At 33.3% G+C, this 70,809-nt stretch overlaps 8 protein-coding genes across 10 annotated transcripts in view; 2 read left to right on the forward strand and 6 right to left on the reverse strand.

Annotated features, from left to right (window-relative positions):
• Window positions 1-3,287, forward strand: part of LOC21402982 — a 3,593-nt gene extending 306 nt beyond the window's left edge. Inside the window, exons 1-2 of the mRNA XM_010101585.2 lie at window positions 1-71; window positions 2,557-3,287. The exon at window positions 1-71 is cut by the window's left edge and continues 306 nt beyond it. Of these exons, the coding sequence (XP_010099887.1) occupies window positions 1-71; window positions 2,557-2,799 (314 nt within the window). The 3' untranslated portion in view covers window positions 2,800-3,287. The remainder of the gene's footprint in view (window positions 72-2,556) is intronic.
• An 8,079-nt stretch (window positions 3,288-11,366) lies between these two features.
• On the reverse strand, window positions 11,367-13,464 carry LOC21402984. 2 transcript variants are annotated; one of them, XM_024167873.1, is made up of 5 exons: window positions 13,084-13,464; window positions 12,882-12,932; window positions 12,201-12,334; window positions 12,025-12,116; window positions 11,367-11,929 (listed from the first exon to the last, which is right to left on the reverse strand). In XM_024167873.1, the coding sequence occupies exons 1-5, from the start codon at window positions 13,354-13,356 to the stop codon at window positions 11,739-11,741; spliced, it is 741 nt and encodes a 246-aa protein (XP_024023641.1). In that variant the 5' UTR covers window positions 13,357-13,464; the 3' UTR covers window positions 11,367-11,738. The 2 variants fall into 2 exon arrangements, with proteins under 2 accessions (XP_024023641.1, XP_024023642.1); XM_024167874.1 differs by having other exon boundaries at window positions 11,807-11,918; window positions 13,084-13,462.
• Window positions 13,465-16,134: 2,670 nt separating this feature from the next.
• Window positions 16,135-26,600, reverse strand: LOC21402985 (E3 ubiquitin-protein ligase RKP). 2 transcript variants are annotated; one of them, XM_010101588.2, is made up of 11 exons: window positions 26,283-26,600; window positions 24,245-25,908; window positions 22,532-23,353; window positions 21,829-21,989; window positions 20,858-20,996; window positions 20,147-20,230; window positions 19,184-19,465; window positions 18,937-19,068; window positions 17,788-17,987; window positions 17,247-17,454; window positions 16,135-16,857 (listed from the first exon to the last, which is right to left on the reverse strand). In XM_010101588.2, exons 2-11 carry the CDS (start codon window positions 25,742-25,744, stop codon window positions 16,552-16,554), a joined length of 3,834 nt encoding a protein of 1,277 aa, XP_010099890.1. In that variant the 5' UTR covers window positions 25,745-25,908; window positions 26,283-26,600; the 3' UTR covers window positions 16,135-16,551. The 2 variants fall into 2 exon arrangements, with proteins under 2 accessions (XP_010099890.1, XP_024023617.1); XM_024167849.1 differs by lacking the exons at window positions 16,135-16,857; window positions 17,247-17,454; window positions 17,788-17,987 and adding an exon at window positions 17,994-18,596.
• A 13,497-nt stretch (window positions 26,601-40,097) lies between these two features.
• On the reverse strand, window positions 40,098-40,999 carry LOC21402986. Its single transcript, XM_010101589.2, has one exon. It carries the CDS (start codon window positions 40,923-40,925, stop codon window positions 40,098-40,100), a length of 828 nt encoding a protein of 275 aa, XP_010099891.1. The 5' UTR covers window positions 40,926-40,999.
• A 4,353-nt stretch (window positions 41,000-45,352) lies between these two features.
• On the reverse strand, window positions 45,353-46,159 carry LOC21402987. Its single transcript, XM_010101590.1, has one exon. The coding sequence runs from the start codon at window positions 46,157-46,159 to the stop codon at window positions 45,353-45,355; it is 807 nt and encodes a 268-aa protein (XP_010099892.1).
• A 6,798-nt stretch (window positions 46,160-52,957) lies between these two features.
• Window positions 52,958-58,143, forward strand: LOC21402989 (protein HEAT INTOLERANT 4). The gene is made up of 14 exons (XM_024167867.1): window positions 52,958-53,358; window positions 53,861-53,899; window positions 53,985-54,038; window positions 54,172-54,235; window positions 54,340-54,398; window positions 54,831-54,955; window positions 55,067-55,126; window positions 55,840-55,898; window positions 56,008-56,087; window positions 56,610-56,648; window positions 56,825-56,887; window positions 56,991-57,038; window positions 57,248-57,376; window positions 57,710-58,143. The coding sequence occupies exons 1-14, from the start codon at window positions 53,212-53,214 to the stop codon at window positions 57,755-57,757; spliced, it is 1,014 nt and encodes a 337-aa protein (XP_024023635.1). The 5' UTR covers window positions 52,958-53,211; the 3' UTR covers window positions 57,758-58,143.
• Window positions 58,144-59,690: 1,547 nt separating this feature from the next.
• On the reverse strand, window positions 59,691-64,090 carry LOC21402990 (protein CPR-5). The gene is made up of 5 exons (XM_024167865.1): window positions 63,565-64,090; window positions 62,086-62,142; window positions 61,689-61,724; window positions 60,803-61,552; window positions 59,691-60,552 (listed from the first exon to the last, which is right to left on the reverse strand). Exons 1-5 carry the CDS (start codon window positions 64,012-64,014, stop codon window positions 60,019-60,021), a joined length of 1,827 nt encoding a protein of 608 aa, XP_024023633.1. The 5' UTR covers window positions 64,015-64,090; the 3' UTR covers window positions 59,691-60,018.
• Window positions 64,091-67,776: 3,686 nt separating this feature from the next.
• On the reverse strand, window positions 67,777-68,703 carry LOC21402991 (nuclear transcription factor Y subunit B-2). The gene has a single exon (XM_010101594.2). The coding sequence runs from the start codon at window positions 68,539-68,541 to the stop codon at window positions 67,777-67,779; it is 765 nt and encodes a 254-aa protein (XP_010099896.1). The 5' UTR covers window positions 68,542-68,703.
• Window positions 68,704-70,809: the final 2,106 nt, after the last annotated feature.

The raw sequence follows: 70,809 nt of genomic DNA on the forward strand, positions 1-70,809 counted from the left end.
TAGAAAACAAGCGATTTCCCAAGCACAGCACGGCTTCAACGGTTGTTACAAATCGATTACAAAATACCCAGGTCAGAAAGTCTCTATTTCTTTATGTTTTATGTAATATTTTGGATTTTGGATGATGAAAGTGGTTTTGGGTTTACTGGGTTGAATTGCAATTTGGGTTCTTTTTTTAGAGTTGAAAAATATTTGGTTTTTCTTTTAATTATTTGTTTGTTTATTATCTTTGTGTGGAATTGTTGTTAATGTATTCTTGAACTCCAAGCTAAGCAAACTTATTGAGAATGATCTGGTACCATATTTGTAAACCTTTAAAAGTTGCTTTCTTTTGTTAAATTTTGCTTAGAAGGTTTGTACTAAGTCTAGGAACTATTTTCAGTTTTCATTCTCATTTTTAGCGTTTTGTTTCGCATTTATCATGGTGAATTTCAACCCAAGAAGTCACTTCTTGGAAAGTGCTTTTTTTATTTTAAAATAAAAAAGAAAGAGAGAAGAAACTTTAAAAAAAAAAAAAAAAAAGAATAAAGGTTGTAAAGTCGGTAGCTTTACGAAAGATCCTTCTGTAATCCTTGCTAAAATTTGGTGGCTTCACCCTTTTTTATGTGGTGAAATGGTAGGTTTTAATAAATAAAAAATAAAAAAATAAAAAAATTTATTAGCTTAATTTCCAATCAAAGGTCTCTTTAAACCCTGATTATTGTTTTTTTGATAATGCTAATTTACTCATCTTTGGAATTGAAATCATCGGTGGATTACAGACATTTTCTTGAATTTACATATATTTTTTCTTCTATTTGCGTTGAAAAAAGTGAATTCTGGATCTTTCCCGGGCCCTTATGAATAAATTAAACAAACCACGAGATGATTAATAAATTTCTGTGAATATTTTTTGTTTGACAGATCAGCCCGGGCAATAAAGTTCAATTTTTGGTCAATAGATTATTACCATTGCCAATGTGTTTTAATATTTAATCCTAAATATGTCAATTCCATTCATAACCCGCCAGCAAGAAAATTGTTTATGTCAGCCACTAGAGAAATTTCCATTAAAAAAACGTTAATTGTATTGATTTTCTGAATGTCATGCTACTATATCATAACCCAAATCAATTTATTTACAAATTTTCAAATCTAGAAGATTGGCTAGCTGTATATTCTCTCTTTTGTCCGCAATAAATATTTTTTTATATCTAGCAACGTGATACGATCTTCTGTTTACCTTTTATTTTAATTTTTATTCTTTGGAGGATTTAGCTGTTTCTATGGTAGGGTTTATGGGAAAAAAAAGGACCCACAAATGAGATGAAGTTTTAAACCATTGAATCACATCGCAATTTTATCAAACTTGATAAAAATTTAACCGTTCGGAGCTGTGCCTATTAGTAGGTTTTTTCTTTCTATTAAAGAATTTTTCTTATTCTTTTTCTTGTCTGGCCTTTCTTAAAAATTGATGCACCACCAAACTGATTTTTTTTTTTTTTTTTTTTTTTGTGATTCCTAATGCTTTGGCCCGTTTAGTTCGCTGATTCGAGTTTTTAATTCAAGTTAAGATGTGATGTTATGTGAGAGCTTTTTACTGTAGCAAAAAAGTTAGATGTGACTGTTTCTGAGAGCATTTTACTGTAGCAAAACTCAAATTCTAAACTCGAATCGGTGAAGTGAACGGTAAATTTGTCTCTTTCATTTAGCTTACTTGTTACCTGGCCCTAATCTTTTAGCTTCTCCTTTTTCAAAGATAAAATAAAATACTTAAATAAACAACAAATTGATTTTAAAAAAAATGCAAAAATCAGGGCCTTTTGAGAATGCCTAGTTGTGTTGTGTTTGTTTGTATTTATTAATTGAAGGAAAATGACTTACACCTCACGACAAGTTGCAAGCAAGTATGTTTTGAGAAAGGCAAGCTTTTAGTTACTTTTTTATTCATTAGAAGATTAGTTAGTGGCGTGCAGACTTTAAATTGCTGTTTTCTACAACTATTCCTTCATTCCATCCACTTTGTTTGAAGATTTCAACTTTGAATGCTTTCATAAGAAAGTCGATTTAGTAAAGCCGTATCTTTGTTGTTCACACGTATTTTCTCTTTGTGATTTTAGAGAATGGGGTTTGTATTACATGTATTAACTGAAAAAGCAACTTGGTCTTTTTGGTTTGAGATTCTTATTCAGTTCTTTTGTATTTAAAATTTTAGTATTATGAAGAACCCCCATTTGGTTTGAACAATTTTCAAATTTTGGACTTAAGTACAACTGTAAAATTCCATGAAAAAGTTCAAAAACTAAGGTGATATTTTCATTGTTTTCGTTGAACTATATTCAAATTGATGTGTTCTACTTTGACAATCAAACGCGCTTTTGCAAGTTTTGTGTTAGATACTGTACTCAAATTTTATTACCGAACACTTGCTCTAGTTTTAGAAATCTCCAAATCCAAATTAACTATTCTCAATACTAATCCTAATTTTAGATTCTCATTCCTTTTTTTTTTTTCTGGCTGACAAATTATGCATGTTACTGTTAGCTTATAAGACAGATTGGATGATCTTTTGATCAGGTTGGGGCAAACCAGAGTATAAAAGGAGAGATAGCGGCGGGAACAAGCAGAAGAGTAGTAGTGAGAAGAGGAGAAGAGATTAATGCAGATAGGGAAGACCAGTACGCTGCAGGAATCAACATATATTTCCATCCTTGCTATTACGTTCGCCTTGCAAGAACAGCGTTCCTCAAGTGTTTGGGGTTGGATTCCGCCTCCGAAAATTCCTCGAACCAACAAGGAAAAAAGAAGAAAGAACAATGAGATATGAGCATTGCCCTTCACAGATCAGAAAAAGAATTTTCATGTTCAGCTTGCTGAACGCCCTCCTAAAATTGGGGGCCCCCACCACCAATAGCACAGTCTATTCAGGGTTTGTAAAATAGTTGAATTCGGCCCGGAAAATGCAAGAGAGAAAGAAAAATTGTGACATGAGGCAGGAATCTTAAAGAGCCATTCAAGAAGAAAGCAGTGCACAACAGGAACATCTACAAAGTCGAGCACTGCCACAAGTTGGTTCATTCTGTGTCAATTGTAAAAATCAACCCAGTTTGTGGCAAATTGAGATAGTTCAGGTGATCAGTTGAAATTTTTAAGTGGTGTCAAATGGCTCATAATATCTCACTGAACTGAAGCAATGGTCAAGACAATGAGATGGAAATTGTATTTTACAAATTCAAGATGGAAATTGAACTTCTGAATTATTGAAAAGAAGATGGGCTGGATTATGAGCCCTGGACATTTTATGAGAACCATACGAGAGGGGTTACTAATCAGATTGAATTATATCAAACTTTTGAAATATTTTTCAAATAAAAATGTTAATTTCGTTAAAATAATATTAAGTGATTTTGTAGTATAAAAGTTGAATATCGTAATTTTTTCATTACTAAAAGTTAATTTTTTTTTAAAAAAATAATTGTTATATTTTAACTCAACTCTCAATTCTCGCAATCATAAATTTGCTATGTAATTTTTTTTCTTTTTGGATTAATGGTGAGTGACCTTCTTAATCATAATTGCCTCTTTATTAAAACAAATTAACTTAAAAAACTTAAACAAAAAGGACAACACTGAACAAATAAAACAATATTAATTTCACATTCAATTTTAAGAGTCAATTAAAAAAAATTCTTTTAAAAGGGCTATATTTATGTAAATTGGCTTCTTGTTTTCCTAATTTCCCATCTCAATGCTATATGCGATGCCAAAAGAACCATATATTGACTTTTTGGAATATCCTGCAAGCCAGAGCTCATTATGCCATAATTAGGTGCCTTTTCATATTGTTGGCCAACCCCTCATTAATTTCATAAATTTCGCATCAGAAAGAGTTTTAACTGAGACATAAGGAAAAGCCTTTTATTATTTACAATATTGACTCGTAGGCTATATTTATGTTCTCGTTAAATAACATGTTATTAGTATATTAGAAAGATGTGGCTATGTGACATGGAAATTTCATACATGAACGTGTTGGGAGTGTATGAATAAAAGTCTCATATAGAGTTTGAGATGACGAAAATTCTATGGTGAAAATGAACTCTCAAAAGAGAAATTCAATTATAAGGCAAATTCCCAATGTGATGGATATCTCGATGAAGTCGTGATTTTCTTGATTTATCAGCATGAGAAAGATGGACGGGCAAAGTATCATTGAAGATTGTGGATTTTGTTCTGAAAGTGTTTGGTATAAGATAATCTTTGAATAGGAATGAGAATGTTCTCATATTCGTGTGTTTAGTACAAGAATCGCACTTTTTATATTCCTAAGAAAGTCATACTTTACTCCAAAATGAGGTAATCTAAATTTACCTGATAAGATGTTATTCATTTTCTCGGGAATCTGAGTATCACATGAAATTATAAAAAAACTATGAGACGCAATCCTCCCCTCCCCCAACTATTTTGCAGCCGTAGCGACCTCACCATCACCACCCACAGACTCGCCGTCAGAGCCCCACCACCACCACAGAGCCACCATCGCAACCCTAACACAAGCACCATCGTCGCCGCACGTCCCATGACGTTTATTTAAATGGGATGAGCTAGGTTCGTTAACAAGTTCTTTATTTTCCCACTACAAATCAATGATTTTCAACTCCGGAAAAGTAGGTGGATGGCCAATTTTGGCCACCCCTTTTCAATTAGAGGCCGAACTCTTTTTTTTTTTTTTAAGGAAAATAACCTAACTTTTCTTTTCTTTTTTAAGGGATTTTTTTTAAACAGTGGTCAACTACCACTATACTATGGTTTATCACTGGTAAACCAGTAATCATTGATTTACCACTGGTCTATTACTGATAAACCGACAGATATTATTGATTGAAATTTGTTTATCACTAACTCATGTATTGGTAAATCATTGATAAACCGGTTTATGTTGCACAAATCCCTTTCAAACTTGGGTTTCAGCAAAGTTGTATAAGGCAGCAAGATTGATCAAGTTTTCAAAGGGGTGTCTGTACAATTACAAAATGTTTTTGGTGTACTTTTGAAGTAGCTGGGCAAACACTTTTTATTGGTTATATGCAGCTAACTAAGACAAAACAAAAATAACATGATAAATGAGGTTAGATTACCTAATCCTGCCAGTATTCCATTTGGGATGACATGCATGATTTGGTTTATACAGTCCCAATATGAAATTTTAGTGTTTGGCTTATTCTGAAGAAAAGCATCTGAAGAGTTGCAAAGTGTTTTGGCTGTTATAGAATCTCAGTTTCAATTTCAGAGGAATATTTGTGTCGTTTTATATATGTATGGGTCAAACGGTGGCATCGATTCCAGATCATTTGGGACGTGGAGTGTTACTTGTCTCTCTCTCCAACATGCACCTTTTTCATAAAAAGCCAAAAAAATAAACGATAAAGATTTTCTTAAACAATGTTGTGTGTCTTTTTTTAGAAGAAAATTACCCCTATCCTTCATTACACTCGTAATAAAATAAAATAAAAGCTATATTAAGGAAGAATTAGTATTTTTACTTAATTCATATTGACTGCATTAATTTCCAATATGATGTGTTCCCTTAAAAAAATCCAATTTATATCAACCAAAGAAATAAAAAAAAAATATATAATAATAATAAAAAAGAAGAAATATCATTTATAAGATTTTTCATTTAATCCAAGAAAGAGAAAATTGTCGAACACAGTTTGAAGCATGTTAACACTACATTAAGTACTTTTAATAAGGTCAACAATTTGATTTTTTTTTTTTAAAAAAAAAAAAGAAGAATTCGAACTCCATATATTACTGTTAGGTTATCCATACAGCCATTAAATAAATAAATATAAATAAATGACTAAAATAAGAAAATATAGTGAGATGCCATTAATTGCTTTGCATTTAATTCAAGGGAAAAAAGGGCAGGGAACTCTTTGCATTTATAAAAAGTGGCAGGTGTCTTCTGGGAAATAGAGACATCTGAAATCACTGTGTAGCTGGTGAAATAAATATCCATTCACCAACGCAGAAAAAGGGTAAATTACCAAACAAGAAGAAGAAGAAGAAGAAGAAGAAGAAGATCAAAGAAAGAGATATCAATGGAAACCCTACAAAAAGATGATGATGATCTTGAGAAGAAGGAAAGAGAAGAAACAAATTATAGTTGTCCTTTGTACAGCCCTTGCTACTTCTTTCAACAAATTTTCAAGGCTTTCTTCAAGTGCTTTGGCCACGACACTGACCACTATGACTCCAATATTGCTCCTAATCAATCTCAAACTCAAACGGAAATCACTCAGGTATGTGTGTGTGTGTACATATATACATATATATATATATATATATACTTCCTTTTCTTTTTTTTTTCTTTTATCGGTTTTAGATTACATTTTTTGGCTGATTATATCTTCCCTTTTTTTTTCCATTTAATTATTTGGTAATATTACAGGGAAACTTCTTTGTTGTGAGTTTGCGAAGAGCTACAAGAAGGCCACCAAGATCAGGCTTAGGCAGTGGATCGGGTGGTCAGACCAACTGATTAAATTTTCATAAACCTTCCAGGTTGCTTTTGAGTTTTGAAAAGTGTCCTTAATTAATATTAATCTTCTTGACTCTTAACTAACTTCATCTTCTATGGTCTTCAGAGATATAAGATCGATTTCTGTGAGTTTGTAGATATGTGCTTCAATTTCATGTCTTTTTTACCAATTAAGCTAAATTAATGATAGTATGGGCAGCTCATTTAAAGTTAACTCTCCTTTGAGATTATTTTTAGCTTGGTGCTTATGAATAGATATTAATGTAGACTTGTGGGAAAAATTATTTATCTTTTTGGGTGGTGTAAATGATGTTTTTCTTCTTCTCCTTGCTAGTTAATTACTTGTTTCTTTGCCCTTTTCAGTTTATATATTTATATATATATATATGGGTGATATTCAAGCGAGTTTTGTATGAAACAAAGATCTAAACCAAACAGAAATTCGGTGTCTCCTTTCAATCATAAGTGGTACAAGGTAAAAAGAAAATTGTAAATACGTATATATATAATGTGAAAAAAAAATTTAAAAATGAATGTAGCAGTGTACAATTTTTGGTAATTTATAACTAGGTACTAAATATTTGATATGTATACATGCAGGCATGTAAAATTTTTATTTTAGATATATTTATCAATTACTGTAATTAATTCAATTGGAAATGAGGCATACATGATTATTTGTTGGTTAATTATAAGTCACATCAACTGTTGCTGAGTTCCAGTTTTTTCAACCATAATTACAAGAGTGTCACTTTCTCTTTAATCCCATATTTTTTATCCGTGAACCATTGGTGTTTACTTTTTTCACCAATTATTTAGAAGATTGAAACCTTATTTTTTCACCTATTATATAGAGTTACAATTCAGTTTTATGCAAATACTGAAAACTCCAATGCAGAGTAATATCAAATTAAACACAAGATTTTTTTTTTTTTTTTTGTATATAAAGAAAACTGTCAAACGTTAAAATATACTTATAATATCTAAATACAAATGTATATGATATATAAATATAACATAAGAACATATGTCTGAAATCGCAACTACCGTTTTTTGTTTACGTTGCGCTATATTATATATACATGTATAAATATATTTAATCTGTAAGCTAATACATAATATAATTAAGCTATAATACATGTATATATATATATATGTTTATTATATATACAAATAAATATAGCCTTTATTTTATTATTTAATAAAGGTAAACCTTTTTTTTTTTTTTTTGCTCAAAAAATCAACGATTGAAAATGTTATGTATCATTTTGAAACAGTATTGAAAACCAAAACTAGGATGCATTCTCATTAAAAAAAAGAAAAAAGAAAAAGTGAAGTGAATATTTGTAAACAATGTGTAGAAAATGTGCAATCCTAGGCTTAGTTCTTAAAGGGGATGGCACTCTTATAATTATGGTTAAAAGAATTGACTTATTATTAAGTTGTTTGTTTTGAAAAAATAGAAGGACACATGTTAATGAAAAAGAATAGCATATATAAAAGAGTCTGTAATTGAGTCTGTATTTTCGTGGCAAATACTCATTAGTTTTATACATAATTGTTTCTCAAAACTCATTTTCTCCCTTTAAGTACAACAATTCCCCCCAATATGCAACGTATACTTGAAGCTTTTTTTTTAATGCAATAATGTATATGTTGATACCAGAATTTCTCACACACCAATGGCCCACCGGCGAAGTATTGTCCCCACTTGGGCCCGCCGTGACGGGTGGAGTTTTGTCCCTTCGTAAAAGGCGCCTCGCTGGTAGGAGGAGTTGGCACTCTGGTACATATACCTCTCCAGACTCCGTCTCCAACCGATGTGGGACTCTTGGCATACAACAGTGCCCCCCGAGACGGGGGGACTGGGGAGGCAGGCCGTGGCCAAACGTCCCCAGTGGAGGCGCCAACTGTTGATACCATAATTTCTCACACACCGATGGCCCACCGGCGAAGTATTGTTCCCATTTGGACCCGCCGTGACGGGTGGGGTTTTGTCCATTCGTAAAAGGCGCCTCGCTAGTAGGAGGGGTTGGCACTCTGATACATATACCTCTCCAGACTCCGTCTCCAACCGATGTGGGACTCTTAGCATACAACAGTATACATATAACTATTTTTTGTTTTATATACAAGTATACATATAGCTAATTAGAACATACATATTTGTCATGACGTGATAGCCACATGCGTGGGGTTTATTCCTAAGAGGGTTTGGTAGATAAGAGATGTTAATTCGAGTCTTTTAAGAAGCGCTTGAGATTATTTTCATTAATGGTTTAACGTTCATTAGCCTTTTGATATGGTTAGATACATTCCCGACACTTGTGGGGGCTCCTTATCGTAATGGCCTTTTTTTTTTTTTAATTCCTATAACGAGGCATAAATTTGTATACAATTTGCAGAAGCGAGGAATAAGAGAGAGAGAGAGAGATTACAAGCAACGCATACCCGTTATATTGAATATTCAAAAAAAAAAAAAAAAAACAAATTTGTGAAGAGAATTGTGATATATCATTCATTTATTTCACCCATTCAAATTTAGAATTCGAATTTTGCTACAGTAAAAAGTTCTTAAAAACAGTCACATTTTTTTTTTTTACAGTAAAAATCTTTAATATAAAATCACATCTTAACTCAAATTAAAAATTCAAATCAGCGAACTAAACGAGTCCATATATTCTTAAGTCCCCATAATGAGTATCTGTACTGCATGTTTTTTTTTTTTAAGTTGCTTAGAAGTTTATGACATAAATGATCACTATAATGAGTTCACCATTGAAAGAAATATTGGACGGCAGGACCTACCTTCAGCTTCATCATTTTTTCCCCCAAGAATCTGACTAATTGCATAAACAACATCCATCCTTCAACTTAATTGGAACGATTTTTTTTTTTTTTTTAAACCAGCGACTTCAGAGAATAAATTAAGTAAATTAGTAATAAAAAAGCCAAAAAAAAAAAAAAAGTAAGAAGCTCTTTTACTGCTACTCTGTGAGGTGGTTAGGATGTGAAGTGAGGTAATTTGTCCTCTTTCACTTGTTATGTAGTTTCTCGTCTTCTTGTCCTCTCCCAAAACACAATCTCTCTCTCTCTCTCTCTCTCTCTCTCTCTCTCTCTATATATATGTGTGTGTGTGTGTGTGTAATTCAAGAAAAGAACAAGAAGGAAGAGACATATTTACTGTTCATGTCTCTTCAATGAATGAGCTCTATGTGGGTCAAATGAATACTATTTTCCATGTGGGTGCATTTGTTACTGTCTGCCATTGCTGGCCCCAATTAAATAACATCTGCGTCCCCAAGAAATGAGAATTCTCTCTCTCTCTCTCTCTCTCTCTCTCTCTCTCTACTTGAAATTTGATCCCATTTTCAGGTAAAGGAACAGAATTGGAGTTCACTAACTAGTTACAAGAAGTGAACTGTGAAATGCACAAAAGGAAAGTTTGGGGTGAAGAATATACAACCGACATACTCAACTTTCTGCAATGCTAGAGCGAAAAACGACCTACCTTTTGTGGAGACAAAAATGGCCCTTTGGGTTGGGTCCTCGGCATAAACTTGTGCTGAGTTTCCCTTTAGTGGATTTCCAGGTAGATAAGTTTTTTTTTTTTCCAAGCCTCAATCTTCATTTCAAGAAGATGGAATAGCTCTTTTAGTTTTTTCAACCTACATAGTGGCAACCACCTGCTGGCAATCGTCAGTTTTCAGAATTTGTAGCGTTTGTTTGTTTCATAAGTTTGCACCAAAAAGTTTGAACTTTTTTTTGGTTACAATGTTTCCTCTCTCGTTTTTTTTTTTTCAAAAATTAGTAAATGGTATTTTCATGAGCTAAATTAAGTAAATGACAAATTTTAAAATATTTAAAGTAAACAGCAATAAAATAAAATAAAAATTGTTAATTTATGACTAATAAAAAGATTTTTTACTACGTAAATTTTTTATTTACAGTTCTTAAAAAAAAATTTTAACCACGTAAATTTTTAATTTGCTATTATTTACTTTAAATAGTTTTAAAATTTGTTATTTACTTCAATTATTTATGCTATTTACTTTATTCTTCCGTTTTATTTATAAAAAAAAAAAAAAAATTGAATTTTAATCCAAACTTTTGGTTCAAAACCTAACAAACACATCATAAATCTAAATTCCACAGTCCTCTCTCATTAGCCAAAAAAAATAAGTGAATAAATAATAAAAAGTAGTACCACAGCCCTCTGAGTGTCATGGTGGTAGGAGATCAACAGTCACCTACTTGTTATCGACGATTTTGAGAATGTTTAGTATCGTGACGGGATATACCTCCAAGCGTCACGATAGGGCATTGGCCTTTGCCGGCTGGGTATCGCCCAGTGCCAAAATTTTAGCATAAAAACAGGATACCTAAGTAAGTTGTGGAATTTTTAGTATCATGACATAATACATCTAGGTATCATGGTTATATTCGGATCGGTTGCTACTGTATTAGGGGTTTTTGGTATCTTAATACGGCAGCATGACTTTCTATGTAAGAACTTTTCCTAATGGCATAAAATCAATCCAAGGGATAGATTGGTGGCATGTCTCTTTTAAGTGCCCGCAATAATAAATTTTGTTCTGATAAGGAAGTCTTGATCAAACACCCGTAGTCCAAATCCAATTTAAGTTCAAATGCAATAAGAAAACGACAATTAAGGTACAAGTAATGATGAGGAATTAAACACTACGTTCAGTAACGAATTTTTTGTCATACACGAATTCTCTCTCTGCAATTGATCGTGCAATTGACCTTCAAGTCATCTTGCAATCAAATTATAAGATTTAAAAGAAAAAAACAAAAAACAAAAAACAAACAAACCCTTAAACACAACGAATTTAATCTGCTGAACTAAATCTTGACTTGATAAAAGATACTATCATTGGGATACAGTCCCAAAAAAACTGATGCCCAAGTAATGATCCATACAGCACAAAACCCTGTATCATACCGACATTTTACTTCATGGGCACTGAAAGCTTACATACAAAACGTATCTCAGCTCATAACGAAGGTTTCTCATGCAATTTGCAAAAGAAACAAATGTCCCCAACCTAATCAAATCTATAGGATTTCAGAGCCCAACAACCAGCAATAGAAAAACATGACCTCTTGACTCATAACAACAAAGCAATCTTGAGAAAAGAAGTATGTACAGGATTTAATATCTCAATGTCCCTGTCCACAAAGCTCCTGCAAATTAAAATCTACCTACCCGCTTATTTCGACTGGCTAAATAGTTAAGCGCAAACCTGGAAAACCGGGCGAGACTGAAAAACATTTGCCAGATTGCTCGACCCTTAACAATCCCCTCTTTCACTCCTCTTATTGTTGTAGCCAACAGAGGTCCAGATGCCTCAGTTTTCGAATTGGTTACCTCCTGCAATGATGCTAATCAAGTAAAAAACAAAGAAATATTCATTCATTGCTCAAGACCCAATTACCAATCAAGAGGCTACTAAAAGTTTACTGGAAAACAAAGTAACCTTTCGGAGCCATGTTAGTCAAGCTGCGCAGCCTATCCTCTGCCACTCGGACAGCTCGAGTAGAACTCTTAACTCCCTGTGTGATTTCCTGGCTGATAATCAATAATTATGCATTAGTGGGAATTGAGTAAAATAGATGAGCTGCAGTTATAAGGTGTGGAGTTTTGGAAGCCAACCCAAGATCACTGAGCTCCATTGTAAGGTCACTGATCTCCATCCCAGATAATCTAACAGCTGCCATTGTGTCGGGAAGCTCTTCCCTCATGACATCCATGAGCTTCTCAAGTGATTCAGCTGCTCTCTTGAAAGCCTATAGTATTTTACATTGGGGAGTAATTAACAAAAAGGGGGAAAATTATTGACACCGCCACTTAAAGGGAGGAAAAACCATTTCTTTGAATATATATATATATATATATACATATATTTGACTAGATGCAAACATTCAGAAAAATGCAACACCGCTAAGAATACCTAGCCATGGAACATAAACCAGAAAACGTTTGGAGGAAAAAATGCTTTTCTGAGTACAAGATATTCTTAGAAAGCTCGTTTAGCTATACTCAAGCAACAATGTCAAATAGGCTACCAATTTCTAATTTTCGTATCAAAGTAAAGACAGAGACCAACAAATTCACAGTAAAAGGGAGAAAAAAAACTCCTCAAGTCTATTTTCAGAACTGATAAGAAAGAATATGTACTAATCTGGTAATTATATTAAAAAAAAAAAAAAAAAAAAAAAAAAAAAAAAAAAAAAAAAAACTTACCAGAAAACGCATTTTCCAATTCCTGAGCTACAATGCCATAGTAAATAAAATGACAAAAAAAAAAAAGAGCTTGAATTCAAGAATACCAACCAAAAGCGCCGGAATTGCAGAGCAGAAGAGCCAGGTCGCAGAAATAGCCACCTACAATGATCAACCACAACGGCATTATTATTATTATCATCATCATTCACCACCAACAAAAATACGCAATTTTGCGGTTTCCTTCACACTAACAATCAAGAATTGAGAAAAACCTAACGAGAAATAGAAATTGAGAGAGAGAGAGTATTACCGCGCAAGCAACGACATTGAGGATGAGGACGTGGCGGTGAGAGACGTTCCAGTGAGAGAGAAGAAGCGAACGCGAGGAAGAGAGAGAGGGAGTTCCGACCGCCGCCGTGAAATGCGACGAGGATTCCGATTTGACGGAGAGGCAGCTGAGGCGCCGCGCCGGTGGCCGGAGATCGTACCGCAGACGGCCTGAATTAAGGCTCCTGGAGAAGGCGTGGTTGTGGAACGGTTTGATGGCAGGGTTCGATACCTGCAACTTCATAGTCGAGAACATTGCTACTCTCTCTCTCTCTCTCTCCTCTCGCAGCCTCCGATCCTACGCGCTACGGCTACAGAGGAATGCTGCAGTCTGCTGATGTTTTGGTTGTAATTTCTGATTAATGTCAGGGCAGTTTCGTCAATGCACGGCTTTTTAGGTTTAATTTTAGAGAAAATTCTGTGGTTGGTTTTCGTATAAAAAATAATTTTTTATCATTAGAACCATTTTTTAAATGTTCATCAAATTTACCTATTAAGCAAGATTTGAGGGGTAAAAATAATGCTCTCTAAAGAGTATTTATCTCTACTGTTCAATTTTATTTGCTATTTTTTGTTTGTCTATATTGATAGAATATTGACGCATTTTTTAAACTTTTTGATCTATATCGATATGGCAATAATATCTATGAAGAAAAACGGAGCAAAAATAGGGAACAATTATCGAGGATGGAGATGGCGGAGACGGAAGAAGTACCCACTTCGCATTTCTCTCGATTTTAATGTGTTATTTTTTATGTGTATATATATATAAATAGATACACATAATCTTTTAAAATTACAAGTAAATCTCATATTATCGTAATTGTAATCGAAAAGTTTTTCCATTGTACTAAGAAAATGTAATTAAGAGGTTATTCTTATGATTTTGAATAAGTTAAACTAAAAAAATAATAAATTTCTATGTCATGTTAGCAAAATTTTAATGTAGGTGAAATTATGTTATGCGTGGAATATTTTAAATTTAATATTTTTGCTCAACGGTACTCGTTGGAATATGCTTTTTGTAGTTACATATATTGGCAGTCATCGATACTCCACAATGCAAGTGTTATAAGTGATTATAGTGTTTTCAGTACTTGCAAAAGAAAAAAAAATAGAAAAATCTTGCTTTAATTTTTTTTTTTTTTTTTTTGGTTGGAAAACTGTGATTTCTCGTGGGATAAGCTGGTTGTTGATACAAAGGGTGGCTTTGAAAAGAATATGCACCATTTTAGATGTTATGAAGTTTGTATTTGTATCTTTTTTTATTGGATAAAACTCATGAGAGATCGTGCAATTCCTCTCTCTCTGTCTAAAATTAATCAATGTATTCGATTTTGTCCATAAATTGTTCTTCAACTAAAAACGTGTTATAAATAGTCACTTTGTTAAGTTTTTGGTGAAAACAATTAAAGTGTGTGAATGTTATGGTTATTATTGTCTCGTTCATTTCACCGATTTGAGTTTTCAGTTTTAAGTTTTTACAGTTAAAAATTCTCAAAAAATATCACATCTCAACTCGAATTAAAAATTTAAATCCGCAAAAAACGAGACCTATGTTATTTTATAGGTTTATTATAGCTAAATACGTTATTGCGACAATATGCTCATTTTTAGCTACGATTGATGTCATCGGCAGATGGCCGTACGGTGGAGGTGGATGATATATACGTATACATTTTTTTTTCTTTGAATATTGACAAAGTTAAATTTTTGGGTTTACTTAATACTAAAAGAATTTAGTATATATAGTCTGAAAAGTTTATTCTTTCTTAATCTACCTGCAAAATTCTACATTGTATTGAATTATTCTCTCTTTTTAATTACGACATTGAATTATAATTTAAATTAACGTCTTATTCTCATGTTGTGTTTATAGTGTTTCCATTACTTGCAAAAGAAAAAAAATAGAAAAGATCTTGCTTTTAAATTTTATTTTGTTTGCTTTGCAAGAAAAACTGTGATTTCTCGCTGGATGAGCTGTTTGTTGATACAAAAGGTGACTTCGAAAAGAAGATGTGCATCATTTTAGATGCTATGAGGTTTATATCTATGTCTTTTTTATTCAATTAAACTCAAAGAAGTTTCTAAATTTTTTTCTCTTTAGAATTAGTCACTTGATGAGGTTGGAGCTTCTATCTCTAAATTCCAAGAGTTTAGCTTTTCTTAGCGTCCGTTAGATATATTTTATTTAAATAGTATTTTTTTAAAACAAAAATGTGAAATGTTTTTTTAAAAAAAAAAACATGTTTGGTAAACTTGTTTTAATTATTATTTTTGCAAGATGTTATTAAATTTTTTTAAGTTATGGAAACACAAATATCTTGTTTTCAAAGCTAAAATTATGAAGGGATTAAGATTGGTATCAACGTTAGTATTTAAATGGATCGAGCCAAAAAGGATTATGATTGGTGTCAACGTTGGTATTAAAATGGATCGAGCCAAGAGATAGTGACAACTACCGCGGTCGAACCGACACAATACTAAAGTCGGGGTTAGGATTGCAGTTGGGATCGAGCTAGTGACATGGTCGAGTCAAGAATGACTGTTGGGTTCAGCCTGTTGGGCCTGCCCCAATTGTGAGGAGACATGGAAAAAGAAACGAAAAATGAACAGGTAAAAAATGAATGTCCACGGAAACCGTTTACTTCTATTACGTTTGGTTCATAGATTAGAACCATATGATTAGAATTATTTTTAATTTACGTGTATTTTTTATGAGAGAAAATACTGTAACAAACCACGAATCATAATTCGAATCAGGGGACGAATTCCCCAACCAAACAACCTCTTCATTTTTGTTTAATTTGTTTGCTTATAATTTTGTCATGCCCGAGTGTTAAAATGCAAATACTAGGGCAGGTATTTTGCTCCAAAATACCTCGTCGTCTTGATCTAAAATCCGTTAATACACAGGCAAATAAATGTTGCTTTCACAATTCGATAGGTCAATAACTCAATATAACAAAATGTATATACATTTGTTTATGTATCTAATAGAGAAATTACCAACAAAACGGTACAAATTTATAGATGACGGGAGTGAGAAAGAACTAAAGGATTTCCTTTCCATTTACATCTCGTATTTACAGAATAATTGTCCTCTATCTTTCTCTACAAAATTCTTTGACCAAATCCCACTACAGTCTCCTTCTGACTGCATAACCTTAACAGCCTCTCTCTCTCTCTATCTCTCTTTTTTTTTTTTTGCTAGAACCTTAACAACCTCATTTACACAGTATTTCTATAATTCTAATAGTAGATCTCAATTTTTTTTTTTTTTTTTCCTTTTCTGTCTCACATCATTTTACAATCCTAAGGCTTGTTTTGACCAGAAGCTGATTAGTTTCAGATCGAATTGAAAACGATAGATCTGCCACTAACCAGCTCATGATGCATAACAAGGAGGTATACATTATAAGCAGGTAACCCTAATATACAAAGCAGTCCTCTAATCTGCCTTCTCACCAATCCTGACAACTTCGAGAACCGTCGCGTTGCAGAAGAAGCATCTATGGCAATTCAATAGATGTCTTGTTATACATCCATAACAAGACCTGTGGGAACAAGGTGCAAATCTTGCATCGGCTTCAGAGGCATAACAAATACAGCAAATGCTATCATCTACAATTTCTGTTTCTTCCTCAAAACCTGTCCTACCAACTACTTCATACTCACTCCGGCTGACAAGGAGAGCCAAGAAATTCTCTAGCTGTCCAAGTTTTGAAAGATAAGAATCCCCTCTAAAAGACCCAGCCTGAAAATTTGATCAAGAGAATGAGTATAAAGAAGACGGTAAAGAATCAGATAATTCTGTGTAAAAAACAATGGAGAAGTGAACCTTCTCTTAATTTGTTTTTGTATTTAAGAATCCATTGACACATTTTTTTTTTTTTTTTTGGTCTTTTGGTTTTTCATTCGAAACCCTAAAGTTATACACAAATGAAAGTTTTTGATATTGTTCATGTACCAATTCCATGTTTTAGAGACAATATCTATGGCCTAGGTTGCTTCACAGATGAATAAAATCCTAAAAAGAGAGTCGATACTATATGCTGAGATTGCAGAACAGCTTTCACACAAGCAACGACACAAAAAAAAGGGGGCAAAATGGAGCCAAAATAAAAGGAGGGGGACAAAACAAACCCAGTTGTAATCCAACAGCAGCTGGAATCCGCAATGAACGCTGCCAGGGCAATCCATGCTTGCAAAAATGCCCACAACATCATTGTGCTCTTCTATGAACTCCGTATCTTCACTAGCATCCAACAAGTTCAATATGATCCCTACAAGAGGTGCCAGTATCATTCCCCTGTTTACTTTTTCTAAAGATTGGCCATGTCGTCTTAGTGACCTGCAAAAAAGTTGAAGCTAAGATGAGTCAAGAAACTTCAATGAGAATACAGCTGCCTTTTTTCTTTCAGTTGCATAGTTGGACTGACGCTGACCATACATAATTTTAGTATTATTTGATGTGTTTGCATTTTGACAACCGATGATGGGAACAAAAATGATATCAAAAACTTAAATTAATCACCAAAAGAGATGGGAAGTCCTGCTTCCCTCGTAGTCCAACAAGTTGTTTGAAGAAAAAAAAAAAAACCGGAAGAAAATAAAATTGGAGAGAGAAAATAACTAGTCAACAAACAGCAAAATAGTGTATTTACTAGTATAGTAAGGAACGTACAGCTCAAAAAACTCAGCATCTGCGGCAGAAGTTATGTGATTCAGCATAAAGACAATCAACTCTGTTAACCTCCGGAGGTTTGTATCGGTTCCTCTCAAAAATGCCTGAGGGATCTCACGGGTACAGAATTCCAAAACCCTTGTAAGATTACATGAGAGGTCAAATATGAAACTGCATTTCTTTTGCTGAAACTCCAAAACCTGCAAAGATAATTTTCTACAATTACACAGAAAATATCTCAATGGAATAAAAAAGCGTAAAAAAAGAGGGGGATGGGGAGGATTCTGCACTTCCTAGAAGGTGTACTGCTCAGAACCGTTAGTGGCTACACCATATGAGATAAAACTACAACCCTCAGCAACTTTTTCATATTTAAAAAAAAAAAAAAAAAAAAAAGAAAAAAATAGGAAAGCAAGACTACAAGATCCTCTCAGATATTGCCTAGGATTGGCAGATTTTTATTAACCACATGTTTTAATAAATGACCATACAATGTCAGAAAATGGACCCGCTTAAATAGGAACGTAGGATCCTCTACTTCACCGTAAAACCGTATCAAGGACCAGGAATAAGGTTAATCTAGCTATTAAACTACTATGCCCAATGACACTACAAATGAAATTGCAAAAAATAAAAACATTAGAAGATTCAATATCTTCACTGTAGTGTGCATTGCACGGGTAACTGGTTACAGGTCTAGAATATGGTGCCTCAAACCTGACTTTTCTAAAAGAAACACCATTTCCAGTATGTCGCCACCCATGCCATCGATTGTTACACTTTCGTTATTAGTGGACGATTGACCTAACCTACAGTAATAACCAGGAGCCAAATTAACAGCAAAAAACGTAGATTAGAGCTACAGCTTTCTTTAGCACGCGATCCCCAACTTCTCAATAACACGGCTTAACAGCTTTCCATTCCCTGTTTCTTGTTCTTTTAATTATCTTCCTCTTCTCCTCCACTCCTTGCTCTCTTTGGTTTAGCACGATTCTCCCAACTGTCATCTTAGGTCATTTGTGTGCAACACATGCCCTCATAGCACAAAAACTTACCGGGTTTTTTATGTATATAATTTTTTATTTATCATTTATTTTGAATAATTAGCAAGAAGAAGAAAAGATATCCGCTGACATAACAAAAATTTACCTGGTATTTTTCTTGCATTTCCCGAACAGAAACTGAGAATTCAGTCATTGTCCAACTTAGCGTGTTAAATAGGCGATTCAGAAAAGCAGAGAACAAGCCTTCATCATTGATGCAAGCTTCCCTTAGCAATCTCTTTATGAATCATAAAGCCAAATAAGACAGGAAAATGACCGTCAGAAACTGCACCATAGTAAAAGGATAAAAGTTTTAAAGTAACAATGATGACATTCAGAGTGTTGACATTCACCTGGAAAACAACTGACGACACTGACGATTCTCCATGCTTTGAAGAGCCAAAGCCTGAGCCCTTGCATAACCTCAGAAGAATGTTCGTTACTGGGATCCAGGATCTGTTATCAAATGCTGAAAGCAGCGCTTTTGGCATCCTTTGGGTCGCTGCTTCATTGCTCTCAAAAGCAGCAAGATATTCTTTATACTGTAGCAGGACTGAGATAGATTGAAGCAGAAGATCCCTAAGTTCTGCACTTGATATCCTAGGATCGTTGAAGTGTGTGACAACAAAAGTGACCTGACAAGAAGTCATCCAAGAAATCAGTAACCACAATCTCCGGAAGAATTCAAGAATACAACAAATTAGTAAAATTTCTCTGGAAAAGGAAATTTTTAACTCGTGTACATGCTGCAAGCGTTTAACAGCCTCGGCATATTTCAACATAATATTCACGAAAGATAGTATAGGTAGAAATCTCATGAGTACTCTAATGTATAACCAAGAAATTGAGTTTTCACCTGTCAATTAAAAAATGATCAAGCTATATTTGCATTGGGAATTTAGAAGACATGAAAGTCAAGGCTTCTCACTTTCTAATAGGCTAAGGTAAACCCATGTGATGAGCAGCTGTTTCAGGGAACACTTTATGATACTCATAGTTAAAACCAAAAATTTCTCGCTTGACAACTTACTCGCTTAAAGGATGTAACCCAAAATTACATCAAATCAGAGTGTAAAATTCACCATGGACACTTCAACTTAAAAAATAATAATTCTAAAATACTAATAACAATTCACCAGAGTTCATAACCTCTAAACCCCACAAGTGAATAACCCAGCAGACAATTCAGCAAACCTGCTCAAAGCATAATAGATTAAAAACCTTGCATCATACTACTTCATTGTTCACGCCAAAGTACATGCAGAATAGAGCAAATATACGAAGGCCATCAAACAAGATTTACAAATGAGACTTACAAAGGCAGCAAGTCCTTGCTTGATAAAAATTGATGAAGGGACAAATGGAGGGTCACCCTTACGCAACACATGGAAGCAGTCAACCTGAAAAGGAGATTGAATGCCAATTGTTAGTATACCAATGGATAAAAATAGAAATGAACAAAAGACATGACACGCCATGCTAATGTTCAGTATCCACAATGCCAGAAGTAAAAACCATTGCAGCGACATATTTACATTCGTGTAAAATTATTCACTAAAAATCATTCATCATACATGGTTGTACGTTAATGTACTAAATATTCAGAAGCTATAACATTGTATGAGCCACGCTCTGGGGAAGAAAATGTAGGCCAGCGAAAAATCAAGGACATCAAATTATTAGAGTAGACTAATAACTTGCAACCTTACAACCAAGCACGCACACCACTTTCACTCAAGCAGATAACAACCAATTAGGAGTTTCTCAGTACTATTCCCAAAAAGATTAGGAAAGGGAAATATTAGTATAGTTTTGCACATATTTTAAATCACTAAGCTGCAGTAACAAGCAAAACCAACAATCTAAAGCATTTTAAGAACTTGTCTATTGCATGCAACTATGTAGGAATGCATTTTTCTTATTACAACCTACGAGGGACATAAAATAATTGTCTCCAAAATTTTAATGTTCAAATTGACTCTTATTTAGACATGTCATGTTCATTTTTAAAAAAGAATTGGATTTACCAGAGCTTCCAGATAGTATTCAGGTATATATAGGAACACAGAATCCACTTTACTAAGCACCAGAAGCAATTGTACAGTCCACATGCATGTTGCATACATTCCTCTTTGCTTCCATCGAGAAAATAGAGAGATGCGATACCTGTATGGTATAATTTACTGATCAACACATTGTAAACATTGTAAAATAATATATATTGTAATTCAAAATCACGTGCTAAAAGCTTCTTTTTCAACGTAGCACACTTCAAGATTCAATCGAAGGCCAGGAATCTTGGGAAAACCCACAAAATATATGAACACTACAAGTTTCTAGAGAAAAGTAACAGATACAAAATGAGCTAAATTGAGTGTGCAATAAACACACTCATCAAAAGCATGCAGCCAGCAATAGAATTACCACCACAAAAAATAATAATTATGATAATAATAAAAAGAATAAAGAAAGAAAGAAATGCTGATTAAAGCTGCAAAGTAAGGCCCAAACTATAAAAGCCAGAAAGAAACTTTACAGGAGAATCCATCTCGAGGAACAATTGCACGGTACAACGAGCTCTCATCACAAAATATCATATGGATACAAAGAAATAAGAACCTGATCAATATACATCCCTATAAAGTAGTTTTAATAGTTTAAAAACCGCATAGAAGCCAGTAGATATGGCATGCAACCATAAAAAATGATTTGATCAAAAAAAAAAAAAGCCAACCAAACATAAATGCATCGAAGGATTGGAAGAAATAAAAAAAGTATTAGCCCCTGTAACAAGAACAGGCGCAATTACCAAACCATATATGAAGTACCCAAGATTTATGTTTCAGTTCAATATATAGCATAACATTTATGTTATTATCATCGCCTAAACCCCTCAAGTTGATGAGAAGAGGGTCAAAGACTAACCATAAATATTCAATAGCAGCAATCTGAGAATGGAAATAATGCAAAATGCAAGATTTTGTGACAGTAATCTCACCATGCACAATGCCTGACACAGTCAACAACTTCTTCCCGATAATTATTACGAGCTTCTTTCAAACGCTTTAATTGCTCACCGCATGCTCGTTCTCTTATTTGTCTATCAGCCTCTTCTAGAAGGGATATTGATTGTGACTGGTGAGACATGTAATATGATGCCTACAATAAGAATATTTTGAAAATTCAGTTCCTAAAGAATCATCACATGAAAACAAATGCACACTAACCAGAGACAATTCCTGGTGAAAAAAGTTGCAAGAAATTTATTGATAATCAAAAGTTTTAAGGACCGGACGAGAAAGGATTAATAAGGTACATAAGAAAATATTTAACAAAGAATGCAGCAGAACAATCACATAATTCAAATTTAAGTAAGGAGACGAACACATGACGGTAACCTGTTTAGAGATGAAATCACTTGTGTTAAAAAGGCCATTAGCCGGCACAAAGAATTGAGAAATCAGAGTCACCCAAGAATAAGAAAACTATATTACAAACTTACAAAGTCATAAATTAACAAATGGTCTTCTGAATTGCATATCACACTTCAAGGTTCGATAGAAACTCATTAAGCCAACCAAATGGGTAAATGCAAGTATAGAAACATCAAAGAAATAAACCGTCGACAACATTCTTTATATTAAAAAAGAAAAAAAAAAAAAAAAATATATATATATATATATATCATAAAAAATCCTCACCTGCTTAAAGTTTGGCGCAAGACCTATGTGATAAAGCAACAGCAAAACATCAAGAAGTTCTTCTTCTCTTAAAGTAGCTGACGAGATGTTACTCTCCCTGGGTACAAACCAAATATGCTGCACTGGCCGATAATCAAACTCAGATTCAGATTGATCACTGGAACTTGGTTTATCTGCTATTTCATCATTTAAACTTCCAGCACTGCATTCCGTAGCAACATGAGCAGACCTCTCTGAAATAGAGCTGCAATGAGAACGAGAACCTTTGTTTGTGTATCTGATAGGGTCTTTCATGCTTCTTGCGAAATCGGCGTCATAACTTGAGCAACAGCATGGTTTTTTTGAGCTTAAATGAGTTACTCTTGTTTCTTCATCATCCATACAGCCTTCCTCCCATCGAACTACTTCATCATCTTGATCACTCACAGGATGTAATTTCGACAAATGATTAAATGACCCACCAAGCCTAGAAATGTCAGTTCTATGGGGATCATTTTTTAGGAACAAGGCAATTGGAAAACTCTGTTCACCACCCCTATGAAGAAAACCAACATCACGACCGTTTTCACATCTCTTTAACCAGTCACAGATGTCCCCCATTCCAAATCCTTCTGATAAAAAATGAAGTAGAACTGTGTACAAAGAAACAAGAACAGAATTGCAAGAAACTCCTGGAGGCGGGACATTGCGATCTGCTCCTCTGTTCTTTAATAAGAGGTTTTGCAAAAATGTCCTAAACACTGAACCTGGCAACTGAGGAGGTGTCACAGGTGGTATGAACTGTATCACCAAGCGACAAAGGTCCCTATGCTTCTCCTCAATCTGTAAACAGAACAATTCTTATCAATTTCATGTCTATAAACACCGTAAACTGGATCAGGCCCCTACACAAGAAGCAAAAGAAACTAATTTTCCTCTAGAACAAAACACTGATAACCTGAAATTCCTATATGTCACTGATATCAGATTAAATAATGTCAGACCAAGATAACCTTTAAAACTAAGCAATTAATCCCCAAATCAGATCCACAAAACACAGCGAAATAATTGAATTCATAGATTAGTCCTGAACTTAGATTACATGCTTCTACCAAAAACTTAACAGACTTCAAATTGTTGTTTGTTTGTGTCAAACTCCCCATACTTTGGAGCTCAATTTGAAGTTAGGCAGCTATTATGCAAATAGTTTGGTTCGTGGGGAACAACTAGACCTGCGGTCTATTTGAATGTGAAATGACAACAATTTTTGTGGAAAAACACTCGAGGTAAGGTAACACTTCTTTCAGAAAATAAAAGAGAGGGGGAAAAAAAAGGAAGAAGAACTCCTTTAATAGGGAGTTTACGTAAGATGCTAGGCTTAAATTTTTTATTTAATTTAAATTAAGAGAGCAACTTCATGAGGTCCAACAAATCAATCGAGGAAAAAATTTTACAATTTGGCATTACAGAACTTTAGACTTGCATTGTTAATAGAGATCAGCCGTGTTCAAATACTTATATTGAACAGCCACTATGCAAAAGTACAGGTTAAGAATCATTGTAGCCCAAAATCCTGTCTATTATTTAACAATCATTTAAACATCAATCTACAGAAGTTAACTTATACAAATGCATATTCAGAAGCAACTATCATGTGCCCCCAAGGGGTTCTCAGGCAATCCTCATCAAACAGATACATTTTCAGAAGAAAAACAAAGCTGTATGGATATTTACCTTACTGACAGCATCAGATAAAGCCGTAGTTGTCAACGACATGCTATTTTCATATGACAAGTCCTCAAACGAACCAGGCCACCAAACAGATGGTATCATGGACTCAAGGTCTTGCTTGTTTGGACCCTTCTGAGAAAGGAAACCTTCGAACAGGGACTCAAAATCTGTTGACTTCCACCAGAGCACCATTAGTTCTTCTCGCCTCAAAAGATGACATGCCAATGCAAGATAAGGGTATGACCCCGACCATGGGCACTCTGTTAGGACCAACTTAGCTGCTTTACATCCACAGGAAAGGGCATTTATTATGTGTTCAAACAACAAACTTGATCCTTGAAATTCTAGAAAGACATCTAGAATTCTATCCAAACTTGAATAATCATGCGGTGCTTGCACTCCAAAGACTTCCATCATGAATGACAGAAACGGACCCCAAGATATGTATTCTATGCTCTGGGCATTTGCCTCGAGTACATGGAAAAATTCCTCACATATCCCACGAGTAACAGGGTGAAAAAGATCTTCAAATGAAACAAACCTCTTCAGCCTCCTTAGTTTCTCAAAAGAAGAATGCTCAGCCCGCTCCATACAATGCATGTCCAACAACCTTGACAAGCAACGAAGCAAATGAAAAGCAAAAGAATTTATAGATGGAGGTGCTTGAAAAGGGAGATAGCCTTCAACTGGATACTTGAATGGCCGGGACCCAAAATTTAATTCACATCTTTCACCTTGAGAAAGAGAAATTGCAGGAAAGTATCCAAATCCTGGACCCATCTTACGGATCCCACGAAAAGCAACACCAAGGGAGACACCGTTCCTGTAGAATGATATTTCATTATGGTCCAAATCTATGCAGCATCCAATAACATCACCAACAACCCATGACTGCCCATATGGCTCAGCATCTTTGTTCCATTTCCTAACTCTCCTACCATCAAATGCATATGAATCATCAGCATCACCCACACCCTTATGGTCAGTGAAAGGGCAAGAAAGAGTTGCCCATCCTAGCTGTTGGATACCTGAAGTTTCTAAAATGACTTCATACATCCATTTTCCTTTCCACACAGAAGCATTAGCCCTAGCACTGCTGAACATAGCTAAGCTCTCTACAAGCAAAGGTGGTCTAATGATTCCGATATCACCACAAATACTGGATTCGTCAAGACCCATAATATGGGGTCCACAACCATTACCAACAGCACAAATCCCATCTCTATTTCTAAGCAAGACGCCGGAACTTGAACGAAATTCCGAGCACTCATTCTTTATAATTGCACGGATTAGACTGCCGTCAATCTGATCTGATATCGAACCAACTGATTTGTTAGGGAGACCAAATATGTATTCTAGAGTTCGTTCCACCGATTGATGGCCAAAATCATCACAATTCGAAACAAGCCGGGATTTCGACGAACCTTCTTTACTATCCTCACCATTCAATATAACAGCCAACCCAGAAGAAAGCCCACCAATTCGTAGGCTGTCCTCTGCCATTCCTGACAAGGAAAAGCACTAATACCCCCAATAGTCAAACTTAGCACCCAAACCTTTTTTATATAGTTCAAATATGCCTCCAGAGATTGTCACTTCTGCTTTCAGCAATATTGCTTCTTCTCAAATAAAACACTGAAATCCTGACAGACCACCATAATCCTGACCTGAAATTTCCAAGTAACTAAGTTTCAGAGACAAGCTTCTCGAAACCTCTTTAATTTCACTAAGAAGAAATTAAATGAAAAGCATAAAAGAACGCTACAATTAAGCAATTTCCAAATTATTTGGGTCAAAATGAACGTGCCTAACAAATTAACCATGTTTACATGATGACTAAGCTACGTTACAATAACATACATATATATACATATATGTGTATATGTATATTATATATGTATATATATGTATGTATGTATCCTACAATCTTCATAACAAAAAAAGTAAAAACAGAACTTTGTCGAATTTTCACATGGATCAAGCGAGAAATGAATAAACCGAATTCTAAATTCAAAGAGGGGCAAAAACAGAGAAAAACAACCTCAAACGAACAAATCTTCAGCACTCCAACACTTGACGGCAATTAGCAGCGGAACTCAACCGAAAGTAGCGCCAATTGCACAATAAATCCACTGAAGAATTCGCGGGTTTCGACGGCGACTCTTGTTTGGTCGAACAAGTAATGGCGGCTAGGGTTTTGCAGAAGCCATTAATTCGCATCACGTCCCATTCCCAACTCGAGGAGAGAGAAGTTTGTTTAGGAAGAAGAAAGAGAGGCGAGAGAGAGCGAGGCAGGGGCAATATCGGTATTTCGTAAATTCCCCCCAACAGACGGGAGACACAGGAGAACGAGAGAGACAGAGCGACCAGCTGCTTCAACCCCACGCACGCTGGCTCTGAACCCTAAAACTGGATTTTTACACTGACACGTGTCAACATTATTACCGGCTGCTGCCGTGACCCAATCTAAAATACACCTTATTGTACGACTCAGACATCATTCGTGCTCACCACCACATGTTACCTAATAGTATAGAGCACGGTACCACTCGACACTCGTTAATAATAATGAGACGTTTGGTAAGAAAATTTATACTAATAATTTGAATTATAATTTATAATTTATTATAATATTTTTTTTCATAAAAAATATACATATATTAAAAATAATTTTAATCTTATAATTTTAATTTATAAACTAAATGAGTCCCATAGTGTGTTATGAAACTCATTTTTTTATTAGTAATACTAATAGTATCTTTAAGTGTTTTTTTTATGTTAATAGAATTATGCTTCTTTTCGGATCACATGTCCACATCGTCATATTATTTAATGAATAAGCACAGTAAGTTAATTAAAGAGTAGGACTATTATTTTGTCAACTGAATTTTAAAAATTTTTATTTTGTCTTTTGAATTTTAAATTATCCTCACTAAATCTTTTTTGTTGTGATTTATGTGCAAAACAGATAGAAAAAGAAAAGAGATTAATACAGTCTCGTAGTCTTTCTATTTAAATTTTTGTTAATAATAAACACATAAAAATCACATTATCACACTTAAACTCCTTATTTTTTTTCCTTTTGATTTTAACAGAATTCTTGTAGAAAGGCTTGAATGGGACAAATTCAAAGTTCAAGAACAAAGTGAGAATTTTTAAAATTAAGGAGACAAAGTGAAAAAAATCTCAAAATTTAGGGGCGCCAACGAAATTAATCCTAAAAAATATTTTTAAATTTTAAAATAATATAGTATAATATGATTGATTAGACATTATTTTAGTCATTAAAATTATACAAGTGATTTGATTTGGTTGGAGGATTCAAACCATGTGATTCAAACCATTTTCGATTTACGTGAATTTTTTGTGAGAAAAAATACTGTAACGAACCACAAATCATGATTCAAATCAGATAACGAATTCATCTACCAAACATTAGGGGCCTATATAAAAGAACAACCCTTAACCCTTTCTCATCCAAAACCTCATTAGCAATGGGCCATGGGGGCGGGCCCCATATAGCGAGGAAGAATCTCATCCCTAGCACTGACGATCCTTTGATCCCTTTTTTTCCTTTTTTTTATTTTTATTTTTTCTCTCTTTGTTATTTGATTATGTTGTGAACTTGTGAGTTGATGCTGATCTCTGTTTGTGAGGGAGACTGTAGTTCGGTCAAGGATGTGCTGGTTTCCAATCGAGGGAGGGTCAGTTGCGTTGAAAAATCCTATTTGGTGTTTTCTTTTACTTTTTTGGATTTTATATATAAATAAGAGAAATAATAATACTTATGAATAATGATCTTTTCGGTTAATGTTTGAAAAATCATAATCTTTTAAAAGTATTTATTTAGATAAAAATGATTTTTTTTAGAGTTTTTTAATTAGTAATAAAATTTATCCGTACTGTTTATAAAATCTTATTAAAATATTGTCACAAATGCCACAGTTTTTTTTAGCCGTAGTTATCTCTTTCTTGACAGGAATATATTTTAGCTAGAAACTAGAAGAGCTTCCTTCATTTCATTGATTCGAGTTTAAAATTTAAATTTTATTACAGTAAAAAGCTCTCAGAAACAGTCATATCTAACTTTTTTGTTACAGTAGAAAGCTCTCACATAAAGTCACATCTCAACTCGAATTAAAAACTCGAATCAGCGAACTAAACGGGCCCTTAGGACTTGTTCATTTACATTTTTTGAGTTATGATGACTTGAGTTTGTATCTTGATTTGAATTAAGATGTATTTAAGTATGGTTTGAGTTGAGACTCTAATTTGAGTTTGTGTTTAGATGTGCACATTTTGAGTTATGGTTTGAATTGAGAATCTATTTGAGTTTGTGTTTAGGTGAGTCAAAATTTAAATTTGTATTTAGATAGTATTTTAATAAAAACTCAATGGTGATGAAAAATTTTAATAGGGTATATGGGTGAAGTTTTATTTTGTTCTAAACGCATAGAAAAAAAATCATTTCAATCGGAATTAAAACGAAAAAGTTATGGCGTTTTTAAGAAAAGAAAATATTGTTCATTAACTTGAGTTTAAGTTTAAGAACTTGAGTTGAAGTGAGAACTTAGGACCCGTTCAGTTCGCTGATTTGAGTTTTTAATTCGAGTTGAGATGTGATTTTATGTGAGAGTTTTTTACTGTAACAAAAAAGTTAAGGTGTCGTTCATTTCACCGATTCGAGTTTTCAGTTTTAGGTTTCTATAGTAAAAAGCTCTCAGAAAATGTCACATCTAACTTTTTTTGCTACAGTGAAAAGCTCTCAGAAAATATCACATATCACCTCGAATTGAAAACTCGAATCCGCGAAGTGAACGAGGCCAATGTGACTGATTCTGAGAGTTTTTTTACTGTAGCAAAACTCGAATTCTAAACTAGAATCGGTGAAATGAACGAGGTCTTAAACTCAGATTTTAGCCCAAAACTCAAATTAAAACTAAAGTTCAAACTCAAATTTTATAAAAGAACGTAAACTTAAATAAAGTTGTAAGTTGAGTTTAAATTATTTTTTAAGTTTGGGTGCAAATAAACCGGTCCTTAAAATTATTCCAAAAACGTTATACAAATAATCTCAACTTTTAAACCTAAGAACCCAAAAGCTTTCAATGATCAATGCTTAATATAATCTATATATCGTATCATGCAAAAATAAACATAATTAATCAGAGATCTAAATAGTTAAAATAATTCATCGAAATTTTTCTTTTTGGTTGCTAAAAAATTTAAAAGGGATAAGTTTGGCTTTTTAGTATGTAACGAAAGTATAAAGTGCAAAAGCGAAGTGACGAACACATCTAATAACAGTGCAAAATTTTGAGAGCATTTGGAATTCGTTCCAAAATAAAAAATAAAAATGAAAACGCTTTTAATCTCATACAAAAATTATTTTTAAAAATACGTTTGATAGTTTTATCAAAAGATTGTACTTTTCAGTATAAAAAAACTCATTAATATATATATATCTTTATGCTTGAGAGAGTAGAAAACGAAAATAAAAAATCAAAAACGAATAAAACTCGTTTTTCATTTCTCTCTCATTTTACACTAAACTAAAAAATCGTTTTCATTTCCGTTTTTTATTTTTATTACGTCAAACGTCGTTTTAGAAACGTTTTCATTTTTTTCTCGAAAAATGTGAAAAATAAATACGCGATCAATTCTAAACACGACCTTATTTCTTCTTTTAAAATTATTTTTTGAGCAAATACCTTTTTATTGTATGACTCATAATTTGTTCTTTAATGCAAAATGAGTTTTTTCTTTTTTTGATTCATAAGAAAACGATAGAATTTTCTTCAAACAGCAGTAGAGATTTACATGCATGCAATTCGTTAAATAGTACTATTCTTCTGGATAATCAGAAGACTTTAAAAAGTAAAAAAGGAATTGGCCCCCCTTTTTTATAGTTAAGAGAGTGAGAGATGCTTCTAATAATTGACGTGTTGGTTAACAAGAAGTCAAGAACTACTATTGCCGTAGGAAATTAGTAAATTAAAAGAAAATGCACAAAAAGAAATTCTATTTCATTCAAATGAACGAATATAAAACTAAAATCCATTTAAAAAATATATAAAACTAAAATAAAATACGTCACCCTCATACGTGAAGTAGTCAAAATATATAACCAATTTTGTGATCTGCAAAAAAAAAAAAAAAAAAAAAAAAAAAAAAAAAAAAAAAAAAAAATTTTTCTTTTTGCGTACCAAAAATGATTGTAGATACGCCATCACACAGAATATCTATTATTTTTAGATGGTAAAAGCTAATAACGTGACTTACATGCACGTAATATTTGAAGCTATAATTAGTGAGATGACTTTTTTTTTTTTTAACTTTTGAATAAAAGATAAGGAAAGGACCAAGTTTTATTGCGTTTGGCCCCTTCCGTAGTAATGATTGAAATTCTAACGAGTTCATAATCTCGTTACGTACACGTCTTAATTTATGATAAGCTGATCTTACATGCGTATAAAATGCTCATTTGCAAAACTAAAATAATTAATAAAATGTTGATATGCAGCAAAAGCCAAATATTAATCAAATGTCCTTTCAAAAAAATATATTAATCAAATGTTGATATGCATCTAAAAATAATAAGAAAGGGAATCATTATTCATTATCCTCTTTATCATTATTTATTATCCTTTTTTTTTTGTGAGATAAGGGTGAATATTTATAGTACTATATTGTTTGACGGAAAAATATTTCTACTAGATTTAACGAAATACGTACAAATTATATGTTAAATGTATGGATAATATATAATCTTTGAAATTCACAACGAATAAGAATTTCATCAATTTCATATCCAACATAGTTAGCAGTGTTGATGTTAAACATTTTTTCCTTTTTTTTCTGAAAAGCCAAGCACTAGTGTAAAATTAATTATAGTCCATAGATAATGTTATAGAAAACGGCGCCGAGTAAAAGAGTAATAATAAAAGCATAAAAGTCTCTTTTTTTTTTTCTCTCAAGTCGTGTGGTTAGGGTTTTGAGTTTGGTATTAGTGTTGAAACTTTGAACAGGTTGCCCATAACTGTCTGAAAAAATTGATTTTGAACCTGACGCCTGAACCCGCCTTCTCAAAATTTTTGGGCCGCCCGCCCGAGCCTGAGAAGGCCCATGGACGGGCCGCGAGCCTAGTTTTGGCTGCCCAAGTCCGGTCAGACATCCCGAGCCCGCCCAAATGGGCAGAAAATAAATATTTTTTATTATATTTTTTAATTTTTATAGTATTGTATATATATTATATATATTATACTATTATTTAGTAATTGTATTTGTATATAAATAATTATTAAGTTATTTTGTGTTAAAATTATATAAAAACTAAAATCAACATTCAACACACATTATTGTGTTGAAGTGATCCCAAACTGTTGAGGTGCACTTGCATTTCCTCTTGGAGGTTGCAACACTTGCAGATGCAGTAGCACTTCCACTCGCCATTATAAAAAATAAGAGTGATTTGAGAGAGAGAGCTTTAGGATATTGTGATAGTTTTTGAAAAAATTGTGAGAGAGATTTGAGAGATTGAGAGAGTTTGGGTGAGAAAAATGTGTGGATGATGGGGGTATTTATAGGGAATTTTTTTTGGTTACAAAATTAATTTTTTTCCCTTAAATTCTAATCCAACGATCATTTTTGGTTTTGGCAGGTCAGGTTCGGGCCAAAAATCGAGCAACGGTAAAAAAAAGAGCCGTTGAAGTCAGCCTTTTCGGGCGGAGGGTCGGGTCGAACACCAACGATCAAAAAAATATCCATTGATCGGGCTTCGGCCAATTCGGGCCGGAGAGAAAAAAATCAAACATAAAAAAATTCGGCGATCAACGGTCGGAGGCTTTCTTCCGTCGGCGGGCTTCAGCGATTTCGACCATTCTTGGGCACCCAAGCCCGAAAACTTGCTCGGATGGACGACCTTATGGGCCTGCCTGCCGGGCCTAAAAAATGCAGGCTTCAAGCAGGCCCGCCGGCCCAAAGTTCCAGCACTATTTGGTATCCCTTTTTAAGATTAGAGTTTAGCGCATGATCGACGGTCGATCCTCAGTCTCTCAGCCCTTAAGACGAAGGCTAACGTCATACTGGTTTAGGTGGCCGTTGATAGGTGTGATCCGTGGACGATGGAGGCGTAAATCTGGCGGCGACGTTACTCTAGGGTCTCAATGCCATAGTCGGTATGGTTCGGGGGAGGATTAGCGGATATCTTGGGGCATGGCTGCTTTCACCGATGCGACGAGCAGGAGGTTTCCTATGGATCTCTAGTGTGGAGGCTTTGTTTGGGTTTCATTTGCTTTCGTTTTTATCAACAGTGGTCACAATTCTTTCGTAGTGACTATGATCAGATCCAAATTCTTTGGCCTCCGTATTGTGGTGGCTGGCTTATCACTGCCATTTCTACACCTTTGGCTAAGTATTATAACAACATGGGTGATTTTTTCACATTCTGATTTTCTTTGTGTGTCCACCCGTTTGAGTTGGTTATCGACGGTGTGTGTTCGTTTATGGCTAGATTTGTCTCTAGGTCGCACTGCTTGTGTCTCCAATATTTGGAGTTTACTCTTAGTCAACTAGTTTTATCCATCAACCGTAATAGTTCTTTGTAATGAGCTTTGGTCATACTCGATTTTCTTTGTACTGAACTAGTCTTTTCTGTGTATTTCATCCGTCTTCATTAATGAATTCAATCAATATTTAAGATCGAATTCCCTTATAATTGGTAGTCATCTACAATTATTATTTACGCATGTAATTTGTTAAATATGAAATGAAACTTCTCCAAAAAAAACTAATAATGTTATAGTAACTCTTCACGAAGGAAAAATAAATTCACAACATCTATGTTGATCAAGTGAAAATAAAGAAATTCACAACATCCACATTCATCAAGTGAAAATAACGCTTTAATAATATATCCTTTCTTAACATAATTTGATATAGTAAAGGCTAATACATTAGATATATATTCTTGAGAAAATTGTTGAACTACCATCGATTTATGTTTTTTTTTCTTATTCTCTGATTAATATCTTTTTAATTAATATAGTCCCTTGACATACTTTAGAGTATTTATCTTTTTTTTATTCTCTTTGTTTTATTATTTATTTATTTATTATTATTATTATTTGCTGAGTTATTTTCTTTAGAAGTAAGATAAATCCCATTTTAAGATTGAATAATGCTAAGGATACTAATTTTAATTTTAATTTTTTATACTAACTAATATAAAAGGTGAATTATCATATTCATATTGATAAATATAATCTCTTATTATTAATTGACGTGATAATATTTTAAATATCCATTAATATAAAAATAATAACTTATATTATATTAATTTTTATATAAAAATTAAGATTTAAATTGATGTCATTATTATTTTAAGATCAGATCATAAAAGCCGCCAAATAATCCCCACGTGGTGAAACAATGCACAACCACAAGCACATGCCACATGGAGTGGGCAACGCTACAGTACGCCAGGGGCAAAGATGAGCACTCAAAGCCTCGAGATTCCCCTACCGGTTCTCATGGTCACTCATAGTGCGCTGTGCGCACCACACGCGCAATATACCTGTCGCCAACCGGTTCTCTCTCTCTTTTTTTTTACCGGTTTTTTCGTCATCCACCTGAAAGAGTTTTTCCACAAAAGCGAGTCAAAATTGAACTTTTTAATTATTAACATCACGGGGAATGATACGGAGTTTCTCGATTTATTTTAGAAAATGACCTCACCCATTGTTATTTATCAGCACGTGTCCAGATTAGGGCTGTTTTGGTAATTCGAGTGGAGGGATCATCTGCTTCTCAGGTAATGAGAGGTCTGCAAGGGATACACGTGGGAATTAGGGGTGAGAGGTGCTATTTAAGCCAGAAAGGATTATCCAACCAAAACGTGCCATTTTTTTGCTGCATGCCACGTACAATTTTGTTTTACATAAAAGTGGGCCCTCTTGTGGGGTTATGTGAATCCCACTGAATAGGCCCTACCTCTTTGTCTTTAGAAAAAATTACAAAAAAATTTATTTTTAAAAATACGGTCCTGTTCATTTCACCGATTTAAGTTTTATTACAGTAAAAAATTCTAAAAAATAGTCACATTTAATTTTTTTATTACAGTAAAAAGCTCTCATAGCCTCGTTCACTTCGCTAATTTGAGTTTAGAATTCGAGTTGAGATGTAACTTTATGTGAGAGCTTTTTACTGCAGTAAAAAAGTTAAATGTGATTGTTTGTGAGAGTTTTTTACTGTAGAAAAACTCGAATTCTAAACTCGAATCAGCGAAGTGAACAATTAAAAATACATCTCAACTCGAATTAAAAACTCGAATTAACGAACTAAACATGCCCTTATTTCTTACTTAATATTTTTTTATTAGTATAATTATTTAATTAAAAAAAATTATTAATAAAAGTAAGATGTAAAAAGTATAATTAATACAGTTTTAAAAAATATTTATCACCTTTTCTCTTGTATCTAGAAGGATAAGGACGGAGCCAATTAATAGAGGGGGCTGAAGCCTCCTTGAGCCCAATTGGTCCATTGAAGGATCTTTAAAAATTATAAATTTTTCTCTTCTTTTATTACCAAGCCCCCTTCAATTTTTATTTTTTTTTAATTTCTGATTTGATACAAAAATGTTTAAAAATTTTCATTTACATCTTTATTTTTTACTTTTAACTCTACACTGTAACTTCATTTTTATTCTTGTGTCTATTTTTTTAACTTTAAAAACTTAAACAAATAAAAATTGCAATTAAATATAATGTATAAAAAAGTGTAACATTACTAATTTAGTTTTAAAAATTTCTTGTATAGGGATAAATTTCCATCGAGACATACGTGATTTAATTTCTAACATGTAGGATCGTAAAGTTTAAAATCATTGACAAAACAATTTAATCAATAATAATTGACCAACGTCAATCAATAGATGATAATTAGAGTTGGAAAGCTACATTTAAAAAATTCAAGGTCTAACTTGCCAACTAATTAAAAATTGTGTGAATTTATGTAATCTTTTGTATTTGAATTAAAAAGTGTATATGAGAAAAAATAATATTATAGTAAAAAAAATTAAATTTAAATTTTTAAAAAATAAAAACTTATAATAAAAATTTAAATTGCAATTCGAATTAACAAAATAAAAGAAGCGTTAGCTTGTACCAGTGACTGGTAACTTATGATAGCATGCAGACCTTTGAGGAAGTAGTTTTTTTCTTTTTTTTTTTTTTGGTGGTAACTATTATTTAACCCATTTGGGCCTGGTACTAAAGATGCTTTTTCACGAGAAAAAAGAGAATGGGAAGAGTGAAATTTAATAGCTTATTTCAGTGAAAAGAAACTAATCGCAGATTTTGAATATGAAAGTAAAAAATAATGGAGCCTAAAAGATTTTCAAAATTTAGAGATTTTTTAGAGTTTCAAAATTGCCGCGAACCTTAGTAAAAAAAATAAGAGAATAATGAGAAAAATAAATTAACTATTTCGAGAGTTTGTTCTTTATTAACTAACTAAAATAATTATGCTATTTACTATCCTAAGTTTATGAAATCTACTACCTACTACAGTTTCTAAAAAAAAAAAAAAAAATTAAAAATTCTCTATATAAAAAAAAAAAAAAACCTAACTAGAGATTGAAAGTGTGAACTCGGGAAATTTAATTGGCCAGCCCTCATTCAAAGCACTTTTTGTTTATAGAAAATTGCATTTCTTTTTAATAATCATCACTAGAATTAACACAAAGAAGTAATACTAATGGTACTTATAATAAGAAAGGTCCGTACCGATCAAAAAACTACTTCTAAGTTTTACATATATGTATTTTGAAAAAAAAAAAAAAAAAGAGAGAGTACATTTTCTAATAGAGCGGTAATGTATGTTTCAAAACTGAAAAAATCTGATACAAATTAATTCAAAACTGAAAATTGTCCATTATTCAGTTTGTGGATTCAAGTTTTTAATTCGAATTGAGATGCGATTTTTATATGAGAGCTTTTTACTGTAACAGAAAAGTTAGATGTGATTTTTTGTGAGAATTTTTAACTATAGCAAAATTAAAATTAAAAACTCAAATTAGTGAAATAAATTAGACATTGAACACCGAGCTCAACTGGTAGGCAATAGCAAGTTAAACCACTTGAGGTTTGGGGGCAAACTACTCCTATTGGACTTTTTCTTCGCAACTTCTACGAAATTTACGATTTGCTTTGTTTTTCGTCTCATCGAGATTTGGTTGACTTTGTTCCATGTATATTCCCATTAAAATTTACGTTTTTTTCCTTTTTAGTTCCATATATTTTTTTAAAAATAGTGTATATCCCCACCCAAGTAGAAATCTGATTCCACTATTCAATATGATATTTGCTCGTACCCTAGGGTGAAATTCTCAATTGTATCTTTATGATGAAATAATTTAGACATAAAATTGAATTATTGACAATAGGTCGGGGTTAAGAAATAGGTGATATTTAATTTCCGATTTGGTCATGCGGCGGATTTACACTATTTTAGTAAAATTTGAATTCATTCACAATTTTAGGTCCCGTTTATTTCACCGATTCGAGTTTTACTACAGTAAAAAGCTCACAGAAACAGTTACATCTAAAGTTTTAGGCCTCGTTCATTTCACTGATTCGAGTTTTACTACAGTAAAAAGCTCACAGAAACAGTTACATCTAAAAAGCTCTCACATAAAGTCACATCTTAACTCGAATTAAAAACTCGAATCAGCGAACTAAACGGGCCCTTACATATGCATATGTAGAAGACTAGAATTCAATTAGTGACCTGCTGTTAGAATATTGTATTCGGATTCAAATTCAAAGGAAATAGTCTATCCAAAACCTGATCTCTCTCTCCATCAAAAGCTACATAATCATTGGCGTTTGAAATATTTCCTATTATGTGTAACTAAATTCTAATGAAACTTTTATCAATTCGTTTTATGACAACCAAATTGAACTATTAATCGGTAATCATCTCTTGTATCTCGGCCATGAGCTATGCGCGTAATGTATACATCTGTACGGTTTTAACTGCCACGTCCAAACATATCGGCAATATGACTAGAGTTGCTTCAATTGTCTGATATTAATTGGAGTTTTGCATAATCAAGATCATGAATTCAAGTATAGAAATTGGTAACCAAACAGAGTTATGAGAATCTGTTGGTTACAAATCCTGATAAACTTAATCGAGTAGTTAGAGCATCTCTGGGCACTCCCTATATTTTAGCTAAAATACCTAGCAACCTCCAATCATGTCCTCTATTTTAACTAAATATATATTATTTTAATTTCTTAAAAAAATCAACTGCATTTATTACAGTTTTTTTTTAAAAAAAAATTAACTCACTTAAAAAAGTAATCGTTCCAAACGGAAACAAATACATAGTCAAATAGTTCCACAATAAACCAAGAGATTACAAAAACTTAACAAAATTTCCACACATACAAAAAGAATAACAAAAACAATAGGCGCGTTTGGAACTCGTTACAAAATAATTTTTTCTTTTGGTATGAAAATGAAAATGAAAACGTTTTCAATCTCAGACAGAAATCATTTTTGAAAATGCGTTTGATAGTTTTATCAAAAGATTATTTTCAGTATAAAAAAACTTATTAATGTCTTTCTATCTCTCTGCTCGAGAGAGGAGAAAACGAGAACAAAAAATGAAAAATGACTAAAAATTATTTTTCGTTTCTCTCTTATTTTACACTAAATAAAAAAAATCATTTTTATTTCCGTTTTTAGTCTTTATTATACCAAACACCGTTTTAAAAACGCTTTTATTTTTTTTCACAAAAAACATAAAAAATAAAAACAGAATCAATTCCAAACACGGTCAATAAATTAACAAGCTCTTATTTATAAGCCTCCAAAAGACAAAAGGCTTCACGCTCAACCAATATAGGACAAAAGACAATATATAAGACTATATATTGAAGACAAAGGGTTTACTCCACAACTGACGTGGGACTCAGTTTCATTTCTTTTTTGCTTTTTCTTTAAATTGTGATTAGGTTTGACAACAGACTTTTAGCCTTTTTTTGATCTTTGTAGTAATATACTAAAACGAGTAGTACTAACATCTTAATTTCATTTCTTTTAGAAAAGAAATATGATAATTACAATGGTAATAATCTTTATGATTGATATAATAATTATGGTAGTAACTAAATTTTCACGTGTTATTAATTTAATTATGGAGTGTTTGTTTCTATCAAATAACGGACGTTGGTAGAAGATAAACAAATACACCTAACCCGATATAGTGTAATGGAACACCTTTTCAACTATTTCAAATAAAATTACGAAAAGTAATTATAGATATGACTCGTATTTGAGATTCACATCGGTAATTATAGAATATAATGAACTGAACACAAATACAAGCTAAAGACACAGTGAAAAACCAGGAAAAAAAATGAAAAATCAACCTGGGTGTTTCACGAAATTGATATCTACTTTATAATTAAGTATTCTACATCCTCTTATAAACATATTTTTCTAAGAAAACAAAAAAAAAAACAAAAGAGAAAAGGTATTTTACAATATCCTTACCAATTAGAAGTTAGCAATCTAAATGGCTTTGAATCTTGTTATTTGTTTACTCTATTCAAATAATGAATCAAATTCTTGCGAACTGCCATTATAAAAACATACACTCCTCTTCTGTGGAAATATTTTGGAATCTTCAATTATACAAATAAGAAGACAAAAAAAAAAAAAAAAAAAACCTAAAAAGATGTATCACTTTTGCTTCTTGAAGAGCAAAACAAAAAAGGCAGAAAAAGATGGTTCACACAGGAAGCAAATACTTTTTAGTAGGAAAGAATAAGAGGAACAAACAATTAATGATAATAAGCCGGATGGGTTGGGCTTGGACATATTTTCATTGCAGCAATTTTCACAACCTAAAACGATATTTTATTAAGTCTCAACACACATATTTGAATATGTAAATCAATATGGTGTTGATGTAATATCATTATCATCATCACTATTATCATTAGTATCCTCATTAATATTGTTACTATTATGTTCTTAATAGTCGAATTATGCGATCAAATAAGTGTCGATGAACGTCTATCGAAACTACATTAAAAAGGGGAAAAAACAAGAATCATATGCCGTGTTTGGAATTGATCCTATTTTTGTTTTTCACATTTTTTGAGAAAAAAATAAAAACGTTTCTAAAACGGCGTTTGGCGCAATAAAAACAAAAAAGAGAAATGAAAATGATTTTTTGATTTAGTGTAAAATGAGAGAAAAATGAAAAACGACTTTTAGTCGTATTTTATTTTTTATTTTCATTTTTTCCTCTCTCCAGCAGAGAGAGAGAGAGAGATACATTAATGATTTTTTTACACTGAAAATAATCTCTTAATAAAACTACCAAATACATTTTTAAAAATAATTTCTGTATGAGATTGAAAACATTTTTATTTTTATTTTCATATAAAAAAATAAAATCATAACGCGCCCATAAATTCATTATCCAGCAAGTTACTTTCAAGAGAATAATCTTTTCCGTTAACTTGCTTTTTTTTTTTTCGCGTTTCCTTGAATAGTAAAAACTTTGTTTTTTTTTTTTCCCCCTTTATCAGTGTACTGAAATAACCCAGGAAAAGAAAGTAACAAAAGCTGGTAAAACTACAAATTATAACATAACCAAAAGATAATAATTCCATTACTCAATCTTCAGAAACTTTAAAGAGCAAAAGAGAAAGGAACATTGTTCAAATATTCAAGGTCCAAAAACTTTTGCACTGACCAAACCATCTAAATACGTCTATATTAACTGAACAACATTAATAAACAAGAAACCATAATTAATAACGACTAATCCTATTTAGAACAGATGGAGAGCGTTAAAAGGCCCAGAAGGATCAAGTTGTTTGCACAAACCGAGATATGTAAGATAAAGAACTCGATTCTTGGCACCAGTGCGATGATTCCTTGAATGCTTACAGAAGTACTTCAACTGCTCAAGCGTCAAACACTTAAGAAACCTTCCCAAAAGCAAGAACAGCCAATTTATCTCCCTCTTCTTCTCCGCCACAACCGGCTTTACGCAGCCCTTCTCCTCGCAATACTTGCAGTCTGGAAATTCAGGGTTTTCCCACTCCTCCGGTGCCCTATCACTCATACCGGCCTTTTTATCGGCAATGAATTTCCACAGCTTTTGAAATTCCTCCGGCAGATTGTACACGATCTCGAACCGTCGGTCGCACTGCTTGCATTGCATCTCGCCGGTGTTTGTCACGATGTTTCGAGACAGCAAGTAGTCGAGGCTGTGCACGGTGGCGCGGCGGGGGGGGGCCCCGGGGAAGAGTACTGGGACAGTCTCGCTCTTTCCCGGTCGACGACCCTGGGGTTGGTTGCGACGTGTGCGGGTTAGGCGGGTGGACTGGCGGGCTGGTGGAGCTAGGCAATGGACGGGAGGCAGCCAGGGAGCTAAATTAGGGTTTTGGGATGGTTGAAGTTGATATTGATAATTTTGTTGAAGTTGTGGAGTTTGGGATAAAAGTAGTCCCTGCATTGAAGGGTACTGTGGCTGCGGCGGCGGCGGTCGAAGCCTGCAGCTCGGAGGGGAGAGTTTGAGAGCAAGGAAATCATCGTCGTCCTCCATTAACTCCCAGTCGATTCTCATCATCTTGTGATCTGTTTCGTTCATCATGATGGTGACGCGAAAAACCCTAATTTTCAAGAAAGAGGAGAAAGGTGACAAACAATTTCTTTAGACAAGTCTTATGAATGTGGTGAGCCAAAAAAAAAAAGTATGAAAATGTAAGAAAATATATGATTAGAAAGAAGAATAAGTAAATAAAGTGAGTCAAAGAACCAGAGACTTCCACCAAAAAGAAACAAAAAATTATAATAAAAATAAGGATATATATATATATATATATATATACACAGATAAACATACACGGATTGCCTACCAATGAAGTTATGAAATTAGGGTCAAAGACATTACCTTTTTAATTATATGTCTACCAGAAAAGCAAGAGTGAAATTATGATTATGAGAAGCGAGATGCATTGAATGAAAAGGCAATATAAAAAAGGAAAGAAAAAAAATCATGTGAATTTCTTCTTCGCCAAAGGAATAAATGACTTTAACAAAGAGAGAAGCTTAAGACAATGAACGAAGACAGATGAAAAAGGAAAAGCAGGGATGACACTCACGCACCAAAGAATTTGTCTCACCAATGCAGTGTACGAAAAAAGTTGAGAATTTCCCTCAACTATATATAAACATGACGTCTATGGGGATTTTTTTTATAGTGAAAAGAGACAAATTAAAATATATGGATTTGAATTTTTATCATATTAATATTATTTTTAGTCAAAGAACTCTACAAGTCAAAAGGAGTAAAAATCGAGAGCCTGCATTTACGTAAGTTCAACAATTTCTCTTTTTTATTAAAAAAAAGATAAAAAAAACGACACAACTAGCGTCAAAGATATTTAACAAATTAAGATAGTAATTGAAGGGTCGGCAAATTAGTTATCTAGAGCCGTAATTCTAGCACATTTTGCCCGTAAAAAATTGCACTACGTCTAACAACTAACTTTTTGAATGGAAAGAGTACTGATTAAGAGTACAGATTTTTTTTTTGGGGGACAATTACCGGTACATATATTAGCGACAAAGAAGTAGAACTAGAAGACATAAATCTATGGTCTAATATAATTGTAAATGATCCTCAAATACAAGGTATTCGATCACATATCAAGATTGAATCCACCAATAAAGACCAATGAAGCATAAGAACACGAGTTCTGAAACTAAAGGGAAAAAAACCCACTCAGCACATTAATAATCGAGCATAATAAAAGCTCGTTTGTTATATATGATCTAATATAATCACAAATGACCACTAAATGTAAGGATATTCGATCACAAATAAATATTGAACCTACTAATAAAGAAAAATGAAGTACAAAGACAAACATGATTGCTGAAACCTAAAGAAAAAAGCCCGCTCAGCTCATTAATAATCAAGCATGACAAAAACTCTTTTTGATAAAACCACTACAAATGGAGCAACAAATCTGGGGATTTAGTCACACTAACACCCCATAAAATCTAACTCAGCATGATAAATAAAGCAAGCAATAGTGTGGACAATGAAATTCTCAAATCTCGTAACATAAGAACTTTTACAGCATGAACACTAGATAAAAACACAATGATATATCATTAATAAGCACACCTTCCTCACCCAACATAACATCAGAGTTAACTCAACGTCACTTATAACTAGAAAAGTAAGGGAGAAATATGTAAATGTGACTTAAGAAATGTCGTCATTATATCTTTGTCACCGAATAGTATAAACTTAATATTTATGTCACCCAATTCACCAAAAAATATCTTGTTAATATATTTCCAACTGTAATCACGTGCCTTGCTTATATGTTGTGTTTAGAACTAGGGAAATAGTAGAAAATATGCAAATATGAAAAGCTTAAGAAAGTATATAGGTTAATTTTTAGTTATAAAAATTAATAGGTCATAACTTGTCAAGTTATGGTTAATAACCAGATAAGTTATGGATAAACTTGTCAAGTTATGGTTCACAGCAAGACAAGTTATGGACAATTATGGACAATAACTTGTCAAGTTATGGTTCATAACCAGACTAGTTATGGACGAAAACAGTAATTTAGCCTATTTATTAACTTATGTAAACTATTGGCCTATTAATTTTAATTCATCTCAAATCTTGACATATTTTCCTCTTTCTCCCTTAGAACTATAGTGATTTGTTAAGGGAAAAGGAGACAAACCCTTTTGATGTTTGGCTTACAAATATTGGCCCGCTAATTTTTAATCAAATAACTATACTAGTCAAAAAAGCATTAATAAAAAATAAAAATAAAAATTTAGATTCATGCACTTTTTAAATAAATTCAACAATTTTCTCTTTTTCTTAACATTAGACTTTGTCAAAATGCAAAATCATAACAAAATTAAAATATGTATATATATATGTATAAAATTGACGTAATCTAATACAGATTTGATATTACAAAATAAAGCATTTTCAATAAGTAGCGGAGGAGCCACTTCACGAAGAGGGGGCAGCCACCCCAGTCAACTTTTCAAAATTTAATTTTGCAGCTCTGAATCTTTTCAGTAAATTTTAGTTGTGCCTCTATGTTATTATAAAAACTATAAATGTGCCCCACTCAATAAATCAAATGTCTTTTGTCTCCATTTTACAAGAAATATTATAATTGTGTTCACTCAATAATTAAAACATATAACTACGCTCCATTTAATAAAATACTATTTCTAATTGTTCACCTGTGCCCCATGTTGAAAACCTCTTTTAGCTCTGCAATTTGCAGCCGCCCTTACCAATCTTTTTTTTTTTTTTTTAAATAAAACTTTTTTTATTTTCCCGTGTTACCACTATTGAGATTCGGTTTTTTCATTTATATATGTCCATTAAACTTTACACATTTTTGTGTTTATTTTTTATTTTCGAAAAAGTAATGTATGTCCCCATTAAAGTAGAAAAGCATACTCCACCACTGAATATAGGATTTTTTTTTTTTTTTTTCACAGCACAAAATTCTCAATTGTCTTATTGACTGTACTCTCTATGATGAAAAATCCACTAATTTGGTACAATCATATACAATCTATATATAAATGTTGCAGACAATAATTTCTCTATGATGAAAAATCCACTAATTTGGTACAATCATAAACAATCTATATATAAATGTTGCAGACATAAAATTGAATTATTGACTAGCAACTTGCATGTAGTGGGGTTCGGATTAAGAAATATGAGATATTTATAACTAGAAAATTAAAATATTGACAAAAAATTTCTTAGACATGCATCTGTGGAAGCTCAACCGACTATTGTTAGAATATTATATTCCCATTCAAATACGAACTCGGGAGTCTCTCCAATAACCGGATCTTCATCTTAACGAAGCTCCATAATCCTTGGCATTTGAAATCTTTTCCTGATTTTGTGTAACTAAATTCTAGTTCAACTTTATCAATTTGTTTCGTTACTAATATTAACGAAATAGTCTCAACTCTCAACCGGTATCTAGTATGTATATATATATATATATATATATATATATCAAATATTCATAAATAATACTATTAACTGCCACAGGCGATATAGCAGCGTCGTCGATCGGGCTTGTATTCACTTTTCAACTTGCGAGTGCTAGTTTTGTTGTTCGATATTTGGAGTCTTGTCTTGGATCGTTATAAATTGCTACCTTAAAAATTAAAGGTTAATATCTTTTTTAATTACCAAATTCAGAAGGAAATTTTTTTATAAAAAAAATTAAGACTACAAAGTGCATTTTCTTTTTACATACTTTAACACAATTTAAACTCAATATGATGTAAACACTATTGCCTAAAAACTCTTGACAAATTTTGTTATTATTGTTGCTGTTTTTAAAACGATTTTATTAGCGGAATTGGAATAGGTAAAGATCGTGTATAACAAATTTTTTTCACAATATAAGGCTCCGTTCACTTTGCTGATTCGAGTTTAGAATTCGAGTTTTTCTACAGTAAAAAGCTCTCACAAATAATCACATCTAACTTTTTTGCTACAGTAAAAAGCTCTCACATAAAGTCACATCTAACTTTTTTACTACAGTAAAAAGTTCTCACATAAAGTCACATCTCAATTCGAATCAGCGAAGTGAACGGGGCCTAAGTAATCCTATTATTTACATACCCGGATGAAGCAATTTCGTAAAATCCGAAAAATTCTCCAACAATTTTTTAGCGGTCGACTTTAATGTACCTTTTTGAGTTTTTTTCCCTTAAACATTATTCGAGTTTAGTGATAAAATAATCGGTTATTTGTCAGATATCGTGTTATTTCCTTTTCATCCTTCCGAATATATATTATCCATTCCGGAAAAAAAAAAAAAAAAAGAAGTAACAAAAACTCGCAAGACTACAAGTAATAACCAAAAGGTAATAAATTCCATTCAATCTTTGAAAGCTTCAAGAGCAAATTAGAAAGCAACATAGATCTATTAATTAAAGGTCCAAAAACTTTGCACTGACCATAAGAAACCATTAATAATCCTCTCCTAATTAGACCAAATCGAGAGCGTCAAAAGGCCCAGAAGGATCGAGTTGTTTGCACAAACCGAGATATGTAAGATAAAGAACTCGATTCTTGGCACCAGTGCGATGATTCCTTGAATGCTTGCAGAAGTACTTCAACTGCTCAAGCGTCAAACACCCAAGAAACCTTCCCAAAAGCAAGAACAGCCAATTTATCTCCCTCTTCTTCTCCGCCACAACCGGCTTTACGCAGCCCTTCTGCTCGCAATACTTGCAGTCTGGAAATTCAGGGTTTTTCCACTCCTCCGGTGCCCTATCGCTCATACCCGCCTTTTTATCCGCAATGAATTTCCACAGCTTTTGAAATTCCTCCGGCAGGTTGTACCCAATTTCGAACCGTCGGTCGCACTGCTTGCATTGCACCTCGCCGGTGATTGTCACGATCTTTCGAGACAGCAAGTAGTCGAGGCTGTGCACGGTGGCGCGGTGGGTAGTGGCCCAGGGAAAGAACACCGGGACAGTCTCGCTCTTTCCTGGTCGAAGCACCTGGGCTTGGTTGCGACGTGTTCGGGTTAGGCGGGTGGATTGGCGGGCTGGTGGTGTTAGATAGTGGACGGGAGGCAGCCAGGCAGCTAAATTAGGGTTTTGGGATGGTTGAAGTTGATATTGATAATTTTGTTGAAGTTGTGGGGTTTGACACAACAGTAGTGCCTGCATTGAGGGGAATGGCTGCGGCTGCGGCTGCGGAGGTCGAGGCCTGCTGATCGGTGGAGAGAGCGAGAGAGCGAGGAAATCGTCGCTGTCGTCCATTAATTCCCAGTTGTTTCTCGTCATCTTGTGAGCTTTTGTGATGTTGACGAGAGAAAACCCTAATTTTCAAGAAAGAAAAGAAAGGTGGCAAAAAATTGTCTTTAGACAAGAGTTTGATGTGTGTGTTGAACCAAAAGAATACATAATCATGACAGATAAGGAAGTTAATGGAGATAGAATTTGCTTCTTATTTGCAGACTTACAAATCCAAGAAGTGAATTCACACAAGCGTGAGAGTCCTCAGTTAGTCTCCTTCCTACAAAAAAAGGGAAAAAAAATACATATATATATATATATATATACACACATAATATATGCAATCAAAATAAGGATGATTTTCTACCAATAAGAAAAATGTAAACAAAAAAGTTAAATTCAATTCAATGGCAATATATAGAAGAAAAAGAAAGGAAAAAAAAATTACTTGCAATTTCTTCTTCACCATTCAACAAAGGATAAATGGCTTTAACAAAGAGAGAAGAAGATGAAAAAGACAGAAGACGGAGGAAAAAGGAAAGAGGAAGGATAAATTGGCTTTAACAGTGTACCGCGAAAGCTGAGTATTTCAGTATTTCCCTTAATTATAAGCACGATATCTTCGGGGATATCTGTTGTTTGCTAGTAATATATATATATATTTATATATATATATATAGGCGCTTATAATCCGAATAATTTTAATATGGTTGCAAAATCGAAGCGAACCCAGTTTATCTCGACAAAATCAAAGGAGTCTTAATTCAAAATAACTAAAATGAATCCGGTATATTGGAAATATATAATAGATATAATTACACAAAAGGACTATTTTGACTCCTTATTTAAGTTATGTCTCCAATTTGACAATAATTCAATCTGTACGCTAAATATTTATTGAGATTATTTCATCAAGTTTAAAAAAAAAAAAAAAAAGATTACATCATTTTGGATGTACTGTTTTTTATGTAGCACTTACGAAGTTATGTAACTTATTTGAAGAAATCGCTAACAGAAGATAAGAAGGATATCACGAGTAATTTCAGGTACTTATGTGTAAAGATCACAAATTTTAACATTCTATTTTTTTTTTTTTTCATATCCCCTGTATACTAGACATATATTTCGTGTTCTTGAAATTTGTGATATCATACCTTTTAACCAAACTAAAGCTTTGGGGAGTATTTCGTGGTATTAGAGTTAGATTTGGAAGAGGATGATGTCGTTCAATCTTTAAGGTCGGATTTCAAGAACAAATTAAGGTCACCACCAACGAGATTATTAGATAGAGATGTAGAGGCCATGTCGAGGTTACTCTACATCGAGAGCTTTCTTGTCAAAGGAGTCATGCAATGGTCGAATATGGCCTAAGAGAGTGGAGAAAGATAGGGAAGGAACGTGCAAAAGAGAGGATTCTTGATCCAATTTTTTTCCTTTGTTTTTGTTTTTGTTTTTGTTTTTTTGTTCTATTTCTATTGCTTAAAACTTTTAGAGTCCGTTTAGTTCATGGATTAGAATCATGAGATTAGAACCATTTTTGATTTACGTGTGTTTTTTGTGAGAGAAAATATTGTAGTGAACCATGAACTATGATTCGAATCAGAGAATGAATCCTCAAACCAAACAGGCTCTTAATTTTAATATATGTTTTTCTTTCTCAATAATTTTTTTTTCTTTAATTTATTGGTTAATTGTGTTTAAAAAAATATTTAAATACATGATAAATTTTATGAATTCAGTCTGAATTATATCACTTGTATCAACTTGACATCCACAACTTTGAAATTTACCATTGTGCCTTTAGTCTGCACATGTCTTTTTTAATAAAAATTCTGAGTTATCTCTTGATTTAAAGCAAATCATAATATTTAAGGGTTGATAAATGCTTTCCTTTCTAACTATACTCTTAGTATAGATAAATTAAAAAAAAAAAAAACTCAAACTAAAGTTTACTCTCTTTATTTTACTCTCCATCTTGCAATTGAGCCTGGTGTGAGCAAGGTCCACATCACCCATTTTGGGGTTCTCCTGCGACAAGCACGCACTTAAGCGCAAGAAAGATAACCGATAGCGCCGTGAGGTGCACACGCAGAGGTAGTGAATGTTTGGTTGATGGATTCCGAATCATGATTCAGAATCATTCTCAATTTACATGTATTTTTTGTGAGAGAAACTACTGTAGCGAGCTACGAACCATGATCCGAATCACAGCACGAATCCACTAACCAAACACACTAATGTTTCTGCTTTAATTGCGAGCACAAACCTTACTTCAATTGGGTTACTTAGGGCCCGTTTAGTTCTTTGATTCGAATTTTTAATTCGAGTTGAGATGTGACTTTATATGAGAGCTTTTACTGTAGCAAAAAAGTTAGATGTGATTGTTTCTGAGAGCTTTTTACTGTAGCAAAACTCGAATCGGTGAAATAAATAGAACCTTAAAGATTTAAGCAATTTGATAAATTTGTTGTCTTCATGTGCGTCGAACATGCATTTGCATAAAAAAAATTAAATTAGATAAGTGTAGACAGAGAGGGTGAAATTTGAAATGCCTTGTTGATTAAAAGACAAAACATGCACTTTTTAAAATTCGGAGACATATTAAACACGTACGTTTTAAAATTTGGAGACATATTAATATAACTAACATAGTTTAAGTGGAATTTGTAAAATCTCCTCTTTAAAAAAAAAAAAAAAACTATTCACTCTCTTGAAAGTACATAGGAAATTTTTCTACATAGCTTATGTGCTTATAACTTTTATTATGATCTAAAACCCATTTTAGTTGAAACTTGAAAGTATTTCAAACTCAAAAAATATTTTTCTTTATTAGAATTGACATGGGACAAGATATGGTCCATCTCTTTATTATGAAGATATTGTAAGAATGGTTATCTCAATCAAAGAAATGAAAAAATTAATGACAATTTAAACCTTGAAGTAGAAAAGAGGAAAAAAAATGCAACTATTTTCACTATAGCGTGTAGGATTAAATTGTTGTTGAAATTTAGAGGGGATGAATTCCGAATTTTAGGTTTAAAATTTAGATCTCATTTATAAATGGTTTAAATCACTACTAGAAAAAAGAGCATTAGCTGCGAAAAAAATCGCTACTACAAAAAGCTATGCGCTGCTATTTATCTATAGCGGTAAAATTATTCTCACTAAATAGCTGCTATAATCTGGTTACTATAGCCTTATAGTGATGAATTTTAAATTGTAGCAGCGAAACTTTTCGCCACAATATATTTATTATTAAAATTTCTTTTGCCGGATTATTCGCCGCTAGTGTTAATTTATAAAAAAATTATTTTCATTTTGACGTTAGCAGTAAATATTTTAGCGGTGCTTTTATTTGCCGGTACTGTTCCTTTTTTTTATAAAAATATTTTCTATCGTTTTGATTTGTTAATTTGTAAATGCCTAATCCCAGTAAGCATATAATTGATAATAATTGTGCTTCATAACAACAAGCATATAATTAATAATATAACTAATTTAATTTAAATATTTGCATAAATATATATATATATATATCATTACAACAAATTGACATTAAATAGCAAACTATTACAATAAAAAGAAGAGATCTAAGTTGTCATTATAAATAATTAATACGTCTTCACTAAGAACATCAAGTACAATGAAAAGATAAGTTCTAATTTAAAACTAAGTGTAAAGAAATATTCTTTAAGTTGTCATAGAACATCAAGTCCAATAAAAAGATAAGTTATAATTTAAAACTAAGGGCAAAGTAAACACTAAAGAGTAGTAAAGAAAACCAAACTTGTTCATTGTGGTGGCAATGAGGGCAGGGGCGACCCATATTGTGGGAATAGGTGAGGAAATTGAGACCCCATCAATTTAGTAAAATGATAAATTATTTGTTGGGTCTGGAGATTGTGTGCCTTTTAAGATTGTTTATAGTCATTGAATCGCTGAGATAACTCTTCATACTCCGGACGTTGAGAAGAGGAAGAGGAAGAACAACCAGGGAGAGATCTCTTCGAATCAACAATCTTATTTCCAAGCTCTTTATATATTTTGATCTAGATTTACGAACTTGATCCACAATTTCTTAATCTAAAAGGCGATTGTTGCGTGGCGGAAATGTTCCTTCTTCTTTTTGCTCCTCAATTTCTTGTTGTGCTGCGCGAATTCGAACCATCTCCTCCTTCAAATAAATTTGTTAAGGATTAAAACACTTGTAAATTGAATTCATATGTAATGAATGAAAGTATAAATTACTTGGTTATACTAACATAATGTTGCTCCACCAAAAAATCACTACAACCATTCTTTTCATCAAAATGCATCATCTTATAAAACTCAATAGGGCTTATATTTGAGTGTTTTGCTCTATGTGCCGCATTTGATTTGGTCCCCTGTCCCCCACATAATCACCCAATTGCTCTCTATTTCGAACTATTTTGTATGCTTTTTCTTTGTTTTTAGTCAGATAGGTAATAAGAATATGAAACTATTACAACCAAAACCCCAAATTACAAACACACCATAAATTCAACAAACTACAACTAAGTAGTAAGTTTCATAAACATGAAACTTACTTGGAAATGGCAGCAAGGAAGGACGAAAAGCAAAGAGACAACGACTGACTCTGATGGCTCGGCGACGCCTTCCGGCGATACTTTGACGAAGCTTTGGGATGATGAGAAGAGGAATGGAACAAAGAAGATTGTGGAAGAATGAGACATAGATGAAGATTTGGAGATTTTGAAAGTGTTTAATCAAGATTAGGGCTTAGATTTTAAGAAAAAAGGGGAAACAGGGCAGCTTCTATTCTAGACTTAGAGAGAGAAGGGGAGATTTTTAGAGAGATGAAGTTTTTGGAGAAAATGGAGAAGAAGAAGCTCACAGGCAAAATCTGGCCGCTGACTCTGAATAACCTATAGCGGTGAAATTTATCGCCGCTACAGGGTTTTTATTAATTTTTTGTTTCCTTTTAATCTCTGAATATGAATTATGAGGGGAAAAAATTAATAAAAAACTCTATAGCGGTGAAAATATTCACCACTATAAAAATTCCTTTTTATCAAAATAAATGCGCATATTTCAAACGCTATTTGATTAAAACGAAATAAAAACGGTTAATTTACTGCTAAATATTTTCATTTTTCACTTAAATAAATGCGCGTATTTCAAATGTTTTTTTTTTTTTTTTTTTTTTTGGCAAAAAGAAACAAACAATGCACATGTAACGGTGAAAAAATCGCCGCAACAGAAATTTTTTGAACCTCCTAACAGGGATGAAATTTTTTGCCTTAACAGACAAAGAGGGCTGGGCTTTCTTTAGATGCTTTTGACCACCTTTGAATGCGGTTAAGGGCGAAAATGTACGCCACTATTTTGCTTCGTAGGTGCTATTTTTTTCACCGCTGAAGTTATGGTAGCTAATATGTAAGATTCTTGTAGTGAATTGTTGGCTATGTCAAACATTACTGTTTGGTTCTAGAATTTCAACCCATGACTCACAAAAAATTTGAATAAAAAAAGTTTTCGCCAATAGGTTCTCATACAAAATTTGAATTCAAGAATATCTAAAAACTTTCTTTTCCTTTTCTATTGAAAAAGAAAAAAAAATGGTTTTCAATTCAATAGGAAAGAAATGGTTTTCAATCGCAAAGTAAAAATAAAGTAGAATCAAAATCACTGAGAGTTGAATGCGTGAATCAAACATGCCATAGAATTTAGATCTAGACCTGATTTGAATTGTAATAAGAAAATTATTGAACTTATCCTTAAAAGTATATGTGTCTGAATTTTTACTATTTACTCTTGATTAATATCACTTATTAATATAATTATTTGACTAAAAAAAGATATTAATCAACAATAAAAAATGAAAAAGATTAAGATCCATGTATTTTTAAGGATATTTGTCAAGATTTCTCAATTGTAATGGTTAAACCTAGGGCCGACAATATGGGTCACGACACGACAATTCGACTAAAAAACGACACGAATTTTGCGGGTTAGAGTTGAGAAAAAAGATGTTCGGGTCAGAATCGGGTCGACTTGAAATTGACACGAAAAACACGGGTCAATTCGGGTTGGACCCGCCTAAGCCGAACACGACACGAAACTCGTAAAAAACTAAAAAATACATATATTTTTCATTTCATATTTTAAATTTTATTATGAACTTGTGATATCATGATAGTTATACTCAAAATCTTATACTATTATTTGCTTAATTTTAATGGATGTTATTGTAATTTAGTGTGTTATGAATTTTAAGTTATTTATAATATGTAAAAAATTAAATAAAAGTATACAATTTTCGTGTCAATTTCGGATTCACGGGTCAATTTCGTGTCACGGGTCATTTTCGGGTCATGTCGTGTTGCGGTTTTTAAAAAATCTCATGTTACGGGTCGTGTTCGGGTTGACTGTAAATTTAAAAAAATGATCAAAACATGACACGTGACACGAATTGTCACCCCTAATTAAACCATACATGGGGATCCTGATACATGAGAGTCCAATTAGTTCACGCATTCAAGTTAGTGAGTCTGATTTATTAGTAAAAATTTTGTGAGAGAAAATTTTAAATTTAAATTCACTATAATAAAATTAAAACCATAAATTCAAATATATCTCGTAAACGGGCCTTAGTAACCCCACTAAAGGTCCAAAATCATACCCCCTTTATAGTTCCACCATTTCTTTCCCCATTCAGCACCACTTCGGCCGCCATTGTACACGCTACGTGTTTGTTTCCTTTTTCTTCAAAAAAAAAAACAAATTATTTATTTATTAATTGATATTTGTTGGCTTCCTTTTTTCTGATAATTAAAAATTTTGAAATATTTGGATCCAGTCTCAACCCTACAAGTCTCCGCGCCTCTAGAACCTCTCTCTCTCTCTCTCCTCCTCTCTCTCTCTCTCTTGCTCGCTCGCGTTGATTTTACGCCCCACTTTCACCTACCCATATATAAATCGGCTCCCATCTCTCTCTCTCTCTCTCTCCTAAATTCGAATTCGGATCCATCACGGCTTTGCGCTCCAAACCCTACTTCTCTCTCTTTCTCTCTCTTCAGGAGCTTTGCGGAACACACGTCGATAGAAGAAGATAAACAATGAGGAGGAAAGTCGCTAAGAGGAAGGAGAACAAGGAGGAATCGAGTCCTGCCAAGGAGTCGAAGAAGACGACCACTCGCGCTAAGAGAGTCAAGGCCTCTAAGCCTCAATCCGATCCAGAATATTTCGAGGATAAACGCAATTTGGTAAAGGAGATTTGCGTTGTTAATTCCTTTTCGCATTTGATTTTGCAGTTCTTTTGACGGATTTTTAGGTTGTTTTTGTTGGCGATGGAGTGTTTGGAATTTCTGAGTTCTCGTATTCGAAATGTGCTAGTTTCTCTTTGGTTGTTGAGCTAACGGTTGAGATATGCGTGAGACGAGAAAAAGTAGTCGCGTTGAACTGAAAAATTGTTGTTTTGCCGTCATTTTTTGTTTATGGCGGAAGATTATGTACACGAAATGGTCACGCTATTGCGTTATGATTGCGAGTGTGTTGTTGAGCTCTGAATCTTGTGTTGGCAAATTTGGTTTTTGGAAGATTTGATTTTCGCGAGAAAAGTAGCACACCATTGAGCTGGAATTGTTGTTCTAGTAGGGATGTTGCATTTTTATTGAAGAGGATTATAAGAAAATGTAAGATTTTTCTCCTATGATTATTAACATGTTCTTGTTTTACTAACCAAATGTTCAATATATGTTGGTGTAGGAGGATCTATGGAAGGCTGCATTCCCTGTGGGAACGGAGGTTCGTTGAACTTTGAATTTATTACCCTTTTTGTTAATGACATTGCTTCTTTATCGCTCTAATATTACGGTTTTCTGAATGCCAGTGGGATCAATTGGACGTGCTTTACCAGTTTAAGTGGGACTTTTCAAATCTGGAGGTGAGCTGGAATATGTTTTCTTAGGGTTTCGCCGGTTTATTCCTCTGCCTAATGGCTAATACTGATATGGTATAGTTCTAAAGAACTTGAAGTATGTTCAGTGCTAAAAAAAATATGTTTTTGTTGTTTTCAGAATGCTTTTGAGGAGGGTGGGAAGCTATATGGGAAGAAAGTTTTTCTCTTTGGTTGCACTGAGCGTAAGCAGCTTACAAACTTGAATTTCTTTTTCTTCCATAATCCATTATAATTTCCACTGCTTACATACTTAGGTTTTATCTATTTTATTTTTGGTTACTTGCAGCTCAATTGGTCTCTGTCAAGGGGGTGAACAAAATTGTCTGCATACCTGTAGTGGTGGCTGTAAGTGATTTAAAGTACTTTTACTTCTGCATTTTTATTCAGAATCTCACGAATCACTATTATATTTTAGCTGGTTTAGTTGCTATACCTGGATTTATTTCTTTCTAGAGTTTCTATTTATTTTTTCCTACAAAATTAAAGCTCTTAATATTCGCCATAAATTTATAATGGCTGACTTTTTGAATCGCGTCATGTCAGTGCAATTGCATTGTTGTGCAGCTGAAAATTTATTGCGCATCTATATGTATTTTTGTGCACATGAATGTATGATTAATGCTTTACTTGCAAGAATTGGTTCGTTTCTGATGTGAACCTTGAGGAGTTCAAGAACTTAGTGCCTTTTACCCATGGTTGAAAACATTTAATTTTTCTCCCTTTCACTGCAAGTTTTCTAAATTTCTCTCTATTTGCATTTTGCTCTTGTTATGTTAGGTTGTATCACCTTTTCCACCCTCTGATAAAATTGGGATTAACTCAGTTCAGAGAGAGGCTGAAGAAATTATTCCAATGAAACAAATGAAAATGGACTGGGTACCATACATTCCTCTTGAAAATAGGTACATTATAGTATTGGTGCTTTTGGACTAATCTAATAGAACTTTAATCTTTGGATGTTCCAGAAGTTCCTATGGATTCTTGACGTCATTGTGTTTTTCAATTTTCCACAGAGAAAGTCAAGTTGATAAACTAAAGTCTCAAATATTTATCTTGAGCTGTACTCAAAGAAGGTGCTGTTTCTCTCACTCCACCCCATCTGCATTTGTTGTTTATGCTTACACGAATGTAGTAATTTTATTATCCTTGTTCAATCACTATACGCTTAGATTTTGGCTTTTCTACTAGTACCATTGTAAATTTTCTCGAATTTATGAGTTTGTGATTATTACTTCCAAATCTGTATGGAGCACTGTTTTTGCTAATAGGTCTTACCGATTGTTATCCATTTCTTTAGATTCATGGGTCTCTTTCAGCAGAAAACTTTTAGTAACTTTAGACTCTATCCTTGAATCCTTCCTTTTTGGTTATTATCTACCATTTTGTTTTGATAATTGCGAGTGTTGGGATTATTTCCGTGGCCTTTATGACTCTCCTGAATTACTAATGCTTTTGCATTCGTTTGAGTGCTTAAAATAATCACCAACCCTCCAGTTCACAAAAAAAATGTCTGCTAAGCAGTTGACTTTCCAGCTCTTGGGATAATGTTTTTAGGACTGTGCCTGCACTGAATTTGTTGAGATGTTTGGCACACACATTTTCTTCGAACATATCACATCATACGTCCAAGCTTATTGTGCAATTACTAGTATGTACATCACGTGTAGTCATGAATACACCTGTATGCATGTTCAGCTTACACATCTGAATAGGAAAAAAAGTTTCTACTGACTTGTTAACCTGAATTCTTTGTATGGTTATTGATGTGAGCAAACTCTTAATACAGGGCTGCTTTGAAACACTTGAAGATAGACCGTTTAAAGAAATTTGAGTACTGCCTGCCTTGTAAGTTTTCAAACTTTTTTGAGATGTTCACATGAACTTTGTAGCAGTGTACAATTGCTTGTAGGAATCTTAAACTCAATATAGGTTTTGAAATGTCTTCTGCTGACAGATTTCTACCAACCATTGAAGGAAGATGAGATTGAGCAGAGCACTGAGGTTCAAATAATATTTCCTGCAGAACCAAAGCCGGTAAGTTGAATTAGGTTTGGGTAGCCAGAACTATATAGAAGACCTCTTCAGAGAGGAAAATTAACCAGGCGATAAGTAATGAGCTTAGCTTTAAAGGTGACATTATCCACATATCCAAAAAATAAGTGGAAATTAGATAACGTAGACGTTCTAGGGTTAGGCACTCAGCAATGAAGTGGCATGAATGTTAATATCTATCTCAAAGATAAGCATAGGAGCTGTCTTTTTGTTTTGCAAATAAATCTCAACTTCTAGCACCAAAAGATGACTTTTTGAAATGCTTGATAGGACTCTTCCCGACCTCAGTTCCTGCAATTCAGTTTTCTCTCTTACAATTTTACTACAGCCAAGTTAAATCTAAAGAAAGTAAAAAAATTTGCAATTGAAAAGGTGATTGTATGATTGCACAACAATACATTTGTAATTCTGTGATCCGTGCTTTCTTATATGCTCATTTGGAGCTGAGTGATTTTGGTTGTGTATACTGTTGAGTTTTGTCTGAAATTGCTTTTGTTCCCGTAGGTGTTCTGTGAATTTGATTGGGAGTTGGACGAACTAGAGGTACAAAATCAAGTCTTTGACTTTGTGCTTAATCATCTGAGTTGAAAAATTATAATGACCCACAATCTTGTAATTGGAACTTCACCAAGTTTCAATTATGCGCAACTCCATAGTCCAACATGGCGATTGCCCAAAAAAGGAGCTTTTTCTTAATTAGTTTGTCTATTGATCTGTAGGAGTTCACAGATAAACTGATCCAAGAGGAGGAACTGTCCGAAGATCAAAAGGATGCTTTCAAGGTAAAATTTAATACAAGATGCGAGATGCGCTTAACTCGGTTCTCTATTGTTCTTTTTATGAAATTATTATTTGCATTTTGTAACCTCTTTTTCCTTTTCTCAGGAATTTGTCAAGGAGAAAGTTCGAGAAGCAAAGAAAGCAAATAGACAGGTATCTTTCTTTTATAACTATGTATATATATGATAAGCAGAACTGCTACTTTAAGGCTAGATCTATTTATGGTAGATATTATTGGTTCTTATTGGGTATTATTGCTATTATATGGTTAAACTAAAAATTGGATGTTATGCCTTCTCAGTGCCATTTTAATGTGATTAAATCTCGTTATTTGTAACTGATATAAGTTTCCTTTCTTATAGGCAAGGGAAGCTCGGAAAAAAGCACTTGAAGAAATGAGTGAAGAAACTAAAGCAGCATTTGAGAATATGAAGTTCTACAAGTTCTACCCTGTGGAAACACCTGATACTCCTGACATATCAAATGTTAAGGTGATAATGTCTCTGATTATTGATTTTTGATTGCTTTAAATAGTTCAGTCAATTTCTCACTCTAAAGTCCGAATCTGTACAATGATTTACTAGTTTGAGCAGAATTTCTATCTAATATATTTTGGCTAACTCGGTATCTTATTTAGCAAATGGAAGGATTCTAGTCTGATGCCCTGTTCTCTAATCAACGATAGTACAACTTGGTGTTTCTTTTTATTGTGCTGAAACGCTGTGCCATTGAACGAAGCACAAGAAGACAAATGCGTGCAGCGTGCTTTTGTGACTTGTCTTTGCACTTTAATTCTTGCCATCGTTTGTTTTGTGGCTTTGCAGGCTCCATTCATCAACAGATACTATGGAAAGGCTCATGAGATTCTGTGATTGGTTGCATCAAGGTTCATGAGCATGGGAGCCTTTTATGGCTGCCAATTTACTAAGAATTTCGGAGATTGAAGTTTGGGAGGCAGCCCCTGGTGCCTCAACCCAGCTCTAATTCATCACTCTTTTTGACGTCTCCAGGCCAATTGTAAACTTGTAGCTGAGAGTTTTTAGTTGAAAAGGAAACAAGTGTTTTTACTATTAGGGGAACTGTAAGATACGTTCTCTGAGGCCCTCTTTTTTTTTTTTTTTAAATTTTGTTTTGAGTGACTTGTTGAACTTGAGTAGCAGTTTTCGTGGCCCAAGTTCTTCCCAGTCTCTTTTAGCCCCTGCTAGAACTGGACATTCATTTTGTATGAAGCAATATCAGAAGGATACCACTTTCTCTATTTCCTTGCAGTTATATTCATGTTGGTTAAGAACGTCAAAGTTAGTATTGTTTATGGATTACGAAAAAATAAGACGAACGAAACGAGAAAATGAGATACGAACAACAAAAATAATTGTTTGAAGAAAGATGCCACCTTTTCTGGCTAGGTTTTCCAATAAAATTTCTGCTTGAAGTTCCATTATATTCTTGTGGGGAAAAAGAAGCATCTAGCCAAAAGTATTGATAATATGCTATTAGTCGGTTTAATATTTGTGATGGAACTCCAATCAAAACTAGGGAGAAAGAAAGAAATAGGTCAAGACTTGAGATGAATTAAAATTAATAAGTCAATAGTTTACATAAGTTAATAAATATGTTAAATTACTGTTTTTGTCCATAACTTATATAGTTATGAGCCATAACTTGACAAGTTATTCCTGAATTTTGTCAATAACTTGTCTGGTTATAAATTATAACTTGACAAGTTTGTACATAACTTATCTGATTATGAATCATAACTTGACAAGTTATGGCTTATTAATTTCTATAACTAAAATTTGACTTATATTCTTCTTATGCTTTTCATATTGGCCTATTTCCTACTATAGAAAACGTACAAAATATGTAATTCTGTAGGTTTTCTCCCAGGGAACGGTCAGGAGACCAGCTCTGAAATTGCAAGGTTCAGTATAAACTGTCGCGAGAGCAGGTACCCCACGGGTTGGTCGAACGAGTAACCTTACCATGGGTTGCTTGCCGTCGAGCAATGGTTGCTTGCCGTCGATCAATGGTTGCTGTTCGGTTTTGGTTTTGCTCTAGAGCAACCTCATCATCGATCGCTCGCTCGTTCGCAAGCAACCCGCCTTCTATTTTGAGTGCTGAGAGATTGTAAGGACAGTTCAAGTATGTAATCCTATAAATTCAATAAGCCTTCTATTTTGAGTACTGAGAGATTGTAAGGGCAGTTCAAGTATTCAATAAACAACCAATAACTAACGTTGGCGTTCTTCCCATTTTATGTTTTTGTTGTTTTGATCCATTTTAATCAGGTTTCACTTCCGAAACTCGGTTCCTCCGAGGTTGCGGATTTTCACCATCTACACATTTTTATTTTATTTTATTTTATTTTATGTGTAAAATATGTAATTCAAGGTATGGTAAGGTGCCAATTGACGAAGGAGACAACTAGACAAAGTCGAGAATCAGTCTGATATGGTATTCAAGCTGTGGTTACTATTTTACGCGGTAGGGTTACTTACGTAGAACTAAAAAGGTTACTTTGTACTACTCGGGTTACTTTTTTTTTAGCTGGAAGTACTACTCAGATTACTTATTGCAATATATCCGAGTAATTGATGAAAAAAAGGAAGCCATAGAAAGCCTATGAAGGGTAACCTGTCAGGAGAGAGAGAGAGAGAGCTATGTAAATCAGAGGCAAAGATGAGTGTAGAATCTTGATTGATTGTATATATATGTCTATCGTTTCTTTAACCCTCCAAAATTTCCCTCCTACAATTAGCAAGCATGATATCTCACAAATGCAAAAAGCAAAAACCAAAGGTGTAATTTCGTGTGGTTATTATGTAGAAGCGAAATCCGAGACAATAAGCATGTATTTGCTTAGATACAAACGCTTGACAATACATAGAAGTTACAACACAGATGACCTCATAAAAATACAAAAGCCCTCGCCTTTCTAGCTCACAAGTTATCAATAACATTACATAAATAAAAATAAAACACCCAACTATTGCTGGCAGAGTTATTCTAATTTGATACAACAGATACAAAGCTTGACATAGGTTACAAAACTAAATTATGCAAATAGTCAAAGAATTACCTCAATAGAAAATATGTAGAAGCTCCTGCCCTTTTCAGCAACCTGAACATAACTTCAATCCTCCATAACAGACAGATAATCGAAGAGGCGTGACAGAAAATGGTCTTTCCATTCACCAAGGCTCGCGAAAGGATGAAGACCGCAAAGCAATGGCAGAAAGAAGAACAGAATCCCATAAAACATGACTCTGCGGATCCAATATGGAAATCTTGCATCGTGTTTCATTCCTGGAGAGACAGTCAGTGGTCCATGTAGTATCAAGAATGATACTGATGTCCAGACATTGCAGATCAAATGAAGCAAGCAGAGGGTCTCCCAATATAGAAGCCAAACGTATCCGCTCCCTCCCCATGTATTCACGCAAACCTTGCCAGCGAGACCACAGAACAATGCCAAAAACAAAACTATAAAAGTAATTGGCATTGTCTCTCTCGAAGATGATGACCGCTGGATGATTAAATAAGCAATTGACAGAATCATTACGAAACCGAACAGCCTTCTGATCAAAACTTGGAACTGACAACTGAGTATCTCTATCCCTGAATTGATTGAAGCCATGGGTTTCGGGATCCACCAAGACTTGGATTCCTGAGGTGCAGGTAAAGCATTCAATTTGAGAAAGATATATATAGCCATCAAACAAACATCATACATCCAAAACTTGAAAAGAGTATTTTCAGAAAGCTGGTAATAATTTGGAAGTAAAGCAAATATAATTAGAGAACTGAGAGAATTTAGATGCCTAATTATAACAGCCATAGCCATAATACTGTAATAATCTATATTATTAGCAATAAGAAACTGAATTTGTAGCGGGCCGAAGGATGAGAAAACTTGCCTTTGATGAAGGCGTACAGGATGCTGTCACTTCAGTAATTTTTTGGTGTGAGAAAACATAAGCACCATATAAGAGGGACGCTGCCATGAGAAATAAACCAGCAACAAGACAGTCTATGCACCTCTTGCGAAGCTCTGCATATCTCGCATCTTCTAATTGAGTCTTGAACTTTTCAGCTTTAAAGGATGCCTTTGATGCACCCATTGCTAATTTTGATCTCCCCAAATTGTTTGAATCAAAGTTGAGAGCCAATTGTGTCTCTTTCAACTTCAGATTTTTCATCGCAATACCAAGCTCCACTATCTTAAGGTCATTAGAGCGGGTTTGCTCTATCACGGACTTCTCCATAGTGCTAAGCATGGGCCGGTTATTTACAGATTCAAATGGGCTTCGAGAGACAAATGCCAGTTCGTTTCTTTGTCCATGCAGCGCAAGCTCCAGACTGGCAGAATCTGTTACCTCACTCTGTTCCACTGCTGCACTATGACTTATTTGATCCTCAGTTGCATTAGGGCGGAAGAGCTCTTCTGAATGACAACTTTCTATGCCAGAGCTGCTTGCACTACCTCTGTATACACAGTCTCCAAAATCATGAGCCACGCCCGAAATAGACTGTTTTAGGTTCAGGTGATTTAGGCAGTTATCTCTCTTGATTATGGTTGATTCCTGGATCAACTTAAGAGTCCTAAAAGTGCTCCTGAAAGATTTTTCAAAGTTGCTCACGAAACTATCAAACGTGTCCCCGAAATCCTGTTGTCACATAGGTAATCCAGAAGTAGAAACTTAGCATCTCAGACTTGTGTCACAACGCTAGCAACTAAAAGAAGAAACTTTACTTGTAAAATCCCAGTCATTGGATGACTCGGCAGTTAAGGTCCAGGCTTACATTGACTAAAGATTCTCTAACAGCTGAAGCACATATCTGCACAAATCCGGACAATAAAATACGTATTAGTTGATGCCCCCTGTTCCATACTCCACAAATATAAACTAATGATCCCCACAGCTAGAGGTAGGCATAACCTCTTGATGTGACAATTAGTTCATCACTCCAATTGAAGTACAGCTCATAGCCAAAAGAAGTGGCTGCATTTAACCATTTGAACTCGTTATCTTGCGAGTCATAAGGGACCATTTAATGATTAAATCATGTTTTGACATTGTAAAATAAAAGAGCTTGTGTAAAGACAAAGAAGAATAATGGTCAACAACTATAGAAAACCATTCGGCAAAGGTAAGTAAAACTATTATTAGCATAGGGTTATACAGGGAATGAATAATACCAGGGCAAGATGATCAGCAGACATCCTTTCACCCAACGCATCTTTGTTCTCCAGAATCTAAAATTGAAAAGTACAACAAACCATACATTAACGAGAATTTCAAAAGGTGCATACAAGCATGGAAGTTAGTTTCTAGAAACTTTAAGCAGATAACAATACACCATCAGAGGCATCAGAGCACACAACTTCGAATCCAATATCATTTCTTGACAATCAAGTAAAACTAGCACCATATATCCTACCATAACAGTGTAACACAAGACTTCCAAAAGGATGTCAACAACCAAATCACCTCTTAAATGTCCAATAATTTGGAAATCAAACACACAAGGTGAAATCGAGCTTCATCGAAATATGGCTGACAGAATAAAATCTTCATAAAAATAAGTAAACAAATAAAACAAACACCATGTCGATATAAGACTACCATTTTGAACCTTGCATCAGTTGAGCTTAAAACTGTTTCTCCAAACTTGGAAAGAAAATGACTTCCTGATAAAATCCCGAAATAAGGCCAACAGTTTCAACTTTCCTGAAGCAAGCATTAGATGCATCTAATGCTGTACTAAAATGAGCCATAATTCACCATTTGCTAAAACCAATAAAAAATTAAAAAACAACATCCAGTTAAGCGAGCATGCTTATTGCTGAAGAGAAAGCCATGATACATACTTTTCAAACAACTAAGTTCAATTGTAAGCCATAATTGCTCCAAAAGCACAACAAACAGACCAGTTTAAAGTTAAACAAGTTCCACATCAATCTATACCTCGCATGAAAGAAGAAGAACAAGTAAGTCTGTAAATCAGAAACAAATTTTATAACTAATATTGCAGCAAATCACTGTATTAGACATTAACCACCAGTCAATCTGAATACTAACTCGAATCCCTACTAAATTTTAGAAATAATGCATATCACATTAGGAACCCAACAGAAATGAATTCCATAATAACAATTAAGTCCCCAATTGTATCAACTTACATTGTTGTTTCAATTTAAACAACTCAAAAAATCAGTTCAAATACAAAATTATCAGCCATTAACTTCAAGTGTAGGTAATTGAATAAGGAAAAACAAAATGCTCTTAAGAAAAAAATTTTGTCATCCCATTTAAAAGAATAAAAAATTCAATAATGGAAATCAGATATACAGGTATAATATAAAAAATTTTAAGCTGAAATATCCTAAGAGATCGAAACTTTTCCTTACCACAGTAAATAAATACATTAATAATGCTCTAAAAAAAATGTTTTATCATCCCAATTCAGAGAATCAGATACTATCGGATAAAGTAGATATACCAGTATAAAATAATCAAATTTAAGCTAAAATACCTTCAAAAATCGAAACTTTTCCTCACCACAATAAACAAAATTAAGAGTTAACCCAAAACAAAGCAATTGTTCGAGAAAAAAAAACCCTAATTGTTAAAATAAAAACTCAAAACTGAAGAAAAAAAAGAAAAATTTAAAAAACCTGAGCAACAAAAGCTGCGATTGACATCCCCAAACGAAACGAGATCGAATCAGCAACGGGGTTTCTACGCGCCGGCCCGAACGAGACGCGAGCGCTTCGGCGTTTGCACGCCACGCGCGCGCCTCTCTGATACGGGCCCAAGGACGGAGAAGACGAAGAGGGTGAAGACGACGACGCGGTTGCGGAACTCTCCTTCAGGACCCTCTTTCTCGTCTTTTTCTTGCCCTTCTTGACGGGAATATCTGGGTTTTCCTCGGTGGGTACCGCGAATGGGGGAGGATTTCCGACGATGGGATCGGAAATGTCGGAAATTGCGGCGGCAGCGGCGGCGTTGCCCTCGTTGACGGCATTGTTGGGGACTTCGGTGGGAACGCAAGCACTGGATTGAAGGTGAAGGAAGGATTCTAGGGATTGTGAAGGGGAAGAAGAAGACGGAGAAGGATCGTCCATGGAAGAAAAAGAAGAACAGGAGGAAGGCCCGGCCGCGAGGGGGGAAATGAGGGATTATTTTTTCAAAGGCTTTAGCATTAATGTCGTAGGTGAAAAAAAAAAAAAATGATGAAGTAGACCATTTATTTTGAACTATATCTTAAAAAAAATGATGAAGTAGACCATTTATTTTGAACTATATCTTAAAAAAAATGATGAAGTAGACCATTTATTTTGAAGGCCTTTTTTATGATTTTTTTTTCTTTTCATGTTCTATTTTCTTTTTTTTTTCTCCAAAATTTTATATTTTTCGTTCTTACCCTTCTTTTTTATTTTTTCTTTTATTTACTCTAATTAATTTATTTTCCAAATATTATCCTACTTAGATATTTTTTTCAATAGTGCTAAAAAATATTGTTATATTAAAAGTTATTCTCACAAATTTCTTTCAAATCGTCTCGCTAATATAAATTTATAAAAATATGACCCTACTTATTTTTTTTTTCTCGTGGCCTTCTGGACGGCTATTATACTACATATATAAAAGAGCCATCATGATTATTATTATTATTATTATTATTATTATTGCTTTTTATTTTTTTTTTTGGGCTTTCCATGTTGTCTTTTTTCCTTTGAGAAAATACATGATTTCCCATAGTTTTTTAAAAACCTATTATTTATGTCATTTTAAATAATTAGGTGTCATTGCCTTATTTAGTTTTCTTCTTATTAATTGAATGATAATTATTTATTTTTAAATTATGTGGTATAAATAATATTTTTACCATCTTAAGTGGTATTTCTGATTTTTTCCCTTTTCATTTTTTTATTTCCTAAAATTTTATATTTTTCATTCTTATCCTTCTTTTTCACTTTTTTTCTTTTATCTACCCCAATTATTATGTTTTTAAAAATTTTATACTACTTAGATATTTCTTTCCAATAGTATTCTAAAATATCGTTATATTGAAAGTTATTTTCACAAATTTCTTTCCAATTGTCCCGCTAAAATAAATTTTTTAAAATATGTCCCTGCTTAATTTTTTTTTTTTCTTGCGGCCTTCTCGACCACTAGAATCCTACGCACACATATATAAAAGAGCCGTCATGGCTATACTATTTATTTTTTAATCATCTAATATGAGTCGTTTTAGCCTTTTTTTTAGAAATGGTTTTTGTACTTTTTTCTCTCTTTTTTTTTTAATTTTTTTTTCTTTTAATTTAACCAATGCAAGTGATATTTTATGATTGATTTTACAAACATATGAGACGTTTTAAGCATTTGTATAAAAAGGGATAAAAATGATACTTTGACGACATATAATGGGTGTTTAAACACTTTCCTCTCTAAACCTTTGTTCTGTCTCCCTCTCTAATAGATTTAGACTATGAAGGAAAGGGTTCTCAGCGGTTGTACACAATCTTTCAGAGGTGTTGGCCGGTCGTTAGCTCTGCAATTCCAGGGACAAACTCAGGGAAGAAAGGTGTGCTCAAAGATCTCTGGCGTGTTCGTCGGCTGACCGTCCGTTGCTAGTGGCACATAGGACTCAGGCAACAGTGGCTTATCGGCGCGTGGGGTGGCGTGGCAACTCCATGTGTCTCCGTCTTTTTCTAGTTGCTTGCTCTCTTTGTTCGAACTTTCTCCGCCTACGTTTCGTCAGTGTTAGTCGTAGAACTTTGTTACATTTTTATGATTTTTTTTGTTTATGTTAGTCTTGTAATAACGGTGATGGTTTCTCCATCAATTGACGTTTTATTTAGATGACGTTTGGTTTATGTATTCAGAGTCATGATTTAAAATCATTCTCATTTTACGTGTATTTTTTGTGAGAGAAAATATTGTAGAGAATCATGAATCATAATTTAAAATTAAGAACGAATATAGAAAATAAACGTTCTCTTAATTTAAAGGGTAGTTTTCTGATCGCTCTTTGTTTGTGTTCCGTGGTTTTAAGTTACTTTGGGATTAAGATGTGTTTCATATTAAGTCGATTTATGTAGACGAATCTTGTTTGTGTGCTACTTATTGTAAGAATTTTCTCTATTGTTGGGTTAAAGATATTTGTATTTCTAAATAGGTCTAGTCAATCTGTGTTAAACCTGTTTCGACGATTGGGGACCTCTATTTTTGTGCTCTCAGATTATGATAGTAAGTCGGTTATGCTCATCAATTTTATGTGTTCTTGCCTTTTAAAATTCACAAGTAGAAAGAAAATGACATATAAGTTGATACCTTACAGATGGCTAAGCCCATGTATAAGTTTTGTGCATAAAACTACAATATTATGAGTAATACTTGGAAAGCAAACTCCAGTCTCAACTAGGCTAAAGATTTGAATCTAGCTAGTGTTTTTTTTTTTTTTTCCTCAAGAAAGAGTATAGAACCCTGAATTATTTTATAAAGTAAACATTGCCCATGTACCTATCTGAGCCGATATTGATGATAAGTTTGGGTAGAATTCATCTTCAAAAATTAGCTAAAAAAAAGGAGAATATGTTAGTTGTTTTGGGATTAATTTTATAAATGTCTCCTAAACTTTGTACCTTATTTCAATATGTTTTTAAATTTTAAAAATGATTCATTTCACCTTTTAAAATATAAAAAGTGGTTTAAAATACCCCTTAAACTAATATTTTTCATAAATACCCCCAAACTATTGATTTTATGTTAAGTTACTCCTCGATCTTTTAAAAAGTTAGGGGATAAGTTGACACAAAAGTAATAATTCAGGAGACAAGTTGACTTAAAATCAATAATTTAAGGAGATTTATATAAACATAAATAGTATCATATCATCAACTTATTAATTTTTTAAATATAGAGGGTATTTTGAACTGGGATACATATGTTACGGAGTGAAATGACCTTAACAAGATATAAAATTTAGGGAGTATTTATAAAATTAATCTTTTTATTTTGTGAATGAGGGAGAATGTGTTCAATTCATGTACCCAATAATTTAGCAACGTAGGAATTTAACTTCCAGCAATTTACCCTATTTATTAAAATGAGACTGATTCGAAGTAAAATCTAAGGAAAAAAGAAAAAAAAAAAAAAGAATAAGAAAAATGGTTCAAAGGTCAACTAAAACGGCAATGAAACTCTACATAAAAATAAAATAAAATAAAAAATAAAAAAATTTGTAATTTGTAATTAACAAATAAACATAAGAACTAGACATGCCTATCTCAATTGGGTTGACTTACCCTTATATAATATAATGTTGGTCCAAATTTTAACCAAAAGAGACGGCCAGCAGGCCTTTAGCTCTGTTTCCTACCTTCCACTCCAAACGGGGAACATAATGAAAAAAAGAAAGAGAGAAAATATCTCACAACCAGAATTTTACATTTTTTTTTTTAATTTAAGTTACATAATGTTTTCGGACAAAGTTACAAATAACTATTTTGTGGTTCCAGAAGCAACTGTAAGAAATGTCTCCTTAATAAGAAATTCATGACAACAAACTGTACTAAAACAAATACATATATTGCTTTCATACACTATGTATAAATCTATAATCTATGTATAATTTTCCAATAAGTGAATAAGATCAGCTACATATAGAAAATACTAAAAAAAACATGGGGATTTCTTGGAAATTCAACAAATCTTTCTGCTCATGACAAAATACTTCAAAAATACCCATTAGATCAAACTGTTATATTCTTACATAATAATAATAAGTCAATGGAGATCAATTCAAACAAAGATATGAAATCAAACTTATATATGATATTATCAGAACTACATATATATATATATATATGTCTTCAAAAACTCTACCATCCAATTCCATGATGAAGATGAGCAGCCATAACTCTGTTTGCATTTCCATCTCCACCACTCTCATGAGTGACATTCACATTATAATTAGAAATACCACTTACATAGTTATCTGATCCATACCCAAAAACCATTCCATTACTGACTTCTTCATAGCTCTTTGGGACATTCATTTGACCACCAAGAGAGTGAAACCCACCACTATTGAAATCCTGAAAATCCACCTTGTTAATTAGGGGTACAGAATTAGAGCCCTTATTATTATTGTTAATATTGACCATCTGATGATAATCATGATCATGATGGTGGGGCCCATGATTAGAGCTAGTGGTGGTGTTGGTGGTAGGAGAGTGGTGGTCCTCTTGCCTAGACATGAAGTTCTTCTCTCCCTCAACTTCTCTATACTTGTTGAGGTAAACCTTCAAGGGTCCCACATAGTTCTCAAACCCAAGAGTTGTCATGGCCCACAAGAGATCATCACCGTTAACTGTCTTCCTCTTCTCTCTTTGGCACTTGTCTGAGGCTTCCCCGGTGATGAAGCTTATGAACTCAGAAACACATTCTTGGACAGTCTCTTTTGCTTCCTTTGAGATCTTGGCATTTGAAGGGAGAGATTTCTTCATGATTCTGCTAACATTTGCTATTGGGAGAAGCCTATCTTGCTCTTTGGAAGAGTTTATATCACAAATATTGTTCCCTTGCAAAGGGCTACCAATTGGGCTAGTATTACTAGTAGCTTGGTAATTTCCTTTTGAAGACATGGAAAATATTATTGGGTTTTTTTTTTTTTTTTTTTTGGGGAGAGAGGGAGAGAAATATGAAATTGAAGGAAGTGTGTTTTTGTGTTTCTGTGAGAGAGAAAGTTGTTTTCTCCTTCTTTGTTCTTTCCTTCTCTCTCACAAGTTTTGGAGTGGGAAGATTGGAGCTTTTTAAGCTTGGAGAAGTAGGGGAAAAAAAAATAATAACGAAGTGGAAAGGCGGTTTGATGCGGACAGGAATTAAAGAAAAGAAAAATAAAGACCAGGTGTTGGAACAATTGCAAAGGATGGTTTAGGATGTTGTGGAATCTTTGAGGGGGCAGAAATGGAAAAAGGGCAACTTTCTTAGGACGTTGAATGAGATTAAAAGAAAAATGAGTGGTGAAATTGAAAAAGAGAAAATTACGGATTCAACGTTTTTAATTACTTGACTTATTAAAAATATCATTTTAAAAAAAATTATACCCATTAATTAATTTTAATTTAAAAAGTAGAAATATATAAATTAATGTTAAGAGATGATAATAAAAAAAGACTCCATTTGAAGGGTATTTCTATCATGGAATTTCTATGGCACCAAAATGAAGTAGCCGGAGATGGGATATATAATTAAAAAATGAACCTCGTTTTCTAAAATTTTAGGGTGCATTTGAAACTCATTTCAAAATGATTTTGTTATTTGTATGAAAATAGAAATGAAAATATTTTCAATCTCAGACATAAAAATCCATTAATGTCTCTCTCTGTGCTCGAGAGAGGAGAAAACAGAAATAAAAAATGAAAAACGACTAAAAGTCATTTTTTATTTCTCTCATATTTTACACTAAATTAAAAAATTATTTTTATTTCTGTTTTTTATTTTTAATTGTGTTAAACATCATTTCTCTTTCATTTTTATTTTTTCTTTTTCAAAAAATGTGAAAAATAAAAACAAAAACAACTCTAAACACGGGCTTGGTTTTCTGTGTCTCTCTCTCGACTCTTTTAAATATAGGTGAGATCCAGAAAGAGCAACAGCTAATTATTAGGGAAATTAGTGTCGTTTTCAATCTGCATCAGAGTTAACATAACATCCATTGGTGCAGGTATAATGACTAATAAATTAATCAGTAACCATTTACCTACTACTCTAGAAAAATTAACCCTACTATTCATAACTATGACTTTATTAAGTTCCTAAGACAAAGGCCTTGTTGGCAAGGTGATTTTTGAGTTAAAAACTCAAAAAAATGTAACTTGAGTTATAATTTTATTCGAATTCATGTTCTTTTAAGTTTGAACTTGAGTTTGAACTCGAGTTTGGAACTAAAATTTGAGTTCAAATTTCTCCTTCAACTCGAGTTTAGAAACTCGAACTCAAGTTAATGAACATTATTTTTTCTATTCTTAAAAATGCTATAACTTTTTCGTTTTAATTTTGATTGAGATTATTTTTTTTTCTATGCGTTGACAACGAAAAGACGAATAAAACAAGACCCATATACCCTATTAAAATTTTTCATTAGCATTGAGTTTTTATTAAAATACTATCTAAAAATAAATTCAAGTTTTGACTTACTCAAACACAAACTCAAAAAAGATTCTTATCTCAAACCATAACTCAAATGTACACAACCAAACACAAACTCAAGTTACAACTTCAACTCAAGTTATAACTCAAACTCAACTCAAAATCTACACTCAAATTACCTAACTCAAAAACCGTTCACTTCGCTGATTCGAGTTTAGAATTCGAGTTGAGATGTGATTTTATGTGAGAGCTTTTTACTGTAGCAAAAAAGTTAGATGTGATTGTTTGTGAGAGCTTTTTACTGTAGAAAAACTCAAATTCTAAACTCGAATCAGCGAAGTGAACGGGGCCCAAGCCCAAAAAATAACTCACACATATCTCTGCCGGCGATACTCACTAGTGATTATTTAATCTAATTATAACATGTATAGTTGTACAAGTTCTTGAACCTAATTTTATTAAGTCCTCTCCAAATTTTTTTTTAAATGAAAAAATCGTCTTCAGTTATATCATTTTCCTCTAGAATGACAAAAATAAAAAGAAAAATGATAATATTATTCTTTTTGCAGGACCGGTTCAAGATGACTCGAGGCCTTAAGCGAAATTATATAAAGAGGCCTTTTAAAAGATTATATGCATTTTTATATTTAAAATATATTCTTTTGATTTCTAAACTGTAAAATTATGATTAAGGTTTTAGATTCAAGAGTTGTTAATGTATATTTTGAATTTAGTAGATCATTTGACTAATCAATTTAATA

This window comes from Morus notabilis, unplaced genomic scaffold (genome assembly GCF_000414095.1).
Source record: "Morus notabilis unplaced genomic scaffold, ASM41409v2 Scaffold604, whole genome shotgun sequence".
NCBI classification, from domain to species: Eukaryota; Viridiplantae; Streptophyta; class Magnoliopsida; order Rosales; family Moraceae; genus Morus; species Morus notabilis.

Excerpts from the sequence above, each read along its gene's own strand:
- LOC21402984 (XM_024167873.1), bottom strand. The coding sequence starts at position 13,356 with ATGTTCTCGACTATGAAGTTGCAGGTATCGAACCCTGCCATCAAACCG. Across the intron at positions 12,335-12,881 it reads CTGCAATTCCGGCGCTTTTG|GCTTTCAAGAGAGCAGCTGA; the intron begins GTTGGTATTCTT and ends AAAATACTATAG. Across the intron at positions 11,930-12,024 it reads GACTAACATGGCTCCGAAAG|CATCATTGCAGGAGGTAACC; the intron begins GTTACTTTGTTT and ends TTACTTGATTAG.
- LOC21402985 (XM_010101588.2), bottom strand. The coding sequence starts at position 25,744 with ATGGCAGAGGACAGCCTACGAATTGGTGGGCTTTCTTCTGGGTTGGCT. Across the intron at positions 21,990-22,531 it reads TTGCGCCAAACTTTAAGCAG|GCATCATATTACATGTCTCA; the intron begins GTGAGGATTTTT and ends TTCTTATTGTAG. Across the intron at positions 19,466-20,146 it reads AGCAAGGACTTGCTGCCTTT|GTCACTTTTGTTGTCACACA; the intron begins GTAAGTCTCATT and ends ACTTCTTGTCAG.
- LOC21402986 (XM_010101589.2), bottom strand. The coding sequence starts at position 40,925 with ATGATGAACGAAACAGATCACAAGATGATGAGAATCGACTGGGAGTTA.
- LOC21402987 (XM_010101590.1), bottom strand. The coding sequence starts at position 46,159 with ATGACGAGAAACAACTGGGAATTAATGGACGACAGCGACGATTTCCTC.
- LOC21402989 (XM_024167867.1), top strand. The coding sequence starts at position 53,212 with ATGAGGAGGAAAGTCGCTAAGAGGAAGGAGAACAAGGAGGAATCGAGT. Across the intron at positions 55,899-56,007 it reads ATTTGAGTACTGCCTGCCTT|ATTTCTACCAACCATTGAAG; the intron begins GTAAGTTTTCAA and ends TTCTGCTGACAG. Across the intron at positions 57,039-57,247 it reads CAAAGAAAGCAAATAGACAG|GCAAGGGAAGCTCGGAAAAA; the intron begins GTATCTTTCTTT and ends CCTTTCTTATAG.
- LOC21402990 (XM_024167865.1), bottom strand. The coding sequence starts at position 64,014 with ATGGACGATCCTTCTCCGTCTTCTTCTTCCCCTTCACAATCCCTAGAA. Across the intron at positions 61,725-62,085 it reads CTGCTGATCATCTTGCCCTG|ATATGTGCTTCAGCTGTTAG; the intron begins GTATTATTCATT and ends GGATTTGTGCAG. Across the intron at positions 61,553-61,688 it reads TTAGAGAATCTTTAGTCAAT|GATTTCGGGGACACGTTTGA; the intron begins GTAAGCCTGGAC and ends ATGTGACAACAG.
- LOC21402991 (XM_010101594.2), bottom strand. The coding sequence starts at position 68,541 with ATGTCTTCAAAAGGAAATTACCAAGCTACTAGTAATACTAGCCCAATT.